The sequence below is a fragment of the Panulirus ornatus genome, chromosome 45, assembly GCF_036320965.1.
Source record: "Panulirus ornatus isolate Po-2019 chromosome 45, ASM3632096v1, whole genome shotgun sequence".
In the NCBI taxonomy this organism is placed as follows: Eukaryota; Metazoa; Arthropoda; class Malacostraca; order Decapoda; family Palinuridae; genus Panulirus; species Panulirus ornatus.
The window spans coordinates 3730351-3802439 of NC_092268.1; the positions used below are offsets into that span (position 1 = coordinate 3730351).

The 72089-nt window shown below is 39.4% G+C and overlaps 2 protein-coding genes across 2 annotated transcripts; both read right to left on the reverse strand.

Annotated features, from left to right (window-relative positions):
* Window positions 1-12676: 12676 nt before the first annotated feature.
* LOC139762835 (uncharacterized) lies at window positions 12677-45761 on the reverse strand. The gene is made up of 19 exons (XM_071687989.1): window positions 45543-45761; window positions 41070-41122; window positions 39607-39787; window positions 39087-39161; window positions 38599-38703; window positions 35973-36213; window positions 34897-35034; window positions 34454-34665; window positions 33476-33613; window positions 32153-32416; window positions 30171-30351; window positions 29027-29208; window positions 28071-28197; window positions 23546-24794; window positions 21550-21685; window positions 18168-18278; window positions 17129-17241; window positions 16589-16721; window positions 12677-14513 (listed from the first exon to the last, which is right to left on the reverse strand). Exons 1-19 carry the CDS (start codon window positions 45627-45629, stop codon window positions 14334-14336), a joined length of 3906 nt encoding a protein of 1301 aa, XP_071544090.1. The 5' UTR covers window positions 45630-45761; the 3' UTR covers window positions 12677-14333.
* Window positions 45762-47629: 1868 nt separating this feature from the next.
* LOC139763012 (uncharacterized) lies at window positions 47630-59405 on the reverse strand. Its single transcript, XM_071688549.1, has 4 exons — window positions 59277-59405; window positions 51213-51393; window positions 49955-50186; window positions 47630-49058 (listed from the first exon to the last, which is right to left on the reverse strand). Exons 2-4 carry the CDS (start codon window positions 51372-51374, stop codon window positions 47767-47769), a joined length of 1686 nt encoding a protein of 561 aa, XP_071544650.1. The 5' UTR covers window positions 51375-51393; window positions 59277-59405; the 3' UTR covers window positions 47630-47766.
* Between the last annotated feature and the right edge of the window lie 12684 nt (window positions 59406-72089).

Here is a 72089-nt window from a genome sequence, read left to right on the forward strand (position 1 = left end):
ACCCACTATCACCTCAGATCCATATATTGTGAATAAATAATGCAATCACTACATCCAAAGGATCCTAGATGTTAGGATTCTACCTGAGAGGGTTTTACTTATGCTGTGTTGCAAATTTTCTTGTCCTATAACAAACCTCATCAAATGCAGTGCAATATTCTAAACCTACACTGTACATCAGCAAGATTATACCTTTTGATTCCAATACATGCTCTAATAGTATAGGCATGCTATTCAACAAGATGCTTAACAACATTTTGCACAAAAATCAAAATAGGCCCACCAATACATACTGGATGTCTAAAGGGTGAAGGCAATTATAGCTGGTCTGGCCATGTATGGGAGGAGGGGGTACAGATATCATGTTTGTAACTAGCAACAACACACAAAAAGCACAATTATGCATACTGCTCACAAGGAAATGTTATAATTACTTAGACAATGGAGGGCTGGTCAAACTGACTATATCTCTGCTCTCATTAGATGAGTAATGCTGACATCAAAATGAAAGTATAAGAGAATAATTACAGTTAAGCTGTAAAAGTAAGAATAAAAGTAGTAAAGAATTTAAATCTCTGGCTTTTCCATGACCTTTAAGTAAGTTCTGAATATAATACATAAGGAAATAAGGATACAAACACTTAAATGACTTAACATAAATGAATGGCTTTATTAAAGGACTGTAACAACTGGAAAACTATAAAAATAGAAGCTAAGGCTTTGTATAATTCACAGAAGCTCACCAATAACATACAAGCTTCAGCCTGAACACTGGCATTAATGGACAAACAGAAAAGGTCAACATTTAAATCATAAGACTAGATTCAGTATTCTGTCTGAAACTTTTTGTAACATTTCTAATGGTATCTATTAACATTTTTCCTAATTTTCATCTCAGTGTGAATACTGGAAGAGTAACTTAAATTGTGACTCGGCTTTTATACAGACATGTATTATGGTGGGGCATGCGCATATAAGAGCTAAGAATTTAGAATAAGATATAGCTACTTATCTCCACTAGTGCTAAAACAAGACAACAGGGATAACAAGGTGTGATAAAATGTTATTGCACAGCAGTGCTGTTTCAAACAATGACCTTCCTCTTCCTGGTTGAAGGAAATTTATCATGCTGGATTCATTTCATCAAAAATGCTGATATACTCTAAAATCATACATTTTCAACTGTAAGTCTTAAAGAATATCTGCATTTCCATTCACGACAAATGTCAAATACCTCTAGCATAAAAAGGAAATTACCATACCTTCTGGTAAGAAAAATACTTGATGAAATGATCCAAAGCAAAGTTCACCTGCTCTTATGCACTTAAAAGACCATGGGACAGAGAATTATACAGAAATAATTTTTCTGTTCCCTTCTCCACATCATTCCAGTCATATTTCCTTTTGCAAAAAGTCTTAACCAAATCACCAATAAACATACACATATAGTTCAACTAACTTTCAATCTAAACTTCATACTAGACATTAACAAGTTGTCTTGGAATCATAAACTTGGCTATGCAGCAAGTCAATCAAGACAAAACACAATCTACATGGCTACCAAAATCACCAGTCAACTTCTTATCCACTCTGTCATGCTTAAACATTGTAAGAAATGTAGAAAATTTGACAACAAAAATATTTAACAAAAACCTATGAGATAATTCACTCATTGTAGTCTCAACTGGTAACTGAAAAAGAAAGAAAATATACATATACATAAAGGTAGCACAAAAGACCCCTATTTAAATTACTCAGTGATTTGACTTGAGAAAACACCATCAGCAACTGCCCAGGAATCCTTTAATACCAATCCAGGCCTATCAATATAAGTAAACCATTTGACCAATCATCACTTACAGCTTTAGGAAGAAATTCTTGCATGAGGTAATTACAAAGTTACAAGGGGTACTGCCATACTGGGGCCCACGATCCAATACACCTAAAACAAGCAAAACTATCCAAAAAGATAAAGAAAAATGTTGCAATTAATTGGAGTATACCTATGCAGCCTTTAAATGTGGAGGTAACATTTTTGGATACTAACTTGTCAGGTCACCTGGGAAAGAGGCTGTGGGATCATACCTAACCTGACACAAGATGAGAGTGAGTGTATTACACCATAAACTCAAAGAGACAATTGCCAATGAAACTTAAGCATATAATTCAGTAAGAAAGGAAACCATCATAAAACTGGCTGCAGTAAAAACAAAATAAAAGCTATAATATGAGTAAAGTTTAATGATCATTTACCATCATTATAATAAAAAAGTTACAAAAAAGAAACTGGTTAAAAGAATCTAATACAACAAACCTTAATTAACTCAATGAAAAGTTTGCTTTTGTATTTGTAGCTAAAACCCAGACTTATCACGACAAGCTATTAAAAAAAGGAACCAATTACAATACCGATAACTGCTTTAATCCTCCATTCACACACCAGTGAACTGGCAGCACCTCTTGTGATAACATTTCTACACTTCTATGGCATTTACATGCAATAATGATGGGTGCCATTGCTGAGGTTCCCACTTTAACTGACTTACAGAGACTACCAATAAAACAAAGGTAATAATGGCGTACATCAAAAGATATGCCACATGCTACAATTACATAATTTATCAAGCTTCAAGGTGAAATGCAGGCTAGCCAGTCTGAGGCTAGTCCATGTATAATAAAAAACTGGTGTTTATAACACCGTGGGGACCAACAATACCCCACAACAGCAGTGCACTGCTGGGAACAAAATCCTTAAAAAATTCTCATACACCTTGTTTCTATTTCCTCCATATCGTTACTTAATACAACCAGAACCTACTACTTTAACCCTTAAACCTCTCAGTTAAAATTCCCTCTCCATGCCTGTACGACTCAGCTTTTTCTAGTTCGATTAAAAACCTTTTGCAAGTATAAAATGATATATATTTAAAACTCATTTTATCCCTGGGGATAGGGGAGAAAGAATACTTCCCACGTATTCCCTGCGTGTCGTAGAAGGCGACTAAAAGGGAAGGGAGCAGGTGGCTGGAAATCCTCCCCTCTCGTTTTTTTTTTAATTTTCCAAAAGAAGGAACAGAGAAGGGGGCCAGGTGAGGATATTCCCTCTAAGGCCCAGTCCTCTGTTGATAACGCTACCTCGCTAATGCAGGAAATGGCGAATAGTACGAAAGAAAAAATATTTAAAACTGAATAAAGAAAATTAATATAAAAGTAAGACTTGCCTTGTAAAATCTATATAATATATGCTGTGGCACCACTGATGTCACTGGTAAGGGGGGACAGTGTAGCTGCAATGCATGTATCATCTATGTACCTACATCTCTAATGCCTGTTCTCTTCTGTGTCATAACTTATTTTTTTCTTCTCGTACATACTGATGGAATGATTACTTTGCTTATGTTCTAATATAACCAATACAACTTAAACAGAAACTTTACTAGCATCATTTGTACAAATATTTCACATACAAGTAAAACGAGAAAATTTGTCATTATTGGCAACACCTGAGTAAAATGTGTAATACCTCTCTCATGTCTGGAGGGTAAATGTGGGTGCCATATTCTGTAAAGGCATTCAACACACATACCCTCATACCCCTACCTTGAACATGGCCTTGAAATTGATGTGGGAAACCTGAATACACATATCTACAAAAGGGGAGGTTTAAGGGTTAAGAGTAAAGAGAAGAAAATCTAATGTTCTGGATGATCAAAGTTGCAACTACAATCAATGATTCATAAATGCATTTAACACAGCCATATCAGACAAATGGATAAGATGGTACACTCACAACAGCTAGCTCTCTGTTCCATCCCAAGAACCTGACTAAGAAATATACTTATTACTATTCAAATAGCAATAAGAACAGCAACTACTTATCATAGCACAATGATAGTTGGTCCTTCTTATTCAAAAATCATAAACTGTATGATCCCTTCCTGAAAGGACGGCACTTCACACAGCAGGCTATGACATCAAAATTTAGAGAGGGGGAAATATTTCTGTATAACTGTGACACAACAGTATTGCACGCACAGATGATACATCACAAATCTTTCTTATGTTGGACAATGTTATCCAGCTAATTATAGAAACTGTAGAAGACTATCATTCTTCAAAGTATGCAAAGATCTAATTGCAAATCACAATACTATACTCATAAATCTTTAGGAATGGTGTAATTTCAACATAAGGAAATGCAGCAGTAACTGTAATGATTAATTACATCCAATTCAAAACATTTGGAGTTTTGAAATACAATCATGAAATATCTAAAATCAGATGGGAAATTTTCCGAACTTAGTGATATTCTTAACTGGTCAAAAACACCATTAGTTCCTTCCTGTGATTCAGAATTCTGTCAATGAGCTTAATTTTTGTACTTATGAAATACAGTATTACTAATCATGTTCAATGGACACAAGGCTGAGAAAGTTATACAGCAGAATGTACAACTGCATTCCACATGAAGTAATTCTTATAACTTTTACTGTTACTGGTACTAACTAAAAATGACTCAATTTAAAATTTTCACTCTGCAGTTAAATCTTGATCTTGAAAGGATATGCAGCCAAACAGAATGTCAATATTTAACAGGCAGTCATCATCATGGTGTCAAAATCTATCAATAACATAAATAATCACAATAAACAAATTTCATGTCAATACTACATGAAGGAATTTTATCACATGCTAAAGTAAAAAAACACATTTCTGTGAAAATTTTTTGTAACACTTACAATACAAACTTCCACATATTTCTGCCACTTCTACACATTTTCCATAAACAATACTAAGTATACATATGAACCTATATACATGACATCAAAAATATTTAAATCAATAATTCTGACCCTTTCTGTGAAGAAAACGTTTGTCGACAAGTCAGCAAATACATCACTTCTTTCATCTATTATCAAGTAACAGGTGCACATGTAATGGTTAATGTCTTGCACATGTCAGAAATGTATGGTAACGGTCTAAAACCGCTAAACATGACTAGATTATCATAACCAGTACTTTTCAATAAACTGAACCTAGTGATTTGCACATGCTCTGAATGAATGTAAACATGAGACAAATTCATCAGCTTTAATAGTAGTAACTACTTCTCTACAAGCTGTAGATGGAAGATAAGGTATTCTTAAGGTAACAATGGTTCAAATATCATTCTCAAGCCCAAAGTTACAGTACTGCCAACTTTCATTCTCAAGTTAAGAAGATACAAATGTTACTCTCAAGGTAAGCATGGTACAAATTCTTTTTTTTATTCAGATTGTTAGAGTTAACAAGTTGAGAATGGAACAAATATCTATCCCCATGGAAAGAATAGCACATATCTTTGTTCTAAAGTTAAATGATACACATGATCATCCTACAGTGTGAAGGATGAATGCTTCTTCCCAACTGACTTGCACTAAAATGTTTATTTGCCCTTGAAATTAGTACAAGTATCTGTCATGTTTATAATGATGACAATCAATACCTGTTACAAAATTGGAGACACACATTAACCAGTATACTGATTATAGTATGATAACAGACAATGTATTCAGACACAAGCTTGCTGTGATGTTGAAATGTGGTTTAATGTGATGCCTAGGATCTCCATAATACTTCTGATATTGGTCAGGTTAAAGCTGACGGGAACATTTGAATTCTCTAAAGAAAATAACCTAATATCAGGTGGAAGGAAAAAGTATGAGAGTGTGACACAGGAAAGTGCAGGGTCAGTGTAATAAGCCAGCCTTTATGAAATCAGTAAAGGAGTAGAAAAGATTGAGGGACATGGTTTTAGTGATGTTTATGTTCATCAGAGTGTTCCTGATGCATATATAATCATGCATAACTAATAGATTATCTGTATGGTTTGAAAAGATGATATAAACATTAATAGTAGTGATAATGTAACATTCAGGGATCACAATGGAGATAAAGAGTGTGGTTTTCAACAAAAAGACTAAACCAAAAATGTTTTTTCAACCTAGATGTAGTGAACAGCAGACACAAAAATTAGTATATTTAACAGTTACGTTCAGAATGGTGCAATGTTCGTCTCTGAGATTTAGGATGGTGCAAATACTGAAGGCAGTACAAAATTAGCTGTTATGCTGAAAAGAATGAACAGGTTACATACAAAAAGCAACAGCTGTCGTTTCAAATCTGGGCATTTCAACACCATCCTAAGTAAGCTCTGACTACAACTTCCTCTGTGGGCTCTGAAGTCTACTTGGAAGTGCTTTATAAAATCTTAAAGGAATGGTACAGTACTAGATATAAAGTGATTGTTCTATAAAGTCTATCAATCATTCACACTTGACCTCATCAATACATACTATTCATACACAAAAAAATAATAATAAGTTAAATGGCCCCTTAATGAATGTATATGCTATGATATGGTTGATGAAATTTTGTTGTAACATCAAGAATATACAAATGTCCTTATATCCTACAAACCTTTTCCCCACAGTATATTAGAAAAAGGAATATAAGGATATGGACTGAATTTTGCAAAAATCACTTGCACAGGCATGCAGATACACACTCATACAAACATACATGCAAACACACAAACACTCTATTACACAGATGCATATGAGTACACAAAATACATTATATTATTATTAAACTTTTCTTTTGCAAAATACACAGCCATGTAATAAGACTAACAGTGATGGCTGGGAGCCAAAAGAGCACTGCCTTTACCTCCACATGAGCACATTGTTCTCGGAATATCTTACTCTATGCCATAATTTCTATCAAAATTCAAACTAAAGTGCTGAAATACCAACAACATACTAAAAAGCACTCCTTCCCTGGACTTCATAACTGGGAACTGTAATACTGTTTCAAGTAAGGTACATTCTAGCATATAAACTGTATTGCTGAAGTTCTTAATAAATTGCATTAAAAATTGTCTTCAAAGAGAGATCAAAAAGGTAATCCCAATAACATAGCTAAGTTATGATAAATAGCTGAAACATCAAAAACTCTTAAAATTTTTGAGATCCACGAGTTGGTGCAACAAAAGGGACAATGACACTATTGAAAGAAATGTGAAGTGATAACCTGTCATGTTTCTGTGGACTGTACTCTTCTGGTATAATGTTATGTGTTGGGAGTGTTATATGCAGGTGCGTAACATGCTGTTTATGTCATGTGTAAAAATTTTATGTGTTGATAGTATCGCATGTGGGTATAATGTCATATGCTGGAAGTAATAAGTAAGTAAACTTTTATGTGTTGGCAGTTTTATATGCACTTATAACTTTCTGTGAGTAGCATTGTATGTAAATATAATGTTATATGTTGGTAGCATCAAATGTAGGTGTAACGTTATGTGTTGCCAGTGTCACACGTAAGTGTTATGCATTGGTAGTGTCATATGTAGGTTATGTACCTATGCATTGCTATGCATAGGTATGGTGATGTGTTATACAAAGTCAAGTCCTTGATGAAATGTCCTCAGGTGACACAGCAACACATGCTCACATAATGTACTTTGCTGGTAATGTATTGCATTCCTGTAATTTTGTATTAGTTTAGTACAGCATTAGTTCAGTTTTGCATTGGCGAAGTGGCATGTCATAGTGAAGTACCTTTCATTGTGTGGCACTGTGCTGAAGTGCCATGTATTGGTATTGTGTCATGTAAGGGTGGTGTCAAAATCTTAGCAGAGTGTAATATGGTTGTGAAATGTTTAATGTTGGTGTACTAAAATAGGCTGTTTGTTATATGTTGAAATGTCATTAGTTTGTAAAGCCATGTATTGATGAAGTGTCATGTGTTGGTTGATGTCAAGTTTTGGAGTGTCATGAGTTGTTGAAATATGTGTTGTGTCGGTGTAGTGTCAGTATTGATGCAGTGTTATTTGTTGGTGTAGCATCATATGTTGGTAAAGTGTCCAGTGTTGATGCATAGCTATGTATTGCAGAGCCATGGGTTGGCGTAAAATGATGTGATGGAGTAGCATCATGCTACTGTAATATCATGTGGTGGTGAAGCATCAGGTTTTGGTGTTGCATTGTGTGTTCAAGGTGTCATGTGCTGATGCTCTGTCATGTTGATGCAAGCTTAATATGATGTGTTTATATACAATTGGGTTGGTATACTGTTCCGTGCATAGTTTCAGGTATCTTATGGTATAATGTGATGATGTACAGTTGGTATTCATTGTTAGTTGGTTAATCATTAGGTGTGTGTAACATCAGACATACAATCATGTGCTGATGTACTGAGGGTACTGTATATCTTGTTGGTTTACAATAATGTGTGAGTACTTCTAAACATTCTTTAGTATCATATTCTGGTGTGTTGATGGTACCCTGCCAGAATGGTTTACTGTCATACAATTGAAATCTCAGCCATCTTATGCTGATATATGTTACTGTTGGCATACTATGCTGGGTGTTGGTTTGGCACCTTGTATCCATAAACTGTCAGCAATCTTAGTCACTTACATTGGTAAACTGTTGGTTTACAATGTTAGTAGTGTCAGCTACTTTATAGTATCATATCCAAGTATAGTGCCACATAATGGCTGGCATATGTTGAGAAACCTTAGTACAGTTTTATGCTTTGAACCAGAGTCATATGGGGGTATAGTGTTGTGTGCTGATGTGGTGTCATGAGACAATCATAGTGTTATTTTTTGGTATACTGTTGTAAAGATATGCTATGTTATATGCAAGCTGATATTGTTCTAACTGGAACATACAGACCTTGATTCAAATACCATGGTATAAATTGTAACTAACATAATCAAGTTAAAATTTCAATGTTTTCCCTTACTCATCAAATAATTGTTAACATGGCTAAAATTGTACGTTACTTCATTACTAAGATTAAGATTTTGCTTTTTTATTCATGCTGCACATAAGACAAAAAATTCATAAAAAGACAGCTTTCAAAACACTTCCTCCAAGCTGAAAAAATTTTGCCTCATAATGTGTAAGAACTCTTTTCTCTCTTAATATGACTCAGACATTCAAAAATGAAAGTTTACCTCACTTCCAATAAGTATCGTTACCTGTAACCTATTTTTTTCCCCTCAATACTTAGGTGGTGACAAAAATAAAGCCACTAATTTGTGCACCATCATATATATCTTACCCCAACTTTGGTCCTGGGAATGGTCACTGGGAAAATACATGTATAGGGATTCCACACACAGTGTACCTAACAGTGTATGGAAAATAAAAGGGATGCATTCCTGACACATCTATAGGTCCCCCATTTTCATTTACACCCTTATAAAAACATGCACTTGCACTGCTTACTGTCCTAGAAATACAAAATGGTAACTGTCTCTACTTAACCCAGAAGTCATAACATAGGCATTAGTTTCTGCAAGCTTGTTTTGACCAACCCACTAATATTCTGACATTTGTGTGGCAGCCAAGCATCTCACAGTCACAACAAGTGCCTATTATACAGCTATCACTCTCTGAACATAATCCTTAAGTGTGAATAAATATGTAAGTAATGCAAATGTGTACATACATTTATATAAAGTTGATGTAATCTATGTGCAAATATGAGAATGGGTAGAAAGAATAGTGCCCACACATCTTCAGTGTACAGTAAAAGGCAACTTAGAAGGTCAGGAGAGAAGTGAAAATCCTTCCCTTTTGTATTACTTCCCCCCAAAAAGGAAGAGAGGAAGGAGCCAAGCAAGGAATCTTTTCTTCTGAGGCTCAGTTATCTGTTTTTGATGCTACTTGATGCATACAGAAATAGTAAACAAGTATGCAACAAAGAAAATGTGTATACAGTAACCATAGATTAGTGATAAGTGTCAGTTTGTGAATGTAGGTCATGAGGCTCGCCTGCCTGGTATACCGACCCACACAGCCTCTGTAGGGAGAATTATGAACTATCTTCAGGATATCTCACAGCCATAAAAATTAAGTTAGCTCAATTACTTTTACATATCCTTTACATATACACACATTACTTTCATAAAAAGTGAAACGAGTCATTAATGTATCTGTATCAGATACTCATTCCCCCATTATACCTTGACCCCCCTCCACCCTTCATCTGTCACCCCTCTCTGGGCCTCTATACATTAAATTCAGCACTATGCCATGGTAATATAAGTTAAGTTAACTCAGCTTTATTACTATCTTTCATTTGCATGTGCCTCTTTCATTGCATAACGGGAATCAGAGAATTTGAAGCCTTGTTTTTAGTCCAAACTATGAGCAACTTTCAGCAATTCACCTGGCATTTAAGGATTAATATGTATATAATACAATTTTCCACCATTCTGCACTCCTGACTCATAAAACTTGCTGAAGAATAGAAAATCAGTTTTTCCAATTAGTATGCAAATTTAGGCAATTTCATTGCCTAACAGGTAATCTTTACCGTGTGGTGAAACACAGTCAAACTCTTTATGGTTTTATGTTCTCATTCTTGATGAGTTCTATTAAAATGAGGTTGTACTCAAGTAGCTTACAAACTTCAAAAGTTCTATAAGATCATATGAGGAGACCTGGATGAAGTCTGTAAAACTAGATTGGAATCAAAATGCTCAGGACACCAACTTGAAAATAACAAAATAAAAAAGGATTCTTTCACCTTTCATGTTAATATGTACTAGTTTTCTTTTAACAAGCCTTACCCACTTTCTTTCTACCAAACATATACTTATGGCTTGGTTACCAAAAAATAATGATAAAACTTTTGTGTGAATTCTATGGATTATCTCCTAAGAGTCTTAAAAGATTACTCTGGTAAAGACCTAGCGCTAACATAATGTCACACGCAAGTCAGTATCAAATGCACGTTCACAATATGCTTACCAAAACTTCACAGTCATTAAAAGTTTTTTACTTTTTGCTGAGTAAAATAACATAAAAAATTTGCTCTTTATATCAAACTCAAATGACCAAAACATACACTACAGTATCCTGAAAGGGTTTAGAGGATCTCTTTAGAAAAAAAGTAAGAAATGGAAAAATGACCTATGCCTCAAGAAGCCTTCTATTACACTTGTCTGTCTTTTCCTGCCTTAGTGAACTAGCTTCAGTAACTAACAACTGAGCTAAGAGTTTTTATCTATACCTGTTCACCATTTCCCATGGTAGTAGGGTAGTGCCAGGATCAGATGAAGAAAAGGCCACATTCACTCACATTCACTCTCTAGTGCTCATGTGTAATGCACCAAAACCACAGCTAAGGAGTATGAGTATCTATTTGTGACTTAGGGTTTTCTTAACTTTCAAAATGTTTGCTTCCAATCTACTCCATACAGGCATAAAAACTCTATTTCCTGCAACTTTTGTGCATTTAGCTATGAAACAAAACTAGCACATGCTGCTAGCACTAAAACTAGTGTTTTGTAATCTTGTGTAGTTCCAAAATTGCAATCATATTTGTAACTTTTCTGAAAATACTATGTTCTCTATTTATACAAGTTCTGAATTGAACCTGCTTCATTTTGATTACATGATGAATAATAGTAGTAACTGAACAAAGCAATTTTTGGATCTGGGTAAACTCCTGCTGGTAATGATGGGGATCCAATTAAAAACCACCTCTCAACCTTGTTGAAAAATTATTGTGCATATTTTACATTATCTTTTAGTAGCAAAATATCAATACTAAACTTGTTGGAGGTTTTTACACTACCATCAAATTTTGAGACAATTCAATTTCTCAGGTCCACCTCTTTTAAATCTATATTACAGGTATGTCCTCCATATTAAAACAGCAAAAAGCTGAGCAGATCCTAACATCACCTGTGAGCAAGCCCCAAGATCACCAATCACAACTATCTGTTTTTTCATCCTTTGTTATGAAAAGGCAAATATCTTTTTCTCACCAGTTTTATCTTTCAAAGTGTGAGTTCACCAAACCAGTCTGATTAGTCCTCAGTAGTGGCAAAAAACTGTAAATTTCTTGTTACATGAACCAGAATATATATATATATATATATATATATATATATATATATATATATATATATATATATATATATATGAAGTCTGTTGGGGATGAGAGAGCTTGGGAAGTGAGTCAGTTGTTGTTCGCTGATGATACAGCGCTGGTGGCTGATTCATGTGAGAAACTGCAGAAGCTGGTGACTGAGTTTGGTAAAGTGTGTGGAAGAAGAAAGTTAAGAGTAAATGTGAATAAGAGCAAGGTTATTAGGTACAGTAGGGTTGAGGGTCAAGTCAATTGGGAGGTGAGTTTGAATGGAGAAAAACTGGAGGAAGTGAAGTGTTTTAGATATCTGGGAGTGGATCTGTCAGCGGATGGAACCATGGAAGCGGAAGTGGATCATAGGGTGGGGGAGGGGGCGAAAATTTTGGGAGCCTTGAAAAATGTGTGGAAGTCGAGAACATTATCTCGGAAAGCAAAAATGGGTATGTTTGAAGGAATAGTGGTTCCAACAATGTTGTATGGTTGCGAGGCGTGGGCTATGGATAGAGTTGTGCGCAGGAGGATGGATGTGCTGGAAATGAGATGTTTGAGGACAATGTGTGGTGTGAGGTGGTTTGATCGAGTAAGTAACGTAAGGGTAAGAGAGATGTGTGGAAATAAAAAGAGCGTGGTTGAGAGAGCAGAAGAGGGTGTTTTGAAATGGTTTGGGCACATGGAGAGAATGAGTGAGGAAAGATTGACCAAGAGGATATATGTGTCGGAGGTGGAGGGAACGAGGAGAAGAGGGAGACCAAATTGGAGGTGGAAAGATGGAGTGAAAAAGATTTTGTGTGATCGGGGCCTGAACATGCAGGAGGGTGAAAGGAGGGCAAGGAATAGAGTGAATTGGAGCGATGTGGTATACAGGGGTTGACGTGCTGTCAGTGGATTGAATCAAGGCATGTGAAGCGTCTGGGGTAAACCATGGAAAGCTGTGTAGGTATGTATATTTGCGTGTGTGGACGTGTGTATGTACGTGTGTATGGGGGTTGGGCCATTTCTTTCGTCTGTTTCCTCGCGCTACCTCGCAAACGCGGGAGACAGCGACAAAGTATAAAAAAAAAAAAAAAAAAAAAAAAAAAATATATATATATATATATATATATATATATATATATATATATATATATAAGCAATCATTAATATCTAAATTTCCATTTGCATCACTTACAATATATAGCTGCATTTATCAAGTTACACTGTGATGCCAAAGCTTGAAATTATGCTGGCTAAGGGCACTACACTGAAGAGTCCACATATCTAATTCACTCAAATATGCTTCCATTCTCTCATAAAAAAAACTGGTCACCAAGTTAGTCTAATACTCTATAAAATCTGTTTATTATATAAAATGAACATCGGTAGAAAAAAATCATGTAGACACTAAATAAAATAGGTTCTAGCAACAGGCCTGTTTTTCTGTAAAGTGAGAAAAGATTAGTGTGATGCAGTAACTAAATTCTACTGGGCATAGGGGAAAGGCGCTATGGCTTGCAACAAGAGGTGGTGCCATGAGTTGTAATGATACCAGTAGGTGGTGGTGAGACATAGCAAGAAGACCTGGGTCACTGAATGACAAAAATCAAACTGTTGCGATTAACACTTTTCTGTTTCCCATGGTAACCCCACACATCTTCATATGGTCACGTGATCCAACATATATTCCTGTGCATTCATTCTAGTGAGTAAACACTGTGACCTATACACAAAGCAAACTAAAATGCATCTCTTCTCATTCCTCCAAAACTTATTTCCATCTAATAACTCGTAACAGACACTCACAAAGACTCATCTCACTAATCTACATATCAACTATCTCAAACTCCAATCCCACTTCATTAAACTGGATCAAGTGCATTTAAGCATGTGCCTTTAGCAGGATTTAATTTTGCAAAACTAGGATTCTCAACCTTAATCTTGCACGGTGACAAAAGTCAGGGATGCTCAGATCCAAGGAGTAAAGTTGTTATCCCACCCTCCATTAATCACATAAAGAAAATTATAGTATGAGTAAAAGAGTTCTTACTAGTGTAAAGATTTCATTACCAAAAGCTTAAAAGTCAGTAAGTCTGTCTGTTCCTTTACTGATAAGAATAAAATGTCACTGGCTGTGTTTAAGACATGAGGCATACAGGATGGTAGGTGGAGAAAGTGCTGTGCTAAAGTCATAATTCAACATTTATGGGAGAAATAAGAAAGTGCTCTCTACATATCATATTTTGATAACTATGAGGAAGTGCTGAGGAATCAGATGAATTATGAAACTATTCAGTTCCAAAGGTTCATAGATGCTGCTTAACTTCTACCATTCACTACAGAATACTGTTCTTATGAAATAAAATATTCTGTTGCTTTTAAACACTGATAAAAATTAATCTGAATCTGAGATGATGTAACAACTATGAAGATGAAGCAAAGAAGAAATTGAGTGCCCGGTTGAGGTCATAATCAGCAGCCAAAGTCATCTCAACAAGTGTAGAGTGAGGAACCTGTTGACCCACTACTTCTCGCAGCTGCTGCACTACCATCTCCACTCTGCCATTGCTTCCCTCTAAACTTGACTCACCTCCATAGCCGTACTGCAATGCACAATGACCAACGATGAAAATTCCATTAGAATGATACATCACTCATCAAACAACAATGACTAAGTTATATTTCACTAATATAATGCTATTACCTGGTTTGTGTGTAATGACAATGCTCTCCACTTAACAAAACATCCCACTGTGTCAAGTGTTTGTTCCGCTTTGTGAATTTGAGTAACGAAAGTTATCTGGAATACTTGGGACCCAGCATCTCCACAATTTTCAAGTTTGCTGGTGACTAAAGAGTCTACCCTAACACTAAATAAAATTACCAGTGTTGTTTTGTTTACACAATTTCTTTTCATGATTTTATCCCTGGGGATAAGGGAGAAAGAATACTTCCTATGCACTCCCTGCATGTCGTAGAAGGCAACTACCAGGGGTAGGAGTAGGGGGGGACTGGAAATCCTCCCCTCCTGTTTTACTTTTCCAAAAAATGTACAGAGAAGGGGGTCAAGAGAGGATTTTACTCTTGGCCTCAGTTACATGTTCTTGATGCTATTTTGCTAGTGAGGGAAATCGTGAATATGAATAGGAAAAAAAAAATTGTGTAAATGTATGTAAATGTATATAGTTATATGAAACAAGGGTCAAAGAATCAAAATTGTAAAGTATCAATAAAACCTTCTTTACTTCTGGGAACTACCCTAATATGACCTTTACTCACTAATATTTACATGATGTATGCACACCAGCATGTTGACGTGCTGTTAATGGAATGAAACAGGGCATTTGAAGTATCCGGGGTAGCCACTGAGAGGTCTGTGGGGCTTAGTTGTGGTGAGAGCTTTGGTTTTGCTGTATTAAACGTGACAGCTAGAAAATGGATGTGAGCAGATGTGGCCTTTCTTTGTCTGTTCCAGGTACTACCTCACTAACACGTGAAACACCAATCAAGTACGAAAAGATGTACAAGGAAGTAACTACTATACTAATAAAACTGAAATAGAAAATAAACAATTAAAATATTTTCAATTCAGCCATCCAGAATATCTTCAAAGTCTCCTCTTCTAAACCAAAAAATGTAGATGAAGGCACGACAATTACATCAATAATAGGTTGCAGGTACTGACATCTGAGTAAGAATAAATAAATGCAAAGCCACAACAAGGTAGTCTGTGGAAGACAATGTGGAGATAACAAGAGATGCAGGGGTAATATCCAGAACTTTATGCACTGCAAGAATAGGTGGGAACCAACTGGAGGATTATCAGTGTTATTCCACAGACAATGTAAGTCCAGCTCATGCAAGTTTCATTACAATGCTGTCAATTTCAAAATCATTACATGCTGCTTCTTCAAATCATATATGAAGAAAGAACCCATACCACATAGCTCAGATCTTTTTCAATCTCCTCTAGACCTGCTCTCTATTTTACATGAATCTGTTGTCCCCCACAGCAGGTGCCATTTTGGCAATATCCTCATTTTTTCATGATTTATAGCAAAAGAGCAAAAACAATTAGACAAAAGAGAGTACATTGCTAAGGTACCACTGGCACATATAACAAGTAGGTTCTGCACAAAGGACCGAGAAAAACAATGGCAAACCAATATAGGCATTCACAGTGCTAGACAATGAAGTGGCAATGCCATGAAGTATGGCCAGGTATCCCAAACTTTAGGAACCTTGCCCAAGGAAAAGTAATACTCTGAAAAACTGACAGTTTTAGAGAGGTGCCAGCCCTCTGAATCAATTTATTGTAGCGCCTCCTACTTCATTAGACAGAAACAACCAGATATCAATCATACGCGAATGTGCATTAACTAATGTTCCATATACAAACACTCTGAAGTAGCAGGTCATCTTTAATGTCAGTCAACCCAAGATTCAACCAGAAATTAATCATATACGAATGTGCATTAACTAATGTTCCCTATACAAACACTCAGAACTTTAGTGTCAGTCAATCTAAGATTAAATAAAAACTACTTTGAAGCTATTCTCATAATGCTATGAAATGTTGCCAATTGTTTTCCAAAATTCACCAAGTTTATGAAAGAGTAATCTCATTTTGAGAAGTTAAATTTTTTTGTAAAGAATAATCATCTTCATATTAAATTACCTGTAGTCCTGGGATGAAACTAACTTGGTCATCTATCAGAGGGTCTGTGGATGATACCGAAAGGGGGCTGTCCTCACCTCCAGTTCCATCTCCCACCAGCATCTCCTCCCCTATAGCTCCACTAAACCACTTCCTGTTGAGTAAAATACATATGGAATTCAGTGATATGCAAACTCAGAACTGCTCATGAACCTATCTCTTTCTAAACCTGGTTCACCAAGGTGAATATCTTTCCTTCATTCATACTTCAACATTTCTTACAACTTAACTCCATCACTGTCTTGCCATCTGACTTGTGAATTCCACCTACAACTACTTTTACCAACTGATAGGAAATTGTTTTTCATCAAACATGATTTCATTTGCTTGGGGCCTAAACATGCAGGAAGGTAGATGGAGAATTACAGTAAAATTATCACTAAATGGCAAAACATCATGAGAAGGCTTTGGTTTAACTCCATTAAATGATTTCTTTGCCTTGTCATCAACTCAAAGTCTTAAATATGAGTGAGCCTTCAAATAAGAGAGACAACAACTCACCTGTGCTTGCCAAGAGCCATTGTGAGATGTTGCCGGAGATCCTCTGGAAGCTGACCTAAAGTCTCCCCTTCTAGAACCATGGCACTAACAACACAGTGACGTACACACACCTCCTGCAACAAAAACTCTTCTTAAAGCCTGGTATTTTGTAAACCATAACTATTGAAGATGGAAGGATGGAATGAAAAAAGTTTTGAGTGCTCAAGGCCTTAACACGCAGGAGGGTGTAAGAAATGCATAGAAGAGAGTGAACTGGAGTGATGTGGTATACAAGGAGCAATTTGCTGTCAATGGAGAAGCCAGTAACTTTATTCCATTCATACACCAGTCGTATAATGTCAAAGTGCTTCTTCAAATCTGTGTCATCGATCTGTGGTTTATATGCACTATACATGAAAGCTAGTAATGATGAGAGCGATTTATGTTATTTCTTCGCCTATTCTAAGCACTACCTCAGTAATGCATGAAACCAAACAAATATGAGAAAAAATGCAACATATGTTTTTTTCCTGCCCTAGGAGTCCCTGCAGGAGCCTCATGGAGATGAGGCTCCTGCAGCATTCAAGATGTAGGCCACATTTACAGATCGTAAAGTGCTGTGATGTGTGTGTTTCTATGTGCTGAGTGCAATGTAAATGAGTAGTAAGTGTTCGGAGCTGTCTCTATGGTGGCTGCAAGAAGGGAATGGAGGGTCTTGAGATATGGTGAAAGTGTTTGTAATGATGTAGTAATGGGTGATGTCACGAGCATAAGCAGGATAGTGTGCTGGATTTTAGGAAAGAGTTGGAACGTCGGCTGTTTGAAGCTTATCAGCTTATTTCAGTGTGTATGTGTTTTGTCAATGTTACATTTGTTGAGGGTGGGAAATCTGCAAGTAGACATTACTGAAGAATGAGGCCAGGGTAATTTTTTTTTTTTCTACTAGGAGGTTGGTAGTTAGTTATAGAGAGATCTAGTAGGAGTGCTATAATTTCTTTTTCATTCACAATACACAAATAAAGCGAACGCTAATAATAATTTCAAAGAACAAAGAACATACTTTGAGATGAGCAGCATTGCAGTGATGGGCAACAGTAAGTAATGGTACTACGGAGTCATAATCAACATGCTGTTCAAGACCAGACTCCACCAGTAGTTTCAGTGCATCTACCTGTAATGTATATCAGAATTATCAGAACATTTATCACAAGACACAATTCTTTAGTCATACTGTTAACTCAATAATATATCAAGAAGGTCCCTCAGAACGATTCTGAATGTTTGAATGTTCATGAATACTTCCCAGTTAACAGTTTTCAAATTCTAAAGAAAAGCTACATAAAATTTAGAAAAATATATGGTTACATAGAAATTTGAAGTATATGAATTACAATACCGAATGGGACTTCAAGGGGATATTTCATATCCATATATTTCCTAATAATTGCTATTGTTTTTAAAAAAGCTACTGGACTATTAGAAAAAGCTTACAACCAATGGTTCTTTGTTGTGCATTTAAGGAATTCATACATTTCTTCTATGTTTACTCAACAATCTGAATTTGATCAGAGGTATAGCAAAATTAGTGATTCATTCATTGTTAACAAACAAAATAAATACTTTCAACACTACTAGACATGGATCACAGTCATTGAGAAAACTAAGCACAAATAAATGTACACAAGACTATTTGTCTTGACAATCCAGTATCATAAAATGTGACACTTGCATTTTTCTATTTTAGTTAGTTTATCTGTACATTAGTCAGTCTGTCCTTGATTTCTCCTATATCTTTTTGGATATACATAACCTGGCACAAATGTCAGTGCTGATCACATCAGGAAATCTAACGTGTTCTGGATGCTGAATACAAGGAACTAAATCTTATGTCTTCCTTCACTTTTATTCTTGAAAGATACCTTGACAAAGTTGGAAATGAAGAAAATCTAACAAGCATTGTCAGAGTATCTCATGTTGCAGAATTCATAAAGATACATGAAGCTTAACTTGAGAAACTGATCTTTCAAGAACCTCCAGTTTTTAAAAGGACTAATGGAATCCCTAAAAATTATGTACGAGGGACATCACAGGAATCTGTGACAGTTAAAATCTGCCTATGGTGGGGAGGGTTGACTGTATCCAATCTACTGTATGGCTTCCCTGTGCTCCCCTTTGACTAAAACCTCTTAATATGTCACTCTTATACTTTATTCACATGAAAAAATTATCAACTCTACAACTGTATGCAGATACCAAAGCTGTCTAGTCTACGACATGATAACCCTTATGATCTTAAATCTTTCTGACCATGTAATGATATGCTGAAACTGAGGCAGTCCAACACCACTTATCACAAAGCAGCTGTCCACTCTCCCTTACTATTACATGCTAGTAATTAACTGTGATAAGATCTATCTAGAGCACATCTTTTTAATGACACTGGTTTTGGTCACAGACAGGAAGTCCTCTTTGTAGTCAGCCCTTCAATGAAATGCTATACATGGATAAACAGATATAAAAACACAGAGATGGTATTGGAGAAAATGAAAAACCTGGGCTTTAAAAAGGGGTATGTTGTAGCTGGTAGAATAGACATATGATAGTTAAAGAGTTCTGAATCTCAGCAGCATTGGAATGAAACAGACAAAACATTATCTCACTTTTGTGTTAACAATAAACAAGAAGTGACCATGCGACACAATAGCTTGTCAAGCATTACAGTCTAGCTATTTGCAGAGGCACACAACCTGCCAGTTCTTTTAAGATCAATTACATATGTGTGGTTTGAACTTCCCAAAATGTGAATGCACTACTCTATTCATAGGTAAATTAATCATTTGTATAATCAGAGCAACTCTCTTATTTTTCAGAGATTGACATGGCATGGGCAAGACATGTCCCAGTTAAAGTCCATATCAGGTGAAAGATATAAAGTGAGAGGAACAGACCAGAAATCAATCAAGGTTCTGCAATGGTTTGCAGACCTGACCATTAAAATACCAAGTTCATATGAAGAAAGTCAAAAGGAGGAGGCATCTTGATGGCCAACTCTTGAGTGGCTGTTCTTCACACAGAAACTGTGGGAAGCAGCAGCCAGCCATGTTCAGAAAAGAAGAATTTTCAGCGTCTGAAAAGGACTTCCAGTTTCTCAAAAAGAGAATTAGCCAATTGCATATTGTTCTGAGTTAATAATAATACAAAGTATGATTACTGCACTGAGTGACTGAATGGGAAATAGAATGACACTGTATTTTGGAGGGAATAAACTTAAATACATTAAAAATTCTATTATAAAAAATCCTTCTCAAATCTGATTCTATACGGGCAATTGTGATGAGACATGCTAAGCAAGAGAAAAAGACACAGATTTGAAAGAAATGAAAAAAGCAGTGCTGCCATCAGCATATGAGTGCAATTATTTACATGTTGAGGAAAGAAAATAATTGATAAAAAAGAAGAATATGGGAAACAGAATGGAGCCCAGAGGGACACTGCTGTTGACTGAGAAAGACAAGAAGGTTGATTCATCAATAAATACAGGGACAAAAGGTCACAAAGGAGGCTAGACAAGAGAATAGAGTGAAGAAAGCCAAAAAAGGGCCTTATAGATAACAATGCCACATCCTGTCAAAAGCTTTTGATCTATGAAGAGCCAAAGAACACGATTCTCAGAGTCTCAGAGGATGACCAGACATTAGTAAGATAAAAAAGGATACCACCGTTGGATCTCACCTTGCAAAAACCATAATGATGACCAGAAAGAAGACTTCAGTTTTCTTTAATGAGAACTGAAAAAAGATTTAAAGAATTTGTAAATAGTAAAAGTCAGATCAACAAGACAACAAATGGGAGGATCAATACAGTTGCCCTTTTATAGGATATGCTTTATGAAAGCATGTTTCCAAGATGAAGGGAAAGCTTTGGTTTTTAATCTAAAACCAAAAACTTACTCATTTACTGGCACAAGGTCAGAAGCACATTCCTTCAAAATTAAAGAAGGATGCCACATGGTCCATACAGCCTTACTCGTCCACAGCCACTCCTCCACAGCCAGAAAAGCTTTTAGAACTACACAAAAAAAATATGGGGAACGGCAAAGAATTAGAAAGAGGTGCAACGGGGGCTAAGAGAATGTTAAGAGTAGTCCAAGGTGGAGTTTGAGGAGAAAAAAGTAAGCCAAAAAGTTGTGTTTGTCATTAGGAAAGTCAGCTGTAGATCACTGGAATGGAAAAGTAGTACAACAGAACTGGTTAGAGATACTTTAGGTTAAAAACCAAAATGACTAACAAATAAAAAATAAAGAAAGGTTCCTACACTTCCTTTGGATAAATGAATGCTTTGCCTCTCAATTTATAGGCAATGATTCCATATGGAGATGAAAGTGGCATGCAAACTGGAGGAAGGAGAGTCTACTGATAATAACATTATTCAGTCCCACTTACCCCATAATGATCAGCTAATACCAGTAAGTCCACTAACTGGTCAGGAGGAAGACTGTTACATTCCACATGGCCTGCATACAGGAACCCCAGCAACAACTGAAATGTCTGGACACTGCATCCATGGACTACAATACATCTGGGGATATTCAAGAAGCCATGAAGTCAACCACCCTCTTTTGATAATTTTGGCAGATTTCATTAAATATGCCACACTAACACTGCTAACAAATCCATCTGATAACACTCAGTAAATTTAAAACATCTGTCTTGGTGAAGAATGACAAAGAACTATTTACATGAAAAATTTCATGGCTGTGCATACAACATAAATGACCTTCAAAAACAAAAAAATATATCATATGATGATGTGAAACTCCACTTTCTGACTTGCAGTCGAATGCAAGTGTGCCATATATGGTCTGGGGCTTTTAAAAATCCTACACATGGTAAGTAGAAGAGTAATAAATAGGAACAATTAGTGACTATCACTCAATGTGGAATATTACTCAATGTTTCCACATCCTTCACCTAAAGATTATCATGCTAGTATGTCAATAACCACCAGAATGTCAAGGAGGATAGTACATCATTTTTGAGCTACCAAGGCAGCATATAAAAAATGCATAAATAACGTATGAATTTTTTATAACATACAAAACTGTATATAAATAATGGAACACATATCACGGGAAACTGGAAAATTATGAAATAACCCATGTTGAAACGTGTGTACTTTCCAGCTTCACAAGGAACACATCATATCGCTAGCAGAGTTGCAGCCTGAATATTCATTTATATGGGATGCCCACTACACATGCAAGTAAAATCTTACCATATTCATGAATTTATCATATGTTTCAGAAGGAACACACTACTACATTTCATATCTAAATACTTTAAAAGGTTATTTTCTAAAGTGGAAAAGCTTTTTCATCTGTAGTTGCAAATCTGAAATTTTCATGCCTATTTTGAAATCACTTAAAATCTTTAATGGGTTAAAAGTATGCTATATACATGCCAAAAGTTAATTTTACATGTATTACAGAAAATTTCTTTTTTTCTTTCATACTATTCGCCATTTCCTGCGTTAGCAAGGTAGCGTTAAGAACAGAGGACTGGGCCTCTGAGGGAATATCCTCACCTGGCCTCGTTCTCCGTTCCTTCTTTTGGAAAATTAAAAAAAACGAGAGGGGAGGATTTCCAGCCCCCCGCTCCCTCCCCTTTTAGTCGCCTTCTACGACACGCAGGGAATACATGGGAAGTATTCTTTCTCCCCTATCCCCAGGGATATATTACAGAAAATATGATTGAAATTGTGATAAAGATGCTATCAATAATATATACAAATTGAAATTTACAATATTTTTCAGAAAAAATTATTTTGTATGAAATATACTCCAAGAGCAAAATAAATATTTCTTCACCTAGTTTTAAGTATTTTTTATTTTTTATTATACTTTGTCGCTGTCTCCCGCGTTTGCGAGGTAGTTTTAAGTATACTTTGTAACAAATATTTTGTCATGAACTATTTAGTGCAGACTTACACACCTAATAAAATTCAGGAATAATTAATTCTAAAGTTGGTAACATATCTTTTAATCTATCAAATATAAAAAGACAAAAAAGAAGAGCAGGTAGAAAGAATAAGGTTAATCTTCTGGAACCCAAACATTCTTAAGAGACAGGTAATCTTTGAGTAAGGTTAATGTACTTATGCATCAAGAAAACATACAAACATCTATACCTATTGATGTCTATCTACAGAACTGGTGAAACATATTCTGTGCACTTGTCTGTAAACTGAGAAACTGCCAAACAAGTTGCCAAAAGGCTATAATATCAGACTGCAAATGCAAACAAAATAATTTCCCACACAAGAGTGCAACCTAAGATGACAATGCATAATGTAAACAAGAGAATTTCAAGAGTAAAGATTTGCATAGCTACCAGCTTTTACAAGTTATTCTGTATCAGGATTGCCACTCCGTAATCTTACCTGTCAATGGCTTCCCGCATGCCAGATAGAAGGGCTCGTCTGAACCACTCACATCTTGCTGCTACAACTACTCGGTGAGCCTGGAGCTCTACACCCTCCCAGTTCAATTGGCTCTTGTGATCTGGGGTCGTCCCAAGAAGTTCTTCATCCCTGCTCTCTAAACTAAGGGATTTGGAAATCTCGCCATCCTCTTTGGTGACACTTGGAGTCTTTGTAAGTCTCGGTTTCCTCTGAGTCTCTAAGCTTTGAGATTTAGTCAGTTTTACATTCTCCACATTCTGCATTTCACACATTTTCTGTCTCTCCACACCATATGCAGTGTTTGCTTTATTTGTTTCACCTATCAGAATTTTGTAATGAGTTTCTTCACCAGATAAGGCTACTTTTGATTTGTCACTATCACTACTAACATCTTTCTCAGATCTTTCCCCAGCTTTTTTCTCTTTATCAGTCACTGTTTCTGAGCTTTTTCTCTTAACTTCATGTCCCCTTTTGTCTCTGTTTTCCTCTAACTCATTCCTCAGCACAACACCTTGGTCTACTGAGACATCATAACTAACCCTATTTCTAGATCTTATTAAATGATTATCAGCATCCTTGCATCTACAAGGGTCCCCAGAGCCACCAACACCTTCAAAATGTTCTCTGTTCAGGGACATTCTATGTCTAAACTTACAGGAAAGATCCATATCAATAGAAGTTTTATCACAATCTGCTTGTATTACAGTTTTATTTCTTGCTTCATCTACACCTGAGTTTAGACTCTTACACTTTGCACTTATTTCAATACTTTCAACTTCATCAACAATAGACTTAACTTTATCATCACATTTAACACCACCATCACTTGGCTCTGTAATATCACATTCACCCTCCTTTGAATTTCTGGTTGCAAACTTGAAATCTGCAATCTGATGTTGGTTCTGGTCCTTAGACACAAATGAACTACCAGTCACTAAAACATTATTATCAGAGCATGTCACAGCATCACAGTCAAGACTATATGCCTGAGAAGGCATTGCCATTCGTACGGACGGACGGTCTAGGCTCAGGGATTTTTTCACTTTACGAACAACTGTTGAAGATACCTTGGGCACTGAAGAAGCCATTGTCCCAGGTTGCTGCTGTTGCAGCTCAGACCATTCTGATCTGGACTCTTTAACAGATTCTTTGTTTGCACTCTGACTAGCTTCATGGCCTTCCATCACATTTAATTCTTCCTGGCTCGATGTTGGAGATGCCTCATCATCTGCAAGATGAGCATAATCTGATATGTCACTTTACTAAGTTTGGTGTATGTAAAATACAAAAAATCCTGCAAAATACAAACCTGCAAAAAGTACAGTCTTCCATACCTATTAACAAGAAAACATTTAGCATCATTTACACATGGTAAATCTAAAGGAAACACAAAGGCTGCATTCTTACCATCCATCTCCAAGATCTGAGTACAAAAAACATTATGGACACAAAGCCTGAAGGTAACATTCTGACTATCTATCCCAACAAGAAAATAAAGAAAACATGGATACAACAACATAAGGGCAACACTCTGACTTCCTATTTCTAAGAGGTGGGCACAGTAAACAGTGAGAATACAAAAGGAAAGGGGCTGTTATGTAGACAGAATACAGGGAGCACTATAATATCCAACTCTATGAGATAAATACATTTAACATGGGAGATACAACAGCACAAGAGTAATAAACTTGATTACCTACCAACAAGACCAAGGAACAGGAAACAATTCAGAGAGCAGAACAAACATCCTAACTACCCATACATAGGAACTGAATAGAAATGTATGGGATTCAATAACACCAAGGCAATAGCCTGAATGGGTACAAAGAGCAAGGAAACAAGAGCACCCAGGCAACTCCCTTCACAAACATTTAAGGAGCAGGGTACTGTCAATGGAAAATGAATGTTAGGATTTACTTTGAAAGGCTGTTTCTAAAGGCTGGGTTCATTCTTGCAGTTAAGCAGAATAGGTAAGATATTCCTTGCTAAGGTATCCTAATGTCTCACTGTTTGCCATGTCAGTGCCCCTGATCAGCTGATATCCTTTATGTCTGTGGATTACACGGTCTTCATCATTCACTATTTATTACACAATTTTCGATTGTAAGCCATGGTATCCAAAGCAGTTTCTCTGAAATATGGCCTCAATTACATCATCCATTCTCTAACTGTCATTTATAATGCATCAAAACCACAAAACCCCATCCAAAACTAGGCCTCAACAGACCTTTGCACAATTTCCCCAAGCCACTTCAGATGTCCTCGTTCAGTCCATGGATCACAAATTACCTTCTGCATACCATACTGCTCCAAATCATTTGATCCTGGGCACGTCTCACACCCTGCCATATGTTCAAACTTGAGTCACTCAAAACCTTATTCACCCCATCCTTCCATCTCCTTTCAGTCTCCTTCTATCCTCTGTGTCAACTTCTCCTCACTCATTCTCTCTTTATGTCCAAACAATTTAGTTCACCCTCTTTAGCTCTCTCAACCATACTCTTCTCATTACCACACATCTCTCTTATGCTACCCTGTCTAACTTGATCAACTCTCCTCACACCACATACTGTCCTCAATCATTTCATTTCCAACACATTCACCCTCCTCCTTGCATTCTCATCTAAAGCATCTATGCAATGCCATTGGGGCTACTATACCCCTAAACATACCCATCCTTGCTCTCTGTTTTCAAACATTCCTCAGTGCTCCCTTACCAACCCTATTACTTACTTAAGTTCCCATTTGCTACCATGTCCACTCCTAGGTATCTAAAATATTTCACTTCCTCCAAGTTTTCTCTATTCATACCCCAACTACCCTGTTTCTCCAAACTGCTCAACCTAATAAGCTTGTTTTTTTATCACATTTACCATCAACTTTCTCTTTTCATACATTCTACCAAACTCAAACACCAGCTTCAGCAGTTTCCAACTTGAATCTGCCACCAATGTCACGTCATCAGCAAACAGCAAGTGATTAAACTCCCAAGCACTCCAACCTCCATTGGAGTACATATATGTCCCACTTTCCAAGAGCCATGTATTTACTGTCCTCCCCACTCTATCCATAAACAGATTAAACAGAAATGGTGACATCACACACCCATTCTTCAGACACATTTTTGCAGAGAAACACTCCCCCTCCTCTACCTTATCACTCACATACCTCTTAATCTCTAGACAAAGCCACCTCACTGTCTCTAATGGCTTTCCTTCCACAATATATATACTCATAACACCTTCCATAAAGCAACCTATCAACCTTCCCATATGCTTTCTCCAGATCCATAAATGCTACATACTAATCTTCTGTTTCTAAGAATTTCACACACACATATGCTTTCTCCAGATCCATAAATGCTACATACTAATCTTCTGTTTCTAAGTATTTCTCACACACATACCATATGTTTTCTCCACATCCATTAATGCCATATATATGTATATGTCTGTGTGTGTATATATACATATACACTGAGATGTATAGGTATGTATATGTGCATGTGTAGATGCGTATGTATATACATGTGTATGTGGGTGGGTTGGGCCATTCTTTCGTCTGTTTCCTTGTGCTTCCTTGCTAACGCGGGAAACAGCGACAAAGTATAATAAATATAATAATAACTAAACCATCTGTTTCTAAGTATTTCTCACATACATTTTTTAAAGCAAACACATGATTTATACATCCTCTACCACTCCTGAAACTACATTGTCCATCCAAAATGCTCTGAACATGCCTTCACCCTCTTAATCATCATCATCCCATACATATTACCAGATACACTCAACAACTTATAACTCTGTAGTCCGAGCACTCATCCGTGTCCCCATTGTCTTTATACGATGGCACTATACAAGCATTCCACAAACCTCAGACACCTCACCATGATCAATAAATACATAGAAAATCTTAACTACTCAATCAATAATACAGTCACCCCCTTTCTTAAGAAATTAAACAGTAATACCCTTCCATCTAGCTGCCCTGCCACCTTTCATCTTACACAAGGCTTTTACTACCTGCCCTCTTTTCATCAAACCATTTGCCATGACTCACTTAGCATATCTCCCCAACCCAAAATCCCTACTTCTGGCACCAAAGTACTCACTCCATAGCCTCTTCAACCTATCTCTGCCTTTTCCCATTTCTCCATTTGCCCCTTTCACTGATGCTTCCATTTGTTCACTTGATTTTCTCACTACTAACCATCTTCTAAAACAATTTCTTATACTCCTTCCCTATAGATCACACCCATACACTTCTCTTTCCTTTTTCACTTGGAAATTAAATTCCATCACTACCTACAGTTTCTTCCATCATACTTACAAGAGAAAATAAATAGTATATACTGGTGCTAATTTTACATGCAAACATAATGTCTGAAGCAGCATTTCAAGAAGAGACCTATTAAAATATGAGTAAGAAAATAAATAATAAAATCAGAAAATATACACACTTGACAAGCATAATACTGTGAGCACAATAAATTGGATCTAACCTGCTGGTGGAACAACCACAAAGGTCATGTCACTTAACAATGGAGTGGTTAACAGCCGAGCAACATTGATAGCCAAAGGATTGCTACGTGATGGAGGTGGCTCACACACCCGTCTCACCAAACTCAGCTGTAAGACATAATGCAGATACAATACTTATGATATACTATAAGAATTTCTGCATTTTAGCAAACACATGAACTTTCATTACAATGCTTTCAATATCACATATGAGAAAACAGTTATGATACATAAAAATAGATACCATAGAAGAAAGAATGGAGATAAGATGTACAAAGACTGCTTATGTATATAATCATCATTTAGCAATTATGTTTTTGCTTATCATTTGGGAGAGAGTTTTAATCTCTTGGGGCCCCATCTCTTGAACTGCTTCACAAATCTTTTAAAACTTTCCCTATCTTATGCTGTTCATTCCTTGCCCTCACTCATAACTTTCATTTGCTGGCTAGCTGTAATACCTCCTATACCTTCTCCACAGTACATCCCATGTTCTCTGGCTTTTCGGCATCTTTAATTTCACCACATCCTACCAACCCATCTTTTTTCAACCCTGGAGACAGGTGAGAAAGGCTACTACATACACATCACCTACATATTGTAGAAAATTACTAGGCATGATGCAGTGGGGCAGTGAAATCCTTCCCTCTTGTATCATTACTGGATATAAGATTTAAGTGTACTTACACTTCTTTTACAAATGTAACAGGCATATCCTTTTATATGAATTAGCCATAACAAAAATAGTTATCTTAAAAGAGATTTTTGCCATTGCTGTTTAACTTTCCTGGCCAAAATGTGTAGTGTATGGTGACCTAGATATCTGGGAAGAATTCTGCAGTCTTACAACATGAAATATCAAATGTAGCTTTTTGAGTAATAGACTAAAATTTTTCTTGGTATTTACGGAGCTATTTCAAATAATAGAAGAGCATACCTGACAGGGTGACTCAGAGTGCTCATCATGGAGTGTAATTATATCAAGAAGGGAAGAACGATGATGATGGCTACCACTGCCTGAACTATCTGAGGAATTAGAATTACTGCGTGATCCAGAATTCATCAGTACTTCCATATCACCTTGGGAATTTGAGTCAGCTGCTGCTGATGGCCCAAATTCTGAAGAAAAAAAATACTCTTATTAAAAGGGCCACTTAAGAGAAAAAAATACATGTATAGTATAATGCAACATATTTAAAAACACATCTTATCCAAGCTATAATGCATTATTTTTATAAAAAAGAAACAATCAGGTACTTCTTCAATGGAGATTGTTATTAAGCTCTGATCTAATCACTCCTTACATATAAGTTCTTCCTGTTCATCTCTAACTTTACCACAAGTAATCTTATCCATCCAGAGTATTCCTATGCTGCCATAAACTGAATCTCCACCATGAAACAATCTACCAACTCTATCTCTTTATCATTCATATTCCTGCATCCACTAAATTCATACATTCAGCTCTTTCTGCTAGAGACACTTCAGGGGAGGTTTTGTTTTTCTAATCATCACATATCTCATTTCAACACTGCCTCTTGTCTGGTATGTTGCTATTTTGTAACATATTATACTAAGAATATATTTGTGGCCTTAGTTCTTTCAAGACACCTTTTCATTCTTCTTACTCGCTTATAACTAAATATGTGGTACGGTTCAGATGACCTGTTTTCTGTAAAAGGTACATTATTCACCTCCCTGTTTATATTCAAAGGAGACGTCCCACTTATGTTTTAGTACTTTGTCATGTGTCGGAACTATTAACACATCAAACATACCCATTTTTGCTCTCAAAGATAATGAACTTTCTTTTCAAATTCTTCAATGCACCCAGGTACTTATTCCCCTCACAAGCCTATGCCTCACTTCAGCTTCCATGGTACCAGTTGCCATACACCATGGGAATATCAAAATGAATTATATCTTATTTGGCAATTACATCTACAAATATATCAACAATGAAATCAAATCCACATGTGTCTCCAGTAATGCCAGTAGCCAAAGCATTTTGGTTGATTGTTTAGCTCAGGAAAAACAATAGTATCCATAAAATGCTAATGATTAAAATTTCTTGTTTATACCTTGTGCTTTTGGATCTTCTGGAGATGGTGATTCCCCTGATGAGGGATGCTGTGATGGGGCAAGGAGACCAAGGTGCTGCAGAGAGGTGGTAAAGGCTGGGTGGCCAACTCGCTCCACCAACTCCAACACTAAGGCCTCAACCACTCCACGGTGTTCAACAAGACGCTCTACAATACTGCCCTGAAACAATTAAGGAAATATAAAGTGTAATGGAATGACACATAAGTAAAAAAAAACACATTTCAAGAAAGATCTTCGATAGAATGCAGGCAAATCACTGCTTCCCCCTCCCCTACCTGACATAATTTCTGAATTTTCCTACAATAAAAGCTGGGAAAATACAGAATCTTCCCCATTTCACAGAAGGACTGCCTCAACAAAGGTGAAAGTTCAGACTACTGAGCTATTAGTTTGTTGAGGAAACCTGGTAAGTTGTATAAAGGACTGGTGATTAAGAGAGTGAAGGCGTGTACATAGTATCAGACTGGAGAGCATTAATGTGATTTCACAATAGGTAAAGGATATGTGGATCAGGTGTTTATATTAAAGATTGTGTGCGAGAAACTCTTAGAAAAACAGGTTTGCATGTGGCATTTACGGATCTGGAGAAAACATATGACAGAGTTGATAGAGGTGCTTTGTGGAGGGTTTTAAGGGTAAACAGAGGGAAAGGAAAGCTACCAAAACCAATACAAAGTTTTATCAAGACTGTATGACATGAGTGCATGTAGGAACGTGGTTTTAGATGAAGCTTGGTCTGCAGTAGGGGTGTGTGATGTCACCATGGCTGTTTAATCTGGGGTGATGAGGGAGGTAAACAAAAAGGTCGTGGAGAGAAGGTTGAGTATGCAGTCTGTCGGGGTTGAGAGAGCCTGATGACACAGCACTGGTGATACAATCAAGTGAAAAACTGCAGAAATTGGTGTCTGAGTTTGGTAGAATGTGCAACAGGAAGAAACTGAGAGTAAATATGAATAAAATAAATGCTGTTAAATTTAGCAGTACAAAGAAACAAATTAGTGATTTTGAATGGAAAATTCTGGAGGAAGTGAACTGCTTACGTACCTGGGAGTGGACATTTAAGTGAATGGAACCATGGTTGCAGAAGTGAGCCAGAGGGTGGGTGAGGGGGGGGTGAAGCTTCTGAGAGCACTGAGATATGTGTCAAAAGAGAGGATGTTACCTGGGAGGGTGAAAATGGGTATGTTTGAAGGTATAGTAGTCCCAGCAATGTATAGCATGAGTTACAGATGAGGATGTGCAGAGGAGGGTGGGTTCGTTGGAAATGAAATGTTTGAGGACAATATGTCATGTGAAGTGGTCTGATCAAGTAAGTAAAAAGAGGGCAGGAAAGAGTTGTGTTAATAAGAAAAGTATGGTTAAGAGAGCTAAACAGGGTGTGCTGAAATGGTTTGGACAGTAGGAGAAAATGAGTGAGAGGTTGACAAAGAAGACACATGTATCAAAAGTGGAAGGGACAAGGAGAAGGGGGGACCAAATTAGAAATGGAAGGATGGAGTGAAAAGATTTTGAGTGCTCAGGGCCTGAACATGCAGGAGAGTGAATAGCATGCATAGGATAAATTGAATTGGAGAAATGTGGGAAATAGAGAGTGATGTGCTGTCAACAGACTGAACTTGGGCACATCCAGCACCCACAGAAAGATCTGTAAGGCCTGGTTGAGGTCAGGAGACTGTGGTTTTGATGCATTACACTAGACAGCTATTGAATATATAAATTCAGTAACAAGGAAAAGATGGATTCCTTTAAGGTGAGTAGTTCTTTAATGAGATTCTACTCCAATGATACAAACTCTAAGAGGGTGAATCTTCCATTGCAAGAGTAACTAAAAGCAGATAGACAGTAGAAAAGCCAATAATAATATATATGAAAATATACATCAAAAGAGATTAGACACTGAAAACCAAATGCCAAAAAAATCATAACCCATAAATCACATTACAATACAAATGAAACTCACCACTTTTGAGGTTGCTCCCTTGAACACAAACTTAAACTCAGACCATTCCAGCATATCTTCTAAAGCTGCTGCAGCTTCTTCAAGCCTTAATGTTAAAATAGGAAGTTCCTCAGTGAAGTGTTCAATGATGCGTGCAACTCCCCGCACCCTTGCTCCTCCTACCATCTCTTTAAATTGCTCTCTTTTGTGAACAAGTGAATTAAGGAAAGAAGTTAAATTCTCTTGAAGTATGCGCAATTTTTGCAGCTCACGAAGGTGTAGATCCTGTTAAAAAATCAAAGGTAAAACACTTACTGAGTGTTCTGCAAAAGTGCAGTAGAACAATCTACAAACACTTACAATAAAGCAAGCTCATTCTTGAAACTATGGATACATCAGGGTTTTGCTTATTCTGCTGTTCCATTTTACTCTGAAAGAAATCAGAATTTCCAACTCAAATCCCACAGGAAACAGCAATCCTGCCCTCTACTTCAGCGAGGTAGCACCAAGAAAACAGACAAAAAAGGCCACATTCATTAACACTGTCTCTAGCTGTCATCATTAACAATATCACAATTTTAAAAAAAATGAAATAACTTAAAACATCTGACTATGGAATGATTTACTGAATTAAAAGGAATTTCAATAATATGGGCAACCAATTGTTAAGGGAAAAAATTAAGAAAAATAGAAGTTTTCTAGGAAAACTGATGAGCCATTCATTTCATAAAACAGACTTTTATTGTTTTGGATGCAATTACTGTGATTAACTTTTGGATCACCTGACCAACAGTGAAGAAATAGAACAAGGAAAACCTGAACTATTTAAAACTTTCAGTTTAATCAACTTTCAATGTGTGCTCCCAAAATCACCATCGATTAATTAATAGAAGAATATAAAATTTTCAATTCTCTTTGTTTTTCCTTTTCTAAATCAATTTCAGCTTAAATTTCACATTCATAAAACAGAAAAGCAAAGATATAGTAAAACACCATGTAAATTACATTAGCAAAAATTGCTCATACATTTCAAATGTAACATTCACCTATGTCACAAACAATGATGAGAAATGAAGACTGATAGTAATTCACTCCAGAAACATGAAATTGAATTGTAAAAGTAAATTCAACAACTCTATAGAAATAATGCTGCATACGTTACTTCAAGCTAACTGGAAAGTTACCAAATATCACAAAATCATTTACAGCCATGGGGTAAGTTCAAATTTTGTAGCCAAGGGTTATAAATGTTAATTAAGATATGTACAAATTAAAAAGCAAAGAAATTAAAACTATATTACTTAATAATCTTTATCACTGAAGGACCTTCTATGCACAACTTACATTTCTGAGTGATTTGGCTAGAAGATGTGTAGGTGAATGTGTAGACTCTAAAGATGCAGATGATGCCTGAATTATGTGTTCTAAACTTGTTCTCAGTGATCCTACATCAACACAAACAGTTTGAAGAACTGAGTTAATCTGAAAACAGAAACATTTCCACTATAACATAGTTAAAACACTGGATTTAATGTCACTGATTGAATCTGTATAAAACTGTTCCATGAACACCTACTGAAACGAGTATTTCTCCCTAAAAATATGAAAAAAATGGAGTTCACTAGTTGTGGAGACTCTATTGTCATGGCCATCCCTGTGAGGGAGTTCCAGTTGGAACAGATGTCAAAGATAAAAATAGATAGAATATAAGAAATCTATGTGTTAATCTGAACTTTACTGAAATCAAATCATTACTGAGTATACAACATATGGAGACAGCATTCTCTTTTGAAAAGTGATGGATCATGAAAAAAGTTATAAAACTAAGTTTAAACAAAGCTGAAAGTTGTAATAGATATAATTCTAGAAGTAAACATGGATGTATAAAAAACTAAATGAATCTTCCCTAGCACCTTTAGTGTCATTTTTTTCCTTTAGAATCTTATATGTCCAAAAGATTACTTTAATTTCCTTTTTATAATTGTATATTCTACAACAGTTTTAATTCTCCACTTCACTGCATCATCTTTATATGTAACAAATATCTATGAAAAGTAACATCATACCTTGTATTCACTAAATGCCTCTATCATCATTTTCATCATTCTCCCAAACAAATGTGATTTCTACCAATGCTTCCCATCTCACCACTTAGAACACCTACTGGCATCCCCTTTTACCAATGAATATACTCATAAAAAAGACAAAATTTTATAAAGTAAACCTGAATATAAATACACAAAATACAAGGAGTAGCGAAGTTCCACATCAGTATAGGTCAACAGAAGTCAATAATCTTTTGAATCAGCACTGATACAATACCTCTGGAACAAGCTGTTGTGCCAGCTGCTGGCGAGTGTGGTGGTTGAGGGCAGCAAGAGATGCACGGACATTAGACAAAAGTCGCACCACTTTTGCCAATAGGGGTGGCAGCTGTGATCGAGTGTACCGCATTACTTCATGTTGTTCGGCTTGGGTAAGTCTCCATCCACAGTGTTCAAACTCCTGGCTTAACTCAACCACTTTCACCACACCTAAAACAATGTAGCATTGGATTAACTATTTTACCATAACTGAAACAAGGTGCTACTGGATTTCTAAAAGATTCTTTAAAAGGCCTATAACAGAATTATTACAAAAATACATTATAATCTACTCAGTAAGCTAGTAATCTTAAAACTGTAATGTACAAGATATGTAATTATCAATATGGACTAGGTCCTTAATTGCAATGATCCATACATATATTGAGAACAATGTCTTACCAATGGCCATTTGCCTCAGAGCAGCTTTGAGGACTGTGATGAGGTGGGCAGGACTAGTCACTGCTGGGTCACTGGGATTGAAGAGTTGGACCATAACCTCAACACACTCCTGGACTTCCTGCATCAGAGATACTAATCCTGCAGAATAAACCAAAGGATGTTTTGGCTCAGGATTATATACTGCACAACTATATGAAGACACACAAAGCTCAGCATGTAATAATGTGGTAACAGCAACAAACATTAAATTTCAACATGGATGTTAGAAAGAGATGAAAAATTTAAAAACCTAAACATCTGCAACTACAACACCACATCTGACTCTCAAATATTATACATTTTGGATATATTGTACTAACAGACCATTTTCAACTTTTAAAATTAGTTAACATATAAGTAATAAACTTACTAATTTTTTAACTTCTCATTGTGTTCATGCATGAACATGAGTTGACTTACATGTTATATCATTCTATATATATATTTATATATTCATTTATTTATTTTCCTTTGTCGCTGTCTCCCGAGATAGCGAGGTAGCGCAAGGAAACAAGACATATATATACATATATATAAACATATAAGTAAACTCATGCTCACACATATAAATACAATGAGAAGTCAAAACATATTCTTTAGGATACGTATGAAGTGAGGGATAGAAAATCAAGCTTGTTCAAAGCTATAGAACAGTATACCATGGAGTTGTGTGCCTTATAATGAACACTGAATGTTCTATGCATATGGCTGCTTGTAAATAGGTAAAATCTAAGAAAAATCATAAATATTATAGAACAAATGTTTTCAAATACCTTATAATTGCTAATCCCATCTATGGGAAAAAAAAAAAAACGGTCAGGTTAAGAGCACATTTTTGATAACAGATGAAAGAATAATTGATGGAGTACATCCAGGGGAAAAATTCATAGTAATCCAGGATGAGACTCAAGGGATGGTTAAGTGATAAGACATGAGTGACAGAGAAGTCGAGCCTACAGGAATCACCTTAAATTCTTACAAAGAACAATATATTCATCTTAGAAACATACATCCATTGCAATTCAGATGACACTCACTGTTCCTCAGATGTGTGTTCTTAATGAAGATGTCACATTTCTTTCTGAAGTCTTCAAAGCCATCTAAATGTTGCGTGGCAGCAATAGTCTTCTGGGCAGTTGAAGCAGTAAGTGTAGAAGGGAGACAACAGGAATACAAGAAATGGAGGATGGTCTCCAAGACAGAGTCTTCCATTCCACATAGAGAATTCCAGTCCATATTTGGCATGCTAGATTCCAAAATGATGCTGTGCACCTCAAACTGAAATGGATATACACAACAGTGAGGGCATTCACGGATATGTTTTATGGCATGGTAGTCCCGACAGTTCTGTGTGGGTACAAGTCATGAACCCTTAATGAAAAAGTGTGAAAGAGGGTAGACCTGTTCGAAATTTAATATCTGAGGAGAATATGTGTGTAAGGAAGGTTAATCAAATAAAAATATGACAGGGTATGGAGGAGGTGTGGAAGCAAAAAATAGTATGTAAGAGATAGCTGAAGAGGGACTGCTGAAATGGTATGAACAAAAGGAGAGGAGGAGTGAAGAAAAGCTGACTAAGAGGGAATACCTGTAGGAAGATAAGGTAACAAGGAAAACAGATGCCTGAGCCTTAGAGTACAAAAGATCCTCGTTTGACTCTTTCCTCAGTTCTTTCTTTTGGAACGTAATACAGGAGGGAGAGATAATAATAACAACAGTTAAAGTAACGGTAATAGCAACAATAATATTATCATTATTCTATTAATGATAATAATAATGATAATAATAATAATAATAATAATAATAATAATAATAATAATAATAATAATAATAATAATAAAAATAATAATAATAATGAAAGCCAGCAAGGTGGCGGGTTTGGATGGTATTGCAGTGGAATTCATTAAAAAGGGGGTGACTGTGTTGTTGACTGGTTGGTGAGGATATTCAATGTATGTATGGTTCATGGTGAAGTGCCTGAGGATTGGCAGAATGCATGCATAGTGCCATTGTACTATGGTAAAGGGGATAAAGGTGAGTGTTCAAATTACAGAGGTAAAAGTTTGTTGAGTATTCCTGGGAGATTATATGGAAGGGTATTGATTGAGAGGGTGAAGGCAAGTACGAAGCATCAGATGGGGAAAGAGCAGTGTGGTTTCAGAAGTGGTAGAGGATGTGTGGATCAGGTGTTTGCTTTGAAAAATGTATGTGAGAAATACTTAGAAAAACAAATGGATTTGTATGTAGCATTTATGGATCTGGAGAAGTTATATGATAGAGTTGATAGAGATACTCTGAGGAAGATATTAAGAGTATATGGTGTGAGAGGCAAGGTGCTAGAAGCAGTGAAAATTTTCATCACGGATGTATTCCCTGCGTGTCGTAGAAGGTGACTAAAAGGGAAGGGAGCGGGGGCTGGAAATCCTCCCCTCTCGTTTTTTTTTTAATTTTCCAAAAGAAGGAACAGAGAAGGGGGCCACATGAGAATATTCCCTCAAAGGTCCAGTCCTCTGTTCTTAATGCTACCTTGCTAACGCAGGGAAATGGAGAATAGTATGAAGGAAGGAAGGAAGGTAAGGCATGTGTATGAGTAGGAAGAGAGGAAAGTGATTGGTTCCCAGTGAATGTTGGTTTGCAGCAAGGATGCTTGATGTCTCCATGGTTGTTTAATTTGTTTATGGATGGGGTTGTTAGGGAGGTGAATGCAAGAGTTTTGGAGTGAGGGGCAAGTATGCAGTCTGTTGTGGATGAGAGAGCTTGGGAAGTGAGTCAGTTGTTGTTCGCTGATGACACAGTGCTGGTGGCTGATTCAGGTGTGAAACTGCAGAAGCTGGTGACTGAGTTTGGTAAAGTGTGTGAAAGAGGAAAGCTGAAAGTAAATGTGAATACGAGCAAGGTTATTAGGTACAGTAGGGTTGAGGGACAAGTCAATTGGGAGGTAAGTTTGAATGGAGAAAAACTGGAGGAAGTGAAGTGTTTTAGATATCTGGGAGTGGATTAGGCAGCGGATGGAACCATGGAAGTGCAAGTGAGTTACAGGGTGGGGGAGGGGGCGAAGGTTCTGGGAGCGTTGAAGAATGTGTGGAAGGTGAGAACATTATCTCGGAAAGCAAAAATGGGTATATTTGAAGGAATAGTGGTTTCAACAATGTTATATGGTAGCGAGGCGTGGGCTATAGATAAGGTTGTTCGGAGGAGGGTGGATGTGTTGGAAATGAGATGTTTGAGGACAATATGTGGTGCGAGGTGGTTTGATCGAGTAAGTAATGAAAGGGTAAGAGAAATGTGTGGTAATAAAAAGAGTGTGGTTGAGAAAGCAGAAGAGGGTGTGTTGAAATGGTTTGGTCACATGGAGAAAATGAGTGAGGAAAGATTGACAAAGAGGATACATGTGTCAGAGGTGGAGGGAATGAGGAGAAGTGGGAGACCACATTGGAGGTGGAAAGATGGAGTGAAAAAGATTTTGAGCAACCAGGGCCTGAACATGCAGGAGGGTGAAAGGCATGCAAGGAATATCATTATTATAACAATAATATACTTTCCTACATAAGTCATCATATGAAGTCTACTAGCATCAAAATCAAAGCATAACAATTTTCATTAGATGATTAGTGGTTTCTTACTAATCTACAAGTTAAACTTATTAAATGTTAAAAGTCATACCTTTCTTCCAGACTTTGCAGTAATGGTAACATCAGAAAAATAGCCATCCGACAGTGCAGGAAGTAGAGAATATGGAAGGTCTGGAGCAATCTCTGGAGTACTTAGCTGGAAAAAAATAGTATAAACAAAACTAAAAAAAAATTTCAAATAGAAATATATTTCAATCTCAGGCAAATGCATGTAATAGCAAGAAATTTCTGTCACACCATCAGAGAGAAATAACATATAAATAGTAACATGTTTTCTACTGACACAATGAAACTGACACTCATTTCAAGGATTACTATATGCAAAAATACTTCTACTTTTGAGGAAGTTAAAGCATATGAATTTAAATGCTTCCTATGGAAGGAATACCTGTAAAAGTAACTATGATATGATTTTAATATGTTGATCTATTAATGTTTTTATGGTTGGGGCATCAGGTGAGACGCAAGGATGTAAATGAGGTATACTGCTATACTCATGCACTGCAATATGAGTCTCACCTTTTCACACTGCAGCATAAACCAGCCATCATAAGTCAACAACATAAGGTCCCGCGACATCACCGGTTGGTCCAGCTGCAAGAAAATTAAATCTAGGTAACAAAACAATGAAATGTTCTTGCTACTCTTTCTAAGAAACACATTACACTTGTACATTTGCACTCTGAACACCACCCATTTCTTCAACATTAAAAACATCAATTCAACATATCATGTGACCCCCTCATGCCCTGGTGCATCTTCCACAATGAAACAATGAACACCTATTCCTAACTGCCCTACAATTACCCTTCCCAGACAAACAAAAATCACCACCATAATTCATCAATTATCATCCTAGCAAAAAAAATGTGCCTGACCTCCTGAGTGCTGCATGAGCTCAAAAAAAGGATCCCGGGAGTTGCAAATTTCAAAGTATTCTACACCTTATTTCGATATCCTCATTCCTCATTTATTTATCAACCAAATTCATATAATGATATGTGCTTTAGCATTCATGCTCAATCATATAGCAACTTACTCTAAACTCAATAATGTGTCCATTGTAGGCAGCAAAGCGCAGTAATGTTCTGTTAACATAACACTGAAGGTTTTGGTAAGTATACACCTCGTACATCTGGCAGGAGAAGAGTGGGAGTGCATCACAGCCATCTGTAACAGTCCAAGTGACATCTCCCGCCTCAGACAGAACAAACTCAGTCCTGCAAAAGAATAGAAAATTTGCTTTGGTATGTTGCAGATTTCTCTTTCCGTTAAAGTCCGTGATATCAGCCTTCTGACTAAAGCTAAGAAATAGCAAATCAGGTTTAAGCTATTCAAATGAAGACTGACATTGTTAAGAAAGTGACAAAACACTTCAAAAACTACTCATACCAAACTACATATCACAATCAGGGAGTCACCAACACAGGATCCATCCTGTTCACAGGAATCAACAAATTCACATGTCAGCTTTAACTAAAACAATCATAAGAAAAAGGCACTGACAGGTGACTATACAAAAGAGGAACAGCCACCAGACAGCTGGTAGTTTAGCCATCAGATAGCTGGCATCAGAGCAATCAGATGACTGACATTACAGCCATCAAATGGCTACCATTCCAGCCATCAGATGATTGACATCACAGCCACAAGATGGCTGATATCACAGCATATTCAAATACCATAAAGGTTTAGTGACAATATCCACCACACCCTACAAAGCATGGTGACCACATTCACCACATCCTACAGGTATTAAAAAGAGAGAAGCAACCATCAGACAGCTGCCATTACAACATTTTTTGAGAAAATATCCAAGAGTCAAAGGAAACTTTCTCTGTAAAACAAACCTGCCAGTCATCTACAAAAGTCTATACTGTACATATGAAAATAACTCATATGTAAAAGGGAGAAAGTAAAACACAATAGTTTCATATGAAACCTTAACAACCTCTGGGTAGAAAAGTTGCTATATTTGTTTTATCATACTCTTAATATAACATCTAACAAAGGCAATCTTAAATACAGGAAAGTTAAAGAAGCTTGAGAATACAAAAGTGCCACTACATAGCACTGCAGAAATCAATATATCAAAACTTAATGGATGGAAATGCTATGAATTTAAGCAAAATATAACATTTGTCATAGTTGATAATGTAATAATCAACATGACTACAAATAAACATAATGTATATAATCAGTATATGATACAATCACTTTTGTGTTTCAATTTTGGCTAGACCTTCCCTAACTATTGAAGTATTAGTGTTGTAGTGAAAGCACACATAAAACACACAATCAGACTTGTAAAAGCATTACTTACACATTCAACATTTTAACTTTCCTATGACTATCAGAAAATAATCTAATCAAGACCTTTGGCACCAATTCTGAAGATGATATTCTAAATTTCAACACAAAAATACCTGAGCCCTGCTTCTATTCATGAAAGTGCACACTATGTACTGTAGAACGAAGTGTATGTCGTGAGATGAAACTTACCCCTCAATTCCTGTTGCTTCTGACGACCCTGACAGTGAGACGCATTCTATTATCTGTAACAATGCAAGGATCAAATTGTAAAAAAGTTAACATGGTTACGTCATATGATACTAATCAATACCAAAAAAAAATTCCCCTTAGCATTGCACAACAAATACTACAAGTTATTAAAGCAAGCATACAAAAGCTATTACAGAGTTTGTAATACTTACAATTATAAATCAAATACCCCTCAAAATATTCTCAAACTCATGACAGCTAGAGACTAAGTGTGAAAGAATGTGGCCTTTTTTGTCTGTTTCCATAGTACTACCTCGCTGAAGCAGGAGATAGCAATACTGTTTTCCTATGGGGTGGGGTAGCGACAGGAATAGATGAAGGCAAGCAAATATGAACATGTACATGTGTATGTTATCTCTGGGGACAGGGGAGAAAGAATAATTCCCATGTATTCCCTGCATGTCATAGAAGGTGACTAAAAGGGGAGGGAGCAGGGGGCTGGAAATCCTCCCCTCTCGTTTTTAATTTTCCAAAAGAAGGGAACAGAGAAGAGGGCCAAGTGAGGACTTCCCTCAAAGGCTCAGTCCTCTGTTCTTAACGCTACCTCGCTAACATGGCGAATAGTATGAAAAAATGTATATGTATGTATATGTCTGCGTATGTGTATGTATATGTGTGTATGTGGGTGTTTATGTATACATATGTGTGTATGTGGGCGTTTATGTATATTTTTTTTTTTTTTTTGCTTTGTCGCTGTCTCCCGCATTTGCGAGGTAGCGCAAGGAAACAGATGAAAGAAATGGCCCAAACCACCCCCATACACATGTATATACATACGTCTACACACGCAAATATACATACCTACACAGCTTTTTCATGGTTTACCCCAGACGCTTCACATGCCTTGATTCAATCCACTGACAGCACGTCAACCCCGGTATACCACATCGCTCCAATTCACTCTATTCCTTGCCCTCCTTTCACCCTCCTGCATGTTCAGGCCCCGATCACACAAAATCTTTTTCACTCCATCTTTCCACCTCCAATTTGGTCTCCCTCTTCTCGTTCCCTCCACCTCCGACACATATATCCTCTTGGTCAATCTTTCCTCACTCATTCTCTACATGTGCCCAAACCATTTCAAAACACCCTCTTCTGCTCTCTCAACCACGCTCTTTTTATTTCCACACATCTCTCTTACCCTTACGTTACTTACTCGATCAAACCACCTCACACCATACATTGTCCTCAAACATCTCATTTCCAGCACATCCATCCTCCTGCGCACAACTCTATCCATAGCCCACGCCTCGCAACCATACAACATTGTTGTAACCACTATTCCTTCAAAACATACCCATTTTTGCTTTCCGAGATAGTGTTCTCGACTTCCACACATTCTTCAAGACTCCCAGAATTTTCGCCCCCTCCCCCACCCTATGATCCACTTCCGCTTCCATGTTTCCATCCGCTGCCAGATCCACTCCCAGATATCTAAAACACTTCACTTCCTCCAGTTTTTCTCCATTCAAACTCACCTCCCAATTGACTTGACCCTCAACCCTACTGTACCTAACAACCTTGCTCTTATTCACATTTACTCTTAACTTTCTTCTTTCACACACTTTACCAAACTCAGTCACCAGCTTCTGCAGTTTCTCACATGAATCAGCCACCAGCGCTGTATCATCAGCGAACAACAACTGACTCACTTCCTAAGCTCTCTCCTCCCCAACAGACTTCATCCTTGCCCCTCTTTCCATGTGTATATGAGTGTATGGGCTATTCTTCATCTGTTTCCTTGCGCTACATTGCTAACACAGGAGACAGCGACTAAGTATAATAAAAAAATCAACAAATAACAATGATAACAATAATAATAAAATTCACTATTCTCCTTATACCATTCTTACATGAGTTCTTGTTATCTGCGTGACGGCTGGATACAGTACACATTTTCTGAACAAATGAGTTAGGGGCTAACTTTATTTGAGTGTACTGAACCTGTTCACTACTGGTAGGGGGCATTACTGGGCTCTGCCTACTTGTGGTCATGCTGTAAGTGAAAAGCTACCACTAATGAGATTGCATTATCTCATAAGCAAACTTCGCACTCCAACGGAGTACATCCTTTCCCTGCTTCTGATTTTAGCACAGCCTTGACACTGCAGAAACACCTTGAGAATAAATCTTTGGGATTATATAATAACAAGACTAATAACAGCAGTGGGAGGAGCAAACACATCACATTAAATTTTTCTTATTCATTGGAAATAGGGTGTGCATGTTAATCATTCTTGAAGTCACCTGTCTTTGCCTTCAGGGAATATGTATGGCCATTAATGCTTGCAGAGTCATCCCAATTATTGTTTCCAGAAACAATAACCTAAACTTTTTCCATACATTGATCAGTATAAGTGGTGATGTCAAGGAAGCCAGGATGAGATCTATGCCCTCGTGTTGAGACAATTTTTCAAAGTGTCACTCTTCCAAGATAACAGATAGTTCTTATGATATCCATAAGTAACCACACAGTATTTGATTGTGACAAAATCACTTACAAAATTGGCATACATATCATGCATGCCTAAAAATAATCCTAAATACCTCACATGCCTGTAAACCTTATATGCCTAGCAGTAGATAAACATAAATAAAGGGAAATAGAAGAGGTATAGAGCATCTCACCAGGTTGAGTTGTATAGTGTTTTATTTAGAAATGATGTTTTTGATAACCGTAATAACATAAAAAACTTGGACATTTTTTGGTATATCTGAGACTCTCCCATATCGTGTCCCTGGCTATCACAACTGCCACAGTGAGAGGGTTAAACTATGGTTTTCAATTCATCTAACTTTTTTTAGCCAGCCTGATAACCTGCAAAGTCCATTATTTTAAGAGTAAACAATAAAGCTGAAGGAAGCTCATATGAAAAGATACACAAATACATGTGTGATATGGGTGTCATTAGAGGATATGATATCGGGAATAAAGAAAAATCATAGTGTACGTGGAGATTTTGCACAGGCCACTACTGTTTGGCAAGTAAAGTTGTAATGCGTGGACAGACTGCATCAAACAGAGTAACAGCTCAAAATCATATCCTCAATTGTAACCTAACATTTCAAGAACCAGCATCAAGCCTTCAATTCCTCCACTAAGGAACTCTACGTACACCCTCATTAATACACTTGTGGTTTTCCAGACTTCTATATTCGTTCTTTCAACTGAAGGTTTTTCATTACTATTAGAATAACAGAATCTTTTCAGTTTTATGAACATCCGCAATCTTGTTCCTGTTTATGGTGCCTTTCTATTAATGAAATCACATTACTCGTACTTGGTTACCTATATTCATTGAGAATTATGAGCTTAATTTCCAACATGATGCTACACTGTCAGTAATAACTATATACTGAAACTTAACATTTAATCTATAAAACAATATAAAGAAAAGAATCATACAAGCCTCTGACGTGCCAATGCCGCCCAGCCCAATACTCAATGTGCAAGTCGCACGCACGAAAATAGATGTACATGATACTTAATATATCTTGCTTCTTGTACTAATGGAAAAATGTTAGTTTTTCAACATTACCGAGTCAATGCTCTTGAAAAACAATGTCTAAACGTAACATAACAGCAATAAATGCACCGATGTAGAATTTCTCTATTAGGCCCAGTGATGAAGACCCAGTCCAAGAGGTGTGAAGTAATGGCCTATCATGACCATATGTAGTGGGTCTCCAGTGGATGATAGACATCAATTTCTAAATCATATTAACATCAGGAATTTAAAAGATACAAATAGGACCTCCATTTGTAGGCGAGGAATAGGAAAAATGCCATTTATAGGAGTTTAAATAAAGGATATGAACCATCTACCAGTACTTAAGTAAATCTCGTGATAAATCATGATAAATTACGTATAGTTACTATAAAAAAGGTAATTGATTTATAAGAAAGTGATTAACGTAGTGTTAATGTCCAGGACCTGAGTCATATATCCCTCTGGCTAGTCAGTTTTATTAACCATTACTAATGCTGTTTTTCGCCCCTTACTCCTATTATCATGTGTAACAAACAACAAACAAGTGATTACAAGCAAACACAACTTAGTTAGTCCAATAAATGGGTCATAAATGACAACCGAGGAGTAATTAGAGTCGGAAATAATATAGACGATGAAGAGGCCTTTGTTAGCAGGGAAGTGGGTCAGGTGAGGCCTGGTCTTGCCCTAGTCTTACAACACCTACAACCTAAGCTTAAGCTTAAGCTTGCCTAGGAAAGCTTGAGCGACAGGAAGCATCCATCCCCAGCTTAACAACAGGTAATCGATGTACATTGACACAAGGCAACATCATAAATTCGGGTGTGTAGTAATTAAAGGGTCATCATCCACGTCCTCTAAGAGGACTAGGGGTAATTTCATGATTATCCTGTATTTGTACAATGGTTGACAGTGCCAATACCTTCCAGGTACCGACGACGCGCGAGTTCTTGTCATGGAATCCTGCCATATTAACGTCGTCTGCAGACCCAACACACCTTCCCGCCATTACGCGGCCATCACTGCCATCTCCTCCTTCAATATCTACTAAAACACTCTCGCCTGACCTCCATCATGCTAGCCATCACTCTAAACTACATCTAATTTATCTAAATCTAATTAACCCTTGATTCTATATCAGTATATTGGTGCTGTAGAAGGTTATAAGTCTCTAAATTGGTCAATGTTTCAGAAAGGTTCGCGAGGACACGTCGCGTTCGTTTGTCTTATGAAAAAATTATGAGTTTATCTCATTTATTTCTTTATTTTAATGATCCTGGAGGATATAATATGGCGTAGTTATATCCATTTATCATTATCTGAGGAGAAATCCCAGGGGGGGAAGCTAAACTGGCCTTAATTACTTGAATGGTAATCAAACGCACCGTGAGACACCATGACTCAACCATGCACGTCATGACCATTGAACTTTGACCTGTTATTATGGCTATGTAAATTATCACAATTATCTTACCTCATTTATCTTTATATTTCATGACATAATTACAAATGGAATGTTATTTTTTTTACCCTTAAAGAAAGCTCAGCTCGCGAAAACGGCGCGGTTCATCAGTTCACATATATTCAAAATAGGTATCTATCTATCTATCTATCTATTTATCTATCTATCTATCTATCTATCTATCTATCTATCTATATATATATATATATATATATATATATATATATATATATATATATATATTATGGGTATAAACCAAGATATAAGCAGCTGTAGTTTCAATGTTTATTATTTTTCTTAGTGTAATATACATTACAAAATCTTAAATGTATATATATTATATACTATATACACTGTCTTTTACTCAGGTACACTGACTCATGTTATAATGTAGGTACACTGTTTGCACCATGAAAAATGTAGGTGATTCCATATTCCTACAGACATACTGTACATTATATACAAGGACATGTTAATATACTGAATACTACACACAGATACACTGTATTAACCCACACTAATACACTAGATGCTGTACACTGACTCATACTGATACTGTGGACATTGTACACTGATTAACACTGGTCATTATACTGACAATAACACACTAGATATTGTACACTGACTGACACTGACACACTGAACAGTTTGAACAGCTCATTTCAGTACAATGAACAGTGTATACTGATATAAATAAATGTAATAAACACCATAAATAACTCTATTAATTCAATGTGAAGCATGTAATGTCATACTGACACAATTAACACTATACACTGAATCTATTAATAAATGAACACTGATCACTAGATCAGTCATGCAATGAGAACTAGACACTTATTCATGTAATGAATAATATACACTGAATCTATTACAATGATAACTATACACTGAATCACACTGATACAATGAACACTGTACAATGAATGATACAACATTACACAGTGAATCATACACTCATACAGTGATCACTATACACCCATACAGTGACCACTGTACACCCATACAGTGATCGCTGTATACTGCGTCATACTGATACAATGAATACAACACTGACTCATACATTAAGTACTGTATAACTCGTTCGTACAGTATACATCGCCTTGATTCGTACAAATACAGTTACTACAAATACAGTAAACACCTTAAACAGACAGACAGCAATACGATGCGAAGTGACAATTAAGTTACAGTGAATGCTATATAATAACATATACATAAAGTTCTACTGTATACTGACACATAGGTACAATAAATATATCATACTGACTCACATGAAGACATAGGACCTTATAATGATTCATATTTATATGAATGATCATTAACTTGTAACTATATTGAGCAAAACATGCTAGTAATACATCATTTTTCTTCAATACATGGTCGCCGTTTCCCGCGTTAAGCGAGGTAGCGTTCCTCTCTTCTCTTCTTGGGTACCTCCAAACACGTCTAACTCCCCCCCCCCCCCCCCCCACACACACACACACACACCTTGAGCCTTTGGGGAGGATGGGTACTCCCCGCTTGGCTCCTTCTTCTGTTCCTTCTTTTAGATGTTGAAATACAAGATGGGGGAGGGGTTCCACCCCCACCCCCCGCCCCAACCCCTTTAGTCGCCTTTTGAGCGACACATAAAGAAAACAGGAGGCAGGATTCTTTCTCCCCCTAGTCCCAGGGGTCACTTTTACATATCTGGTGTTGGGCCTGCCTGACCAGTAGGGTGTTGCGGAGTGCCAACTGTAGCGTCAGTTCTGCCTAGTGTATGACCACGTGTAGCGTCAGCTGTATGACCACGTGTAGTGCCAGCGCTGCCAAGTGTATGACCACGTGTAGCGTCAGCTGTATGACCACGTGTAGTGCCAGCGCTGCCAAGCATGAGCACGTACTCGTTTTCCTCCGCCTTCATGAGTGGACGACTGACAGTACAGCAGTCGTCTCTGTCCTGGTCGTCCCCAGAAGAACATGCGCCGTTCTTCCCCGGGAAGGTGTCAGAGAGCTGGAAGGTCGGGGGAGGAGGGACAGGTGGTGGGGCTGCCTGGAGGAAGGCAGGGTCCTCATAGATGGTGTCTGGGGTCAGCTGGCTCATGACTACCACCTGGTTATCCCGGCTGGTGATTGGTCGACGGCGTCGCGCACGGACGAGCAGACACGTGAGGACGAACACCATGATAATGGCTATACCACTTCCGCCCACGAAGCTATACAGCCCCGTCTTCAGCAGGGAACTATCCCTCATCTCTTCTGGATAGGGAGGGAGGGACGTGGTGGACGGCCGGTGGAGCCAAGGTGGAAGGTTGTCCTCCACACAGGTCGGGTGGAGGACGATCTCCAACATCTCCACCAGACGTTGGCGTGTGGAAGAGACCTGGTCCACGTCCTCCGTGTGGTTACGAGGGTCAGGGGCGTGGTCACCGTCTTCAGAGAGGAGGAGCATCTGGTTGGAGTGGATGTGGTGTTGGTAGAAGGAGCAGGGTAGGTTGGACAGCGCTCCACGCTGCAAGACCAGCGTGCTGTTCGTAATGGCGACGGAGGTTTTATTATGTAGTGTGATAGCCAGCTGGGGCATGTCGGCCACCTGGCATCTATCCAGCACCAGCTTAGCCCGTCCGAAGAGGTTCACAGCCCCGGCTGCCAGCTGTCCGAGGATGACCTCATGAAACACGAGGTCTTCCTTGGACGTGGCTGTCAGACGTAGCGCGCCCTTACCCACCTGACCTATCGTTGAACTGACCACATACACAGGATATTTACCTTTAGTTCCTCCCTTCACTAGTAGGTCCTTCCTACCCAGGGGTCCTTCCAGGAGTCCTACAGAGGATTGCCGGATCTCCAGGTACTTCAGGCTCTTCACATTTCCCAGCAGCTCTGAGGATATGCGTCCTACGTAGCATTTCGTGAGTCGAAGTCCTGCACTCTGCTTCCCGCTGAAGAGTCCAGCGGGTAAGGAGTCCACAGTGACGTTCACCAGACCCACACCTGAGGATAGGGACACCAGTCAGATATCCTACTGAGGACAAAAGGCACCAGACAGATCAATTAGTGAGGGAAAAGGAGCCACATAGCCCTCCTACTGCGAAAACATGCACCAAACAGACTTACTGTGGACACGGGCGCCATTCACATTAAACTTGTCTTTGTAAGGCATTAGTCTTACCTCTGACAGCACTGATCAATGATCTATATTCGTCAGATGTTAACAATTCATGATTACGCCAATAAAGACAACGGTCATTACTATAACTTAGCTTACCATAATATTTATGATGTTTACACACATTTTCTTTGATGGTAATAACATACGTTTTCTCTCATGTCAACTTCTAAGCAAGATTTGATCAATTAATTAGAAGTTTGTCTATCAAAAGCTGTATTTTGCTTCAATACCCACTTGTCATGTTGCTGTTGGACTATAGTGAATGACTACTCGTTTATCTTTAAACATTTGAACAAGATATAGCTTAAACATGGCTAAAACATGATTTCACTTATTGTATGGGTCATGTTAAACTTGAGTGTTCTTATATAATATGGGAAGCTATAATTAAACTTAAGTATCTAGACTTTATGACCACAGCTTTTTTCAAGATAATCATAATGTTATGGATCAGTTTATTTATTATTCTTATCATTATATTAGACGGAATGATGAGATGTGATCAGAATAGCATATCATAATATGATCGAAAGCAGCCATAGACTGAGGTCATAGTATAATGAAAAAATAGTTTGATTAATCCATTACTTTACTAGTTCTCTCTAACTTCTTAGTCTGGTTTTAAATAAAGATATCTGAACGGTTAGGTTAGATATTGTATTTACTCCTGCGTGCAGGAGACATTTTAGAATTTATTTCCCACTTGAGCAGGACTTACCAGCGAAGACATGTTTCCACTTAGCATGGAAGCCATGGAGGAAGGGCGCTGTCTCTGGCAGCCAGAGCTTGTTCACTGACCAGATGTCCAGGGCACAGGAGTGGTATTGCCGCCATTGCTCGATGAATCCTTCCTTCACCACTAGGGACGCCACAGCCTCCACCCTCACGTACGTCTTGTACGCCATTTCCTCCTGTGCCGCTTCGAACACAGCCTCCGTCAGCATCACCTCCTGCACACACACAGTACGCGCTTTGATGATGTGTGTCTGTGTCTACATATAAGTAAATATACTGTACATATACTCAAAGTGACCACACATTAACGTGTAGAACCCTCACCTCATAACACATAGTGATCACCAAACTGGACGACATTAAGGGCTAATGTGGGTAATCACTATTAACAGGGATGCTAAACTGTTCAATTCACGACCTCAAATTACTGTATCTTTACACCACTTGACACTTGTTAACATCTCACTGGACAGATGTATATATATACACTGTACTTGACCAGGTAGGTTACGTGGCCATGCCATCCGCGCCCTCAAACAACTTAATTCATCAGAAGCGTAACGACCCAGCTTGTGATGCAAGCTATAGCTGAGATGAATTACGAGAAGTAATTATGTATTAGGAGGCTCCTGGCCTGCATGACTCCCATACTGAATGATGAATAATACATTGTAAAACTACAGTAAGAGGAAGATCATATACATTCCTCGTAATGGATGTAGATTTACCATGCAACACAGGCGGAAGGGAAGGAAAAAAAAAAATGCTTTTTGCTCTGCATGACGGACGAGGGAAGGAAAAATGGGTCGTACAGCTACTTAGTAGTCGGAGCGTCGACTGCTTGGGATGGCGGGCCCAGCTGCAGCCAGCACAGAAGGACGCCATATTGTCATTGTGGTACCATACTGGACCCGACCAGCAGACATGTTGCTCTTTACATGTCTCATGGCTCATGACTGGGGGTCGTCTATCACCACTGGTGAAGGATGATGTATTCTATCACCTCCAATATCGTCTACATTGGTTGGACTTGAAGAATTAATAGGAATAAAGGTAGCTATTTGTTGACCCTCATCTGCACTACCACACAGCACCTGCTGTGGATGAGGGCCGCCTGAAGTACGTACTAACTGGCGCACTTAAGACTCCTCAGTGTTAAGACAATGACATAAAAAACACATCTATGGCTTCCTCACACCGTACCTCGTTAACTAGGGTCATTTCCCTGCCTAACAGCTCACCTGATTGGCTGTCTCGTTGCAGATAACACGGTATTCCCTTGCAGCGGGGTTCTGAAGCCAACAGTAGCACCCACGCCCACACCCAAGCTCCTCCGGTACGCCCACAGCCACGCCCATAGCCGCCCACGGCACCAGTGCTACAATGATGGTCCAATACATCATGGCCAGCTGGTAGCAAGTCCTGTAGACGTAGAAATATTCTCAGAATATTATGGTGTTCAAGGCGTCACTACGTAGAAGAATATTGTGGAGGTTGTTAGATGATGAAAACTTAGTAACACTAAAGATGAAGTGTTGTAGATGTTGATGATGATGATAGAATACGCTAGAAATTAAATATTAAGTTCTACCAAGGTGGAAGATACAATAGCCACTGTATCAGGGAGATGGAAGGGAAGGGAGGCCATGAAATGTATATTATATTAATAAATCATAATCATGCTTTTATAATAGTTCAGTGTATTTAGCAGGAATGAGTTAAACATCTTCCACCACACTTTATACTAGTCTTCAGTACGTTTAAGTAATTCTGGTTAGGTACAGACTCGTAGTGAAGCTAAATTTTTACCCTTAGTGAGGCCCTGGCTGACATCAGATTAGAATCAGGGAATTTCATTTACTTATTTACACTCTGTTGCTGCTATGTTCCACCTACAGACATGTCTGACACAGGAAATGTTAAAGACGAACATGGAGGCCAAAATCACCACTGCTGATCATCTCTTGCCATTATTTTTACGACAGTTTTTAAGTTTGCATTTTGAGATATGTCTGACACGGGTCACACTGGAGGTTTGAGAGGGAGAGACAGACACACACACACACACATCCTGTCTCCATCAACCATTTGCGTCATCCATTATCACGAACTGCGACAAACAGAGGTCACCACTGTGTATGAATGTGGTTACCTAACACTTAACATCTGAGACTTTCCACTGTTAATAGAAGAATTGTACCAATGACGTGTCGCAGTGGAACTCTTGTGTGTGTCTGGATTACCTTACTGCACTATCATATGAAGGTATGGATTACATTATCCCTCTGTATGAATGCATGGATTACATTAAGTCAAAATGCTAATGTATGGATAACCTAGGACCTATATAGGAATATTATTAGTTAGTTATCAAACGATCAAATATGATAATGGATCGAATCAGGATTCGTTGGATCTGCTTCATTCAATGATAAACATTTGGGTTGATTAAACTTTGAAATATCTTGATGTATTTTGCTTGATATGGGATTTCGTTTAATAAATCTTGTGTATTATGGAGTCTTGCAATTAAACCTCTATAATTACTTACTGTTGAATATTGTTAGAATATCACTTTCAATAATGGATAATGGAATCTTGGGTTAGAGTAGGAACGGTTTACGTGTTTGTGGTAACCCAAATTCTAGGAGGCATTATTAAACATTTCCTTCTACCATCACACTGGTCTTGGTTGAAATGATCAGACATTAACAATGAACACAAGAACTTACACGTAGGAACAGTCAGATGTTCTTTATAACATAGACCAAAAGCCTCGTCACCACACATCATGAAGCACAAAGATCTTTTTGAAAACACCCAGAAATAATCAATTAATTTTATATCTGAGCTAAAGTGAGATGATGATAATGGCTACACAATTTCTCCACCAAGGAGGAGAGAAGAGAAAGCAGTGAGTTGAATACAGTGAACAGTTTTTCTAAGATACAGCACAAGTAACATTCTGAGGTCATACACAGATTCTGGTTAAAAAGGATGTAAATAAGTTTCTGGGAAATGTAGGGAGTATACATAGTTGTTAAGTATACTATATTTTCATTTATGGTTACGGGTTTGTTTTATTATTTCTTAGTCTTGAAATACAGACACTATTTATTATTTCTTAGTCTCGAAATACAGCGAAATACAGACACTAGTTATTATTTTTTAGTCTAGAAATACAGACACTATCTATTATTTCTTAGTCTTGAAATACAGCGAAATACAGACACTATTTATTATTCTTTAGTCTTGAAATACAGATACTATTTATTATTTCTTAGTCTCGAAATACAGCGAAATACAGACAATATTTATTATTTCTTAGTCTTGAAATACAGACACTAAGGCAGCTAGGCTAGGAAGATGACGGAAAACGTGAGGTAAACACAAGACCTAACCTAACCTAGGCTGCTGCTGTATTGTCTTGCGAATATTATAAATTGATGACTGGTAAAGAATTATCCTTATATTTGATAGGTAAATGACGTGGCTATGATAGATAATTACTTGGACATGAAACATTAAAGTTGGTTGTAAATAATTTAATGATTCACTTTGTAGAACAGTGAATCAACATCGCTGATTTTCATTTTATCGATCAGGCATTTCGAAACAGTATAAGTTTGTTTACAATGGTAGATATTTCAGTAATTATTTCCTGCCTAACTAAGACGAAAAACATTGTGTATTTCCTTTGTTAATTTCAGTAAGCTAAAATTCTGTTCAGCAGATGAATTTCTTGAGGAAAACTAGCTAATACAAATGAAAGATGCAACATGTTTGTTCTCAATGTTTTTGATTAACTAATAAAAAGCCTATCATTTATTTTGTTTATTTGTTTTTCACACATTTGGCTGCCTTCCATTCATGCTTTGGCATCAGTAATGTTTTGATAAAGTAATAACATGAACGAAGAGACACTGGTTTGCAATATATTACAATTGTACACTTAACATTGTATAAGGGAATAATTCATTATAATTAGTGTAATAACTATCTATTTACTCTCAATGTTTATTATTTATATATAGACTCACTGTAGTGAGGCGGGTTCATGTTGGTCCTCACTGTGAGGGGAAAGAAACATGTGAAGTGGTTGCCTCTGTCTTACTCATTCCAACTTAAGTAACCTTCAGAAACTGATATAGTTCATGATTACTATTCTTCCTTCCTCTTAAAAAAAAAAATTATTTTTGTGTGTAATGTTTCAAGGCTCCAAAATCTCCTCTGAGCAAATGCCATGCATTAATTTGGCACTAGATAGTAACCTAACTCACACACACACAGGTTGTGAATGTACCAGTTTTCTGTGTCCGGTTTCAATATTCTTGATCTATTGACTGCTGTTTTAATATATATTTCTGCTAAGATGATGTGTCATCAGCAAAGGCGGCAAGGAAGTTATAAATTGAATAATAACCCTGAGTGTTTTTATATTTAAGGTTTAGTAGTAACATAAGTCTGCTGGTCACCAAGATAGCACAGGTGGAGTACATGAATGTTGTACTCCAGTACAATTGGAAGAATACGCTTGATTATCAAAAATGATTGACATATATTGATTTAGGTGAACTATGTAAGCCCATGAATGATTTTTTCTCTTATTTCAGATCTAGTGGGTGAGCAGCAATGGAGAATATTGAACTAAATCACCACAAGTTAGGCAATGAGGTTGCATTGACCGGCAGAAACAACTGCAATATGTCACCAGATAAGGTGAGGAATTTCCTAATTACTTCATTATTTTTTTATTGTAGGGAAACTTATTCTCTTCACTGACACTATCAAAATATTAAAGAGAGTTTGACTGCAAAAATGCATTGCACTTCTTGTGTCTGAAAAGGTTTGATGTTAGAAAAATGAAGAAAAGGAGATAAACTCTCTAGTGACATTTTGATAGGCTGGTGAATGTCTTAAGATACAGACGCCACTGTAATGGTTTAATATCTTAGTTTATCTCTAATGCAATCTTTGTGCCTAATGTAAGAAATGGTACAAGAGTGTTATTTTGCCTTACTACCCTTTAAAACTATCTTTTGATAAGTGACTCATTATTAGTAGGGTCACATGACACAGGGAAAATGTAGCTTTGAATATTAGGTTAGGTTAGGTGTTTTGTAGAAGTGTATTACACTTTCCCTGATCATCATACCCCTCCCCGCTACATGCATTACTATTTGTTAAGAGAGAAAAATCCACCCAATGCTTTAAGGTCAATAAATTTTTTAGTAAGAGGAATTTATTGTTAAGCATTTCGCCCATATCCATAATTCATATCTGGGTTCCTCTTAAGCTAGAATTTGACCAGTCATTTACCAAGTTTACGACGCCAAGGAAGTATTAATATTAATTGCAAAACATTGAAGATATGTGAAATTATTTACTTTGATATGTCGCATGTAAACAAAAGCAACAATCCACAAATGCCATGATGATAACTGACTCTCATAACGTTTGCTGGAAGTCAGTTATCCGGAAGGCTGGAATTTCAACACCATGGGTTATCTTGAGAACCATGTTATGTGCCGCCTCAACTGTTGTAATAAACTGCCTCCATTATGTATTTCTTCTTCAGTGAACTATGAGTAATGTTATTGAATTAATGATAAGGTGAAGCAAGTGCTGTGTGGCAGGTAAGTGGTACCCTCTGGTAAAATGCTTGTGTTCCTATCTCCATTGCTAAGGTTCTTTAGATTTTTATGTGTTTAGACTGAATATAATGGGTCTAGCTGCTAGCTTTTATGATATATGATTTTCTAAGGTGCTTTTATATCATCTGAAATAGGTATTTAAGAACTTAACCACATGCACAACACATGTGTGTGTATGATAATTGATATTCCTATGAACAAAGTAATTCATCCAAAAATGCATATTGATTACTAACAACCAAACAAGCAGTTGGGTTATATTTTAACACCTTTTAGGACTATCCAGAATGTGAAAATGTTCATCACAGAAAACATCTGGGATTCAGTGTATTATTTTGGATAGTGATTCATAATGTAGTTTTTAGTCACCTATATATTATGAGCTTATAGCTTACCCATTATACTGAGTGGATACCTTTGTTTTAATAGTCATTTAGACCGTTTTGATTGTGTATTGAGTACATAACATTGTTTTATTAGTCTTTAAGACCGTTTTGATTGTTTATCAAATAATTGCTGATGTGCTTATGATGTTCTAAGTATATATGCTCCGTTAAGGAAGAGTAAGAGCTACGTGACAGCACGTCGATCCGGTATACCACATCGTTCCAATTTTACTCTGTTCCTTGCACGCCTTTCACCCTCCTGCATGTTCAGGCCCCTGTCGCTCAAAATCTTTTTCACTCCATTCTTCCACCTCCAATTTGGTCTCCCGCTTCTCCTCGTTCCCTCCACCTCTGACACAGACACGCACACCCATATATATATATATATATATATATATATATATATATATATATATATATATATATATATATATATATATATATATATATATATATTTTTTTTTTTTTTTTTTTTTTTTTGCTTTGTCGCTGTCTCCCGCGTTTGCGAGGTAGCGCAAGGAAACACGAAAGAAATGGCCCAACCCACCCCCATACACATGTATATACATACGTCCACACACGCAAATATACATACCTACACAGCTTTCCATGGTTTACCCAGACGCTTCACATGCCCTGATTCAATCCACTGACAGCACGTCAACCCCGGTATACCACATCGATCCAATTCACTCTATTCCTTGCCCTCCTTTCACCCTCCTGCATGTTCAGGCCCCGATCACACAAAATCTTTTTCACTCCATCTTTCCACCTCCAATTTGGTCTCCCACTTCTCCTCGTTCCCTCCACCTCTTACACATATATCCTCTTGGTCAATCTTTCCTCACTCATTCTCTCCATGTGCCCAAACCATTTCAAAACACCCTCTTCTCTCTCAACCACGCTCTTTTTATTTCCACACATCTTTCTTACCCTTACGTTACTTACTCGATCAAACCACCTCACACCACACATTGTCCTCAAACATCTCATTTCCAGCACATCCATCCTCCTGCGCACAACTCTATCCATAGCCCACGCCTCGCAACCATACAACATTGTTGGAACCACTATTCCTTCAAACATACCCATTTTTGCTTTCCGAGATTTTCGCCTCCTCCCCCACCGTATGATCCACTTCCGCTTCCATGGTTCCATCCGCTGCCAGATCCACTCCCAGATATCTAAAACACTTTACTTCCTCCAGTTTTTCTCCATTCAAACTTACCTCCCAATTGACTTGACCCTCAACCCTACTGTACCTAATAACCTTGCTCATATTCACATTTACTCTTAACTTTCTTCTTTCACACACTTTACCAAACTCAGTCACCAGCTTCTGCAGTTTCTCACATGAATCAGCCACCAGCGCTGTATCATCAGCGAACAACAACTGACTCACTTCCCAAGCTCTCATCTACAACAGACTGCATGCTTGCCCCTCTTTCCAAAACTCTTGCATTCACCTCCCTAACAACCCCATCCATAAACAAATTAAACAACCATGGAGACATCACACACCCCTGCCGCAAACCTACATTCACTGAGAACCAATCACTTTCCTCTCTTCCTACACGTACACATGCCTTACATCCTCGATAAAAACTTTTCACTGCTTCTAACAACTTGCCTCCCACACCATATATTCTTAATACCTTCCACAGAGCATCTCTATCAACTCTATCATATGCCTTCTCCAGATCCATAAATGCTACATACAAATCCATTTGCTTTCTAAGTATTTCTCACATACATTCTTCAAAGCAAACACCTGATCTACACATCCTCTACCACTTCTGAAACCACACTGCTCTTCCCCAATCTGATGCTCTGTACATATATATATATATATATATATATATATATATATATATATATATATATATATATATATATAATTTCATGGAGAGAATTTACTAGTCTTGTAAGCTTTACGAGCTTCACTCCTCACATTCCAGTGGCATTAACAACAGGTCTCCTTCATAGAGATGTTGTTAAATCATTTTAACAACTTTTACTTCAAGTATTTTTTCCCTTAACCTTACCTGAATGAATATATTATCAGAAATGAATAGTAGTTTTGCTGAAATGTGATGTGTTTCATTGTAAAATAGGATAAGAAGTACATGAAAACAAAATACTTTACCTTACTATACTAATCCATTGTTCAAGAGCTGTTACTCGGTTTTTTTTTTTTTTTTTTAATTGTTTTCGATTAAAATATTGTTGTATTACAGTGATATTCTATTCATATCTGGTTGATGTGATACATTCACGGAATTGGAATATTTTTGCTGAAATGACGTACATATGACAGTGGAAAGTGGGATCAAATTATGACGAAAACAATCGACTTTCGTTTTCTTTCGTTGTCTAAAAGATGTTGCCGTAATCACTTTTCCAATGGCTTTCAGTTGAGAAAAAAAAAACTTGTTACAATAATATTCTATCCTAATTAATTTGAATAGATATTTAAATGGAAATATACAATACTTTTGGTGAAATTCCCCGCGTTTCAGTGTCATGTGCCGTAATGAAAAATGGTAAACAACTTGTCTTTAGCACTCGGTAATGTAGGTTGTGTTGACCTTACAGCAAGGATGAGCAGTTATCATGACATGTGTTGACCTTACAGCAAGGATGAGCAGTTATCATGACATGTGTTGACCTTACAGCAAAGTTAGGTTGCACCGAGGTTGAACTTTTAGTCTGCACCGAGGTTGAAGTTAGGCTACACCGAGGTTGAACTTAGTCTACACCGAGGTTGAAGTTAGGCTACACCGAGGTTGAACTTAGTCTACACCGAGGTTGAAGTTAGTCTACACCGAGGTTGAAGTTAAGCTGCACCGAGGTTGAAGTTAGTCTACACCGAGGTTGAAGTTAGTCTACACCGAGGTTGAAGTTAGGCTGCACCGAGGTTGAAGTTAAGCTGCACCGAGGTTGAAGTTAGTCTACACCGAGGTTGAAGTTAGTGTACACCGAGGTTGAAGTTAGTCTACACCGAGCTAGTTATGCTCAAAACGTTTATTCTTCTTTTTTTTTCGAAATTATGGAAGGAAAATCGTGATTTAGACTGACAGACAGACCAACAAACACGACTTGGTTCGTCCCGGAACTACATAAATACCGGACCATTTGACCATTAAAAACGAGGCTACGATTTTACATAATCTGAGTTATTATTGGTCGAGAAGGCGCTTAACTACCCTATCACAGAACAACATGAGCTCATTAAATTAAGCCTCAGGACCTAAACATGTCTTACCAGCGGGTCACACTCGGTCCACACTGTAGCCAAGAGTATCTTGTTTACTGTAGCAGTTGTATGGTACTGTAGCAGGAGGAGTCCGGTAGCCACACTCACTCACAACCCCTGGGCCACTTCGCGTTGAATGACTCTCGCCCACGCCGACCCCGGGTTCTTGAAGGAAGCCCAAAGGTCATCTGGGATCAAGTGATTCACAACTGAAATGGCGTGACGTCAATGCCTCCCACATAGTACTTTGGCCCTCAATTATTTGATTATTTTTTTTTTTCGTGTAGGTTCGTGTGTAGATGTGCTAGCGATGTGTCTGTACCTGGACCCCTTCTCCCCCTCATAACGTGTCCCTGGACCCTCCTCCCCCCTCATAACGTGTCCCTGGACCCCCTTCCCCCCTCATATCATGTCCCTGGACCCTCCTCCCCCCTCATAACATGTCCCTGGACCCCCTCATAACATGTCCCTGGACCCCTCCTCCCCCCTCATAACGTGTCCTTGGACCCCCTCCCCCTCATAACGTGTACCTGGACCCCCCTCCCCCTCATAACGTGTCCCTGGACCCCCTTCCCCCTCATAACGCGTCCCTGGACCCCCTTCCCCACTCATAACGTGTCCCTGGACCCTCCTCCCCCTCATAACATGTCCCTGGACCCCCTCATAACATGTCCCTGGACCCCTCCTCCCCCCTCATAACGTGTCCTTGGACCCCCTCCCCCTCATAACGTGTACCTGGACCCCCCTCCCCCTCATAACGCGTCCCTGGACCCCCCTCCCCCTCATAACGTGTCCCTGGACCTCTCCTCCCCCCTCATAACGTGTCCCTGGAGCCCCTCATAACGTGTCCCTGGACCTCTCCTCACCCCTCATAACGTGTCCCTGGACCCCCCTCCCCCTCATAACATGTCCCTGGACCCCTCCTCCCCCCTCATAACATGCCCCCCTGCGCCCCCTCCCTCATGACACAGTACCTCACAAATGTGAAACCATTTCTCTTGTCAGGAGCGCGGATGCGCCAAGTGTGGCACGATAAGGGATGAGGGTTAAGATAAACCTTATCTATAAGGGAATGGGGGTTTGAGATAAGCCTATAAGGAGTTTGGGTCCCCACGCGATAGCGTGAGGTTAGAATACGTTCACATCAACCGGAAAGCAACAACTTTGTGGTTTACAACCTCTCCACGCCAGCTGTTGTATGTTGTTATCGAGAGAACGGAACACAGGTTGTAGAATGGGTTGTTATAACATTGCCGGGTGTGGGTTGTCTTCTGTCTGTGTATGTGGATTTCCTCTGTGGGAACATGGGTTGTAGAATGGGTTGTTATAACATGCCGAGTATGAGGTGTGGGTTGTCTTCTGTCTGTGTATGTGGATTTCCTCTGTGGGAACACAGGTTGTAGAATGGGTTGTTATAACATGCCGAGTATGAGGTGTGGGTTGTCTTCTGTCTGTGTATGTGGATTTCCTCTGTGGGAACACAGGTTGTAGAATGGGTTGTTATAACATGCCGAGTATGAGGTGTGGGTTGTCTTCTGTCTGTGTATGTGGATTTCCTCTGTGGGAACACAGGTTGTAGAATGGGTTGTTATAACATGCCGAGTATGAGGTGTGGGTTGTCTTCTGTGTATGTGGGTGTCCTCTCTCACATACCCCTGACGTCATCCACACTCTGGTTGTTATGTTGTGGTTGGTAAGTTACATGGTGAAGACTGGCGGGGGTAAGAAGATGGTGTGAGGTCAGGAAGGAGATAATATGGGATGTGGGTGTTCCCTTGTGCGCACGTCCACTGTGGCGAGCTTAGGGAAAGAAAGACATATGTAGCTATAGTATTATGTCTGGAGATACGTGTTGTGTGTCTGTGTGTGTGTGTGTGTGAGTGTGTAACAGGAGACAATGGTAAGAGGGGTTGCCAGCTTACAGTATGAGTTTATCGTACCTCTGGTATCACGATGGTGTACCCTCTGACCTGAGCTGTACCCTGGCGGGTTGTGGACCATATCATCCTCCACGACTGGTGGTCATGGGGTTAAAGTTGACTGATGAAGGCCAGGCGAGGTTAGGTACTGGTGGTGGAGGGAAAGGGGTCGAACCATGGCACGTTTTCTATGCCTGTTGGAGCAAAGGGTGAGTGGTGGCCTGCTGTACAGTACTAGGTCAGGTACGCTGCTTGTTACCAGGTACCCCCCCCCACACACACTACCCCGAGAACACCCGTAACTGTTCACCTCCATGTGACGTTGTTATTGAAGAACAGCCATAACTTTTACCCTCCATGTGACGTTGTTATTGAAGAACAGCCATAACTTTTACCCTCCATGTGACGTTGTGATTGAAGAACAGACATAACTTTTACCCTCCATGTGACGTTGTTATTGAAGAACAGCCATAACTTTTACCCTCCATGTGACGTTGTTATTGAAGAACAGCCATAACTTTTACCCTCCATGTGACGTTGTTATTGAAGAACAGATATAACTTTTACCCTCCATGTGACGTTGTTATTGAAGAACAGCCATAACTTTTACCCTCCATGTGACGTTGTTATTGAAGAACAGCCATAACTTTTACCCTCCATGTGACGTTGTTATTGAAGAACAGACATAACTTTTACCCTCCATGTGACGTTGTTATTGAAGAACAAGTGACATTATCATCTGAATTCCTCCCCCCCCCCCCCCCCTTGGGGCCGTCGTCTTGTTACAGTCGTGTTACGTTCACCTGTCGTCGACCTGAACAAGCCAATTACACCCTTCCCCCACCACCACCAACTACCACGACATTGTAACTGCTGGTTCTCTCTCTCTCTCTCTCTCTCTCTCTCTCTCTCTCTCTCTCTCTCTCTCTCTCTCTCTCTCTCTCTCTCTCTCTCAAGTGTCACCAGAGGTCGTGACCCGAGTCATGTGTACAAGTACACCCGCGCACACGCTGTGTCTGTCTGTGTGTGTATGTATGTATGAATGAATGTATTCCGTGAGTACGTGTGTGTACGTGTGTATACTTGTATGTATGTATGTAGTCCGTGAGTACGTGTGTGTGTGTACGTATGTGTATGTATGTATTCCGTGAGTACGTGTGTGTTGTCTGTGTGTGTACGTGTGTACGTGTATGTATGTATGTATGTATGTATGTATGTATGTATTCCGTGAGTACCTGTGTGTACGTGTATGTATGTATGTATTCCGTGAGTACGTGTGTGTACGTGTATGTATGTATTACCGTGATGGCTGCTCTGTGTATGTCTTAAGTCTGCGTTGGGGTGTAGTCTAGAGTGTGACGGCTTGGGGGGGGGGATGTGTGACGGGTCTGGTGGCGTCACGCTAGACCCCCCTCCCCCATCTCACAATGGGGGAGAGAGAGAGAGAGAGAGAGAGAGAGAGAGAGAGAGAGAGAGAGAGAGAGAGAGAGAGAGAGAGATGTGTAAAGGGGGGGGAGGGGGGGGGGGCGGCCCGTCTGTGCAGGAGTGTTATCTCCCCAGCGAGGGGGGCCCCCTCCCCCCCCAGGCCTCGTCATCCTGGGAGAGAATGTCACACTTGAGTTCATGTGTGTGTGTGTGTGTGTGTGTGTGTGTGTGTGTGTGTGTGTGTGTGTGTGTGTGTGTGTGTGTAGTGAAGATGGATAATATACCAAGTCTACACTTTTAAGACTGGATCGCTACACGTATGTCTCCTCACGCTGACCTCGCCTGGTCACGTGTGTCCTGGACGCGTTACGACCCCCGGGGCGTGACACGTGACCTGGGGTGGGGGGTGGTTGCTAAGAGACGTGATGTGGTTGGCGTCATGGCGTAACACGCAATTCCCGCGTATCCTGTTTTTCCCAGGCTATGGCAAAACACGGCGTCATCCAGGCAGACCCTGGGATGAATGAGGGCCCCCTCCTCCCCCCTGGTGTGAGTGAGGGCCCCCCTCCTCCCCCCTGGTGTGAGTGAGGGCTCCCCTCCTCCCCCCAGGTGTGAGTGAGGGCTCGCTCCTCCCCCTGGTGTGAATGAGGGCCCCCTCCTCCCCTTGGTGTGAGTGAGGGCCCCCCTCCTCCCCCCTGGTGTGAGTGAGGGCTCCCCTCCTCCCCCTGGTGTGAATGAGGGCCCCCTCCTCCCCCCTGGTGTGAGTGAGGGCCCCCTCCTCCCCTTGGTGTGAGTGAGGGCCCCCCTCCTCCCCTGGTGTGAGTGAGGGCCCCCTCCTCCCCCTGGTGTGAGTGAGGGGCCCCCTCCTCCCCCCTGGTGTGAATGAGGGCCCCCTCCTCCCCCTGGTATGAATGAGGGCCCCCTACTCCCCCTGGTGTGAGTGAAGGCCCCCCCTGGTGTGACTGAGGGCCCCCTCCCCCTGGTGTGAATGAGGGCCCCCTCCCCTTGTCTGAATGAAGGCCCCCTCCCCCTGGGATGAATGAGGGCCCCCCTTCCCCCTTGTCTGAATGATGGCCCCCTCCTCCCCCTGGTGTGAGTGAGGGGCCCCCTCCTTCCCCCTGGTGTGAATGAGGGCCCCCTCCTCCCCCTGGTGTGAGTGAGGGCCCCCCCTCCCTCCCTCCTCATGATCTTGACCTCTGGCAGTCTGTATGAGAGTGACTTGACCTCATCCCTACCAGTATTAACGAGGGTCACGTGACTTTAACCACCCGTCTCCCATCCTTAACAAGAGGACCCCCCTAACTCTCCCGTTCATTAACCAGGACACAGAACAACCCTCGGTCGTTGGCGCTGTTAACGAGGGGGGGGGTTCCCTCATGCTCGTTAGCCTTGACTAGGGGGGGGGGGGCCCTACCATGCTTAACGAAGGGCCCCAGACTTTGCCAGTCTTGACTAGGGGGGCCCCCTAACCTCGGGGGGGTCACGCGGAGGAAGGGGTGGGGGGTTGGGGGGGTCATCATCCGGTCATGGACGTATTTGACCTTTGGCCCTTCACGTCTCGTACCATCATGTGGTACAACAGGCGCGGGGTTGTGGTGTGGTGTCATTACAAGCATCCAGTAGTTATAACTATAACGAGGTGATTACAGTCTTAACCATCATTCGAATTCAGTGTTGAACCAGTGGTATACAACCATGTTCATGGTTCTGTGTTATGTTCTCTGGTCGTAACACACACACACACACACACACACACACACACACACACAGTGTAGGATCATTGTTGCTACAAAGGCCTCTACCACATCAACACCACCTGTGAGTAATACACTCATCCCGTTTTCTTCATGTCTCCTACCGTGGTGTCTTCTGGACTCATGGTGTACCGTATTACCATACCTGACCACACTCCCATCTACCATATTACGCGTCTACTCTCATCATTTCCCTCCGGCACTACGTATCTTCTTCTGTCCTCTCTTTACCACTCTTAAGTATTCATTAACGACCACCTACAATAGTTAAGTCTGCCATCTTTGCTTGCTAGTAATGCGTATCATGGCGGACCACCCTCCAACACACTGCGTCATCCCCCATACACCACACTTAGCCCAGGTGTTCCATCGCGACACCATCTTGTACACTACGACCGTGGGTGGTTCCCACCCACCACAGGTGTAACCGCATCCCCAGCTCTGCTAACTACCAGTCAGGATCGTTATATATACCATCACTGTTCAGTCTACGTCATAGATAAATTATAAAAATTACTAAATACATAACTTGTATTGCACTGTCCATAATATGAAGAATGGAATATATATATATATATATATATATATATATATATATATATATATATATATATATATATATATATATTTGTTTTTTTTCTTTTTTTTTTTGCTTTGTCGCTGTCTCCCGCGTTTGCGAGGTAGCGCAAGGAAACAGACGAAAGAAATGGCCCAACCCACCCCCATACACATGCCTTGATTCAATCCACTGACAGCACGTCAACCCCGGTATACCACATCGCTCCAATTCACTCTATTCTTTGCCCTCCTTTCACCCTCCTGCATGTTCAGGCCCCGATCACACAAAATCTTTTTCACTCCATCTTTCCACCTCCAATTTGGTCTCCCTCTTCTCCTCGTTCCCTCCACCTCCGACACATATATCCTCTTGGTCAATCTTTCCTCACTCATTCTCTCCATGTGACCAAACCATTTCAAAACACCCTCTTCTGCTCTCTCAACCACGCTCTTTTTATTTCCACACATCTCTCTTACCCTTACGTTACTTACTCGATCAAACCACCTCACACCACACATTGTCCTCAAACATCTCATTTCCAGCACATCCATCCTCCTGCGCACAACTCTATCCATAGTCCACGCCTCGCAACCATACAACATTGTTGGAACCACTATTCCTTCAAACATACCCATTTTTGCTTTCCGAGATAATGTTCTCGACTTCCACACATTCTTCAAGGCTCCCAGAATTTTCGCCCCCTCCCCCACCGTATGATCCACTTCCGCTTCCATGGTTCCATCCGCTGCCAGATCTACTCCCAGATATCTAAAACACTTCACTTCCTCCAGTTTTTCTCCATTCAAACTCACCTCCCAATTGAATTGACCCTCAACCCTACTGTACCTAATAACCTTGCTCTTATTCACATTTACTCTTAACTTTCTTCTTTCACACACTTTACCAAACTCAGTCACCAGCTTCTGCAGTTTCTCACATGAATCAGCCACCAGCGCTGTATCATCAGCGAACAACAACTGACTCACTTCCCAAGCTCTCTCATCCCCAACAGACTTCATACTTGTCCCTCTTTCCAAAACTCTTGCATTCACCTCCCTAACAACCCCATCCATAAACAAATTAAACAACCATATATATATATATATATATATATATATATATATATATATATATATATATATATATATATATATATATATATATATAGTTGATATATTTTTCTATATTTTTTTTTTTTTTTTTTTTTTTTTTTTATACTTTGTCGCTGTCTCCCGCGTTTGCGAGATAGCGCAAGGAAACAGACGAAAGAAATGGCCCAACCCCCCCCCCCATACACATGTACATACGTCCACACACGCAAATATACATACCTACACAGCTTTCCATGGTTTACCCCAGACGCTTCACATGCCTTGATTCAATCCACTGACAGCACGTCAACCCCTGTATACCACATCGCTCCAATTCACTCTATTCCTTGCCCTCCTTTCACCCTCCTGCATGTTCAGGCCCCGATCACACAAAATCTTTTTCACTCCATCTTTCCACCTCCAATTTGGTCTCCCTCTTCTCCTCGTTCCCTCCACCTCCGACACATATATCCTCTTGGTCAATCTTTCCTCACTCATTCTCTCCATGTGCCCAAACCATTTCAAAACACCCTCTTCTGCTCTCTCAACCACGCTCTTTTTATTTCCACACATCTCTCTTACCCTTACGTTACTCACTCGCTCAAACCACCTCACACCACACATTGTCCTCAAACATCTCATTTCCAGCACATCCATCCTCCTGCGCACATCTCTATCCATAGCCCACGCCTCGCAACCATACAACATTGTTGGAACCACTATTCCTTCAAACATACCCATTTTTGCTTTCCGAGATAATGTTCTCGACTTCCACACATTTTTCAAGGCTCCCAAAATTTTTGCCCCCTCCCCCACCCTATGATCCACTTCCGCTTCCATGGTTCCATCCGCTGACAGATCCACTCCCAGATATCTAAAACACTTCACTTCCTCCAGTTTTTCTCCATTCAAACTCACCTCCCAATTGACTTGACCCTCACCCCTACTGTACCTAATAACCTTGCTCTTATTCACATTTACTCTTAACTTTCTTCTTCCACACACTTTACCAAACTGTCACCAGCTTCTGCAGTTTCTCACATGAATCAGCCACCAGCGCTGTATCATCAGCGAACAACAACTGACTCACTTCCCAAGCTCTCTCATCCCCAACAGACTTCATACTTGCCCCTCTTTCCAGGACTCTTGCATTTACCTCCCTAACAACCCCATCCATAAACAAATTAAACAACCATGGAGACATCACACACCCCTGCCGCAAACCTACATTCACTGAGAACCAATCACTTTCCTCTCTTCCTACACGTACACATGCCTTACATCCTCGATATTTTATAATATTTAAAATATTTTTTATAATATTTTAATTGTTTTTAGTCCCTATTGATTATATTAACCCAGAGAGAGAGAGGGTAAAATCGAGTGAACTATTTATCAAAACAGACTCGTCAAAAACAGAAGATGGAAGCTAAGCTTTTCCTAGCTGAATAAGCTGGTTCTTTTCTTCATCTTTAAGCTTACCCACCTGGTCATTAAGGCTGCCAACGACATTGTGGAGGCGTGGGACGAGCTGACTTAAACCACCTTCCTCAAGTGTTGTAGACAATTATAGAAGTGCATGTGGGGTTGCCTGAATTGCGCACGTCATAGTGAAAACCATTGTTCACGAGTTTGTTTAGGTGTTTACTTAAGACATTCTTACTTAATTTTTGTAAGCAATGAAGTATTTGTTTGTAAACATTCTTATGTTATATGTTATTTTCTGTTTTATACATTAAAGGACATGTAATACTGCATCAACGTATGTACTACGAGTTGGATCCAGTTTTCTATAGCGAAATTATACCTTAGTCTACCTTAAAATATTAGAGAATCAAAGAAAACGGACTTATTTTCAGGGTAACTATTGTATAATGATCACTTTTTTTTTAATCGGTTTGTTGACGTAGTTACCTGTAGAATAACACTCCTATTACACCATCATAAGGGCGTATATCCTGCGAAACTGGAATAAACAGTGATAATGAGTACTACATCTATGGTTTAATGGGTAAATAGATGAAGTTGAAGTGTTTTAGGCAGTTTTAGAGCAATTGTTGTTACAAGCGATAATTGCCTTCAACAGATGGTGTTCGAATTTCTGTTGGTAACGTAGGACTTAATGGTTGATCCAGCACTCCTGCCTGGCAGCTGGCTACGGTAACGAAGGCAGAACAATCTTTACCTCGTTACGTGAACAGACAGACATAGACAGACACAAACAGACAGACATAGACAGACAGACAGACACAGATAGACAGAAGACAGCGTCGCTCCCGAGCCACACATGCAACAAGGCCAGTGATTACGGTCGATTATTGCAACATTTGCAACTAGTACTGACCTCTATAGTGCATGCTGGGTCAGGGGGTGGTCCGAGGTCAGGTCAGGTCAGGTGTGAGGGGTCAAATGGGGTAGTGGGGAGCCGAGGTTATCCATGTGAAGACGTAGACATATTGACCCCCAGCGTCTGGGGACGGTCATCAAGTATAGCACTGTATTGATCCCCCAGGCCAACACACCCCCCCTCTCACGGTCTCTCATACCCCACGCTGGTCCATAATCCTACAGTCTTACGTGGCAATTTGAACCTTAGGGATGGTAATATTAGGGGATCTATAGATTATAATGCTTTTCCGAAGAGGTGTTCGAGCGTGTGGTACTGGTGTGGTACTGGTGTGGTACTGGTGTACTAGTGAGGTACTAGTGTGGTACTAGTGTGGTACTGGTGAGGTACTGGTGAGGTACTGGTGTGGTGCTGGTGTGGTACTGGTGTGGTACTGGTGAGGTACTGGTGAGGTACTGGTGTACTAGTGTGGTACTAGTGTGGTACTGGTGTGGTACTGGTGTGGTACTAGTGTGGTACTGGTGTGGTACTGGTGAGGTACTGGTGAGGTACTGGTGTGGTACTAGTGTGGTACTGGTGTGGTACTAGTGTGGTACTGGTGAGGTACTAGTGTGGTACTGGTGTGGTACTAGTGTGGTACTGGTGAGGTACTGGTGTGGTACTGGTGAGGTACTAGTGTGGTACTGGTGTGGTACTAGTGTGGTACTGGTGAGGTACTAGTGTGGTACTGGTGTGGTACTAGTGTGGTACTGGTGAGGTACTGGTGAGGTACTGGTGTACTAGTGTGGTACTAGTGTGGTACTGGTGTGGTACTGGTGTGGTACTGGTGTGGTACTGGTGAGGTACCGGTGTGGTACTGGTGTGGTACTAGTGTGGTACTGGTGTGGTACTGGTGTGGTACTGGTGTGGTACCGGTGTGGTACTGGTGTGGTACTGGTGTACTAGTGTGGTGCTGGTGTGGTACTAGTGTGGTACTGGTGTGGTACTGGTGTGGTACTGGTGTGGTACTGGTGTGGTACTTGGTTGGTACTAGTGTGGTACTGGTGTACTAGTGTGGTACTGGTGATGGTACTAGGTGGTACTATGGTGTGGTACTGGTGAGGTACTAGTGTGGTACTGGTGTGGTACTGGTGTGGTACTGGTGTAGGTACTGGTGATAGTGTGGTACTGGTGTGGTACTGGTGTGGTACTAGTGTGGTACTAGTGTGGTACTGGTGTGGTACTAGTGTGGTACTGGTGTACTAGTGTGGTACTGGTGAGGTACTAGTGTGGTACTGGTGTGGTACTGGTGTGGTACTGGTGTGGTACTGGTGGATACTAGTGTTGTACTGGGTTGGTACTAGTGTGGTCTGGTGAGGTACTAGTGGTGTACTAGTGTGGTACTGTGGGTACTGGTGGTGTACTGTGTTGGTGACTAGTGTGGTACTGGTGGTACTGGTGTGGTACTGGTGTGGTACTGGTGAGTGTACTAGTGTGGTACTGTGTGGTACTGGTGGGTACTAGTGTGGTACTGGTGTGTACTAGTGTGGTACTAGGTGTGGTACTGGGTTGTGGGTACTGGTTGTAGGTGACTGGTGAGGTACTAGTGTGGTACTGGTGTGGTACTGGTGTGGTACTGGTGTAGGTACTAGTGGTGGTACTAGTGGTATGTACTGGTGTGGTACTGGGGGTACTATAGTGTGGTACTGGGTATGTGGTACTGGTGGGTACTGGTGTCTGGTACTAGTGTGGTACTGGTGGGTACTGGTGGTACTGTGTAGGTACTGGTGGTTGGTGGGTACTAGTGTGGGTGTACTGGTGTGGTACTGGTGTGTACTGTGTGGTACTAGTGTGGTACTGTGTGGTACTGGTGTGGTACTGGTTGGTACTAGTGTGGTACTAGTGTGGTACGGTGTGGTACTGGTGTGGTACTGTGTGGACTATTGGTGTGGTACTGGTTTTGGGTACTGGTGGGTACTTGTGGTACTGGTGTAGTGGTACTGTGTGGTACTGTGTGGTACTGGTGTGGTACGGTGTACTAGTGTGGTACTGGGTACAGTGTGGTACTGGTGTACTGGTAGTACTGCGTGTGGTACTGGTGTGGTACTGGTGTCAGGTGTACTGTGTGTACTGTGTGGTACGGGGTTTGTGGTACTGGTGTGGTACTAGTGTGGTACTGGTGTGTTACTGGTGTGGTACTAGTGTGGTACTGGTGTGGTACTGGGTTGGTGACTAGTGTGGTATGTAGGTGGTACTGGTGGGTACTGTGTGGTACTGGTGTGGTACTGTGTGGTACTGGCTGGTGGTACTGTGTACTAGTGTGGAGGTGACAGTGTGTACTGGTGTGGTACTGGTGTACTAGGTGGTACTGTGGTTGGTTACTGGTGGACTGGTGTGGTACTGGTGTCGGTGTACTATGTGTTTGGATGGTGGTACTGGTGTGGTACTGGTGTACTAGTGTGGTACTGGTGTGTTACTGTGTGGTACTAGTGTGGTACTGGTGTATGGGGTACTGTGTACTGGTGACTGTGGTACTGTGTGGTATGGGTACTGTGTGGTACTGGTGTGGTACTGGTGTGGTACTGGTGTGGTACTGGTGGGTACTAGTGTGGTACTGGTGTGGTACTGTGTGGTACTGAGTGTGGTACTGGTGTACTAGTGTGGTACTGTGTGGTACTGGTGAGGTAACTAGTGTGGTACTGGTGTGGTACTGGTGTGGTACTAGTGTGTATGGTACTAGTGTGGTACTGGTGTGTACTGTGTGGTACTGGTGTACTAGTGTGGTACTGGTGTGGTACTAGTGTGGTACTGGTGTACTAGTGTGGTACTGGTGAGGTACTAGTGTGGTACTGGTGTGGTACTGGTGTGGTACTAGTGTGGTACTGGTGAGGTACTAGTGTGGTACTGGTGTGGTACTGGTGAGGTACTAGTGTGGTACTAGTGTGGTACTGGTGTACTAGTGTGGTACTGGTGTACTAGTGTGGTACTGGTGTGGTACTGGTGAGGTACTAGTGTGGTACTGGTGTGGTACTGGTGAGGTACTAGTGTGGTACTGGTGTGGTACTGGTGTGGTACTAGTGTGGTACTGGTGTACTAGTGTGGTACTGGTGTGGTACTGGTGTGGTACTGTGTGGTACTGGTGTGGTACTGGTGTGGTACTAGTGTGGTACTGGTGTACTAGTGTGGTACTGGTGTGGTACTGGTGTACTAGTGTGGTACTGGTGTGGTACTAGTGTGGTACTGGTGTGGTACTGGTGTGGTACTAGTGTATTACTGGTGTGGTACTAGTGTGGTACTGGTGAGGTACTAGTGTGGTACTGGTGTGGTACTGGTGTGGTACTAGTGTGGTACTGGTGTGGTACTGGTGAGGTACTAGTGTGTTACTGGTGTGGTACTGGTGAGGTACTAGTGTGGTACTGGTGTGGTACTGGTGTGGTACTGGTGTGGTACTGGTGTACTAGTGTGGTACTGGTGTGGTACTGGTGTGGTACTGGTGTGGTACTGGTGAGGTACTAGTGTGGTACTGGTGTGGTACTGGTGTGGTACTAGTGTGGTACTGGTGTGGTACTGGTGTACTAGTGTGGTACTGGTGTGGTACTGGTGTGGTACTAGTGTGGTACTGGTGTGGTACTGGTGTGGTACTGGTGAGGTACTAGTGTGGTACTGGTGTGGTACTGGTGAGGTACTAGTGTGGTACTGGTGTGGTACTGGTGTGGTACTAGTGTGGTACTGGTGTACTAGTGTGGTA

Bases quoted from the DNA above. Each gene is read 5' to 3' on its own strand.
- LOC139763012 (XM_071688549.1), bottom strand. From the start codon at position 51,374: ATGATGTATTGGACCATCATTGTAGCACTGGTGCCGTGGGCGGCTATG. The intron at 50,187-51,212 runs GTGAGCTGTTAG...GTGTGTGTGCAG, and splicing joins GCAACGAGACAGCCAATCAG to GAGGTGATGCTGACGGAGGC. The intron at 49,059-49,954 runs GTAAGTCCTGCT...CCCTATCCTCAG, and splicing joins GTGGAAACATGTCTTCGCTG to GTGTGGGTCTGGTGAACGTC.
- LOC139762835 (XM_071687989.1), bottom strand. From the start codon at position 45,629: ATGGCGGGAAGGTGTGTTGGGTCTGCAGACGACGTTAATATGGCAGGA. The intron at 39,162-39,606 runs GTAAGTTGCTAT...ATTTTCTTGCAG, and splicing joins GACACATTATTGAGTTTAGA to CTGGACCAACCGGTGATGTC. The intron at 38,704-39,086 runs GTGAGACTCATA...ATTTTTTTCCAG, and splicing joins TTATGCTGCAGTGTGAAAAG to CTAAGTACTCCAGAGATTGC.